General features: G+C 45.4%; 1 protein-coding gene across 1 annotated transcript; it reads left to right on the top strand.

Annotated features, from left to right (window-relative positions):
- The first annotated feature begins 39,702 nt into the window (after window positions 1-39,702).
- On the top strand, window positions 39,703-69,582 carry NAA20 (N-alpha-acetyltransferase 20, NatB catalytic subunit). The gene is made up of 6 exons (XM_078649339.1): window positions 39,703-39,849; window positions 43,115-43,139; window positions 49,279-49,369; window positions 61,217-61,352; window positions 63,178-63,323; window positions 69,024-69,582. Exons 1-6 carry the CDS (start codon window positions 39,797-39,799, stop codon window positions 69,107-69,109), a joined length of 537 nt encoding a protein of 178 aa, XP_078505465.1. The 5' UTR covers window positions 39,703-39,796; the 3' UTR covers window positions 69,110-69,582.
- Window positions 69,583-72,089: the final 2,507 nt, after the last annotated feature.

The raw sequence follows: 72,089 nt of genomic DNA, 5'->3' as shown, positions 1-72,089 counted from the left end.
TCCTGGGTAGGCAAGAGTCCACAAAACAATCAGCGGCGATTGCCTATTGGTGAGTTTTGGTGACCCAGGAACAGCTGCCTTTGTCTGTAATCCATCATTGGAAGATGAAGGCAGCAACATCCAGCCTGTTCCCCTATCGTTCTTTTATCCATCCAATGAACACACGACTAAGCCTCCTAGTAGAGGACACCAGCAGAACTTTATGGGAAACTGGCAGGGCAACCATGAAAGGAGGAGGACACCCTTCATCCAATCACAGATACCCCCATTCCGCCCAAACACTTATAGTGACTCCTATGGATGGGAAACTGTCCCGAGAAGAAGGACGGGAGGGGGTGGATTTGTACGAGTAGACCCATGGCCCCAAAGAGTCTATCAGCCACCACCCCTACCGCTGTACAATCACTATGATTGTCTCGAACTGGTGGATTGGCAGCTGGCCTCCACACCCCGAAAGCACGCAAAACGAAATAATTTTCAGATTCGTTCCCCCCCAGTCTGGACCCAGGAGACGGGTACTTCTAGGGCCATGGAACCACGTGACGTCCCATATAAATCGGACACCACCAGAGATGCCCTGTCGGTAGATGAGGGGGAAATAATCAGACCTCACTCCCCAGATAATACAATCCCTATACCAAAGGAATCTGATACCCAAAAATCCCCACAAATTCTAAATATTCTTTCGTGGAATGTCGCAGGCATAACAAATAAAATAGACTCAGACGCATGGGCGGACTTAACACAATCAAATAGTGTCTGTCTTTTTCAAGAGACCTGGTCAAGGGAGGAGACCCACTATCGGGGCTTCCATATATTCTCAATCCCTGCGGTTTGGGGTGGGAAAGGCAGACCGTCTGGGGGCTTGGAGACTTGGGTGGCCTCGGACATAGGATGCCGAGCATCAAGATATCCAGTAGACTCTGCAGATATATTGGCTGTCGTCCTTGAATGGCCAGGCAAATTGAAGCTGTTGGTCATTAACATCTATTCAAGGCCAGTCAAAAATGGGTCCACCTCTAAAACTATAGAGCTCCTTTCTTGTGTTTTGGAAACTATCCCCGAAAACTTGTCTTATCTAATAGGGGGTGACTTCAATTCTCATTTTGAGCCCTTACCTGGTCTACTCGATGGACCCTCCCTTGAGGAGGATTCGAGTTGGCAGGTCCCTCGGACGGAAGCACCTCCTCCCAGAGCATGGACAACTCTGGCTGTACAGATCAACACCTTCAATCTCACTCATGGGTTGAGAGCTTGCAACGGTCGTTCTCGGTCCGACATCCCCTCACAATGCACTTTTAATAGGCAAGGGAGGGAATCTAGAACTGACTACTTCCTTGTACAATTAAAGACATGGAAAAGGGTGGTTGATTTTAAAATATCGTCAAGACAGGATAGTGACCATAACACCCTGGAGCTAGAATATATGATCCCTTGCGAGAAAGTGATTGGCGAGGAGAAACAGACAGGAGGACTCCTTTTAGAGAACAGCAGGAGGCGGATAAAATGGGATACCCTTGCCTCCAGTGAAGAAAGGCTTACCTCTCTTTACTCGGGGATTACGCCCATTCTTGAGGATGCTTTCAAACTAGGGGGTCTACCGTCCACGACGGAAAGAAATGAGGTCTTAGTTCAAATTCATACCCATCTGACCCAGAAGCTTGAACTAGTTTTTTCTACTAAGGCACGCCCGAAAATACAAGGGCAGTCTAACAACTCCTGGTATAATCGTTCATGTCGTCTGGCAAAACAAGACCTTATTATGACCATAAAAGAGGGAGGCAGTATATTGGAGATCCGATCCAAAAGGCGTGCCTACAAGGCACTCATGAACAACGCAAGACTGGAGTGGGATATACTTCACTGGGAGAATCTGGCTGAGGCCCTAGCTAGCAGGGACTCTCGTAGATTCTGGAGAATCATTAACCATGGCTGCCCAGATCTCCCATCGGCAAGTGAACCAAACATTGCAGCCAATGTTTGGCAAGATCACTACCAGGGGCTATACGCCCCTGAGGCAGAGGAGTCACAACCATGAGTTTGAGTTTGAGTTTAAAAGCACTTTTAGAGCGCACGTATACCGGCGGTTTCTTGGCGCTGTAGCTAGTGGGGGCTGAGGTTTAAGAGCAGGGAGAAAGAGAGGAGCCTTTATTCAAAGGACTTTGTGAATAGGTAGGTTTTAAGACTTTTGCGGAATTGGGGATAGAGGGTGATAGCACGAAGATGAAGGGGAAGGGAATTCCAGAGGGTAGGTGCCAGAATAGCAAATTTGGAGCCGCCCCACTTCTTTCTCCGGAAGCGAGGGATGGTGAGGAGGGACTGGGAAGACGAACGTAGGTCCCTGGAGGGGACATAAGGAACAATCTCGGAGGAGATGAAGGCGGGTGCCAAGTCCAATCGGGCCAGGAAAGTGATGGATGCGAGCTTAAATTGAATTCTAGCCCGCACGGGGAGCCAGTGAAGAGATTTCAGAAGTGGGGTAGAGTGGTGGAATTTGGGGAGGTTGAAAGCCAGGCGGGCCGCCTGGTTTTGGATCTGTTGTAGGCGGCGCAGACTGTATGCAGGAATACCGGCATACAGAGCGTTCCCATAGTCCAGGCGGGACACCACCATGGCCAGGATGATAAGTTTGAGAGCAGAAAAAGTAAAGAAGCGGGACACCTTGCGTATAGTACGCAGTGAGAGAAAAGAAGAAGATACCACAGAGCTGACCTGGGAGTGGAGGGTGAGTTGGGAGTTAAGTTTAATGCCTAGTGTTTTGACTGAGGAAGAGGGGACAGGAGGAAAGCCAAGAGAGGGGGGCCAGAAGAGGGGGGACCAGGGGCTGGATGAACCACCCGTCAATACCAGCTCGGTTTTGTCCGGGTTGAGTTTGAGGTGATTGTGGCTCATCCAGTCCCTGATGCGAGACATGATGGTTTGAAAATTGAAGACAGCAGAAGGAGAGGAAAGATCAAAGACCAGCTGGAGGTCATCCGCATAGTTAAATACGGCGACCTCCATCTGTTGGAGGGAGAAAATAAGAGGGGCGATATAAAGATTAAACAAAAGGGGGGAAAGAGATGAGCCTTGAGGAACCCCGCAATGAACTTTCCGGAAGTCCGCTGTGAAGTCACCCAGGCGAACAGCCTGGGTGCGGTCACTCAGGAAGGAGGACAACCAGACCAGGGCAGTCCCCTCGATCCCCGCCGCCCTGATACGGGAAAGTAAGATGTTGTGGTCCACCGTATCAAAGGCGGCTGAGAGGTCGAGGAGCACAAGGGCCTGGTGCTGATTGGTGTCCATACCCTCCCTGAGGGTGTCGAGGACCGACATGACAACGGACTCCGTAGAGTGTGCGGGGCGGAAACCGGCTTGGCGGGAGGCAAGGGCTCCATGTTTCTCCACAAAGGAGCTCAGAGCGCAGGTGACGTGGCGCTCGAGCACCTTGGCTAGAAAAGGCAGGAGGGAGATGGGACGGAAATTGGCAGGGACAGAGGGATCTGCCCCAGGTTTTTTCAAGATGGGCACAATTACCGCAGACTTCAGGGAGCTAGGGACTATGCCTTGCGTGAGGGAGCTGTTAAGGAGGTGGAGGGGGGGATCTGGACAGGAGACAAAAATGTGACGGAGGATGTGGGCAGGACAGGGGTCAAGAGGGGAGCCAGATTTGATCAGAGGCACCAGTGAAGCCAGGTTTTCCCGAGTGATGGGGGGAAAGATGGTCAATTTGCCTTTGGGAGGGGGACATTGGGGATCCACGAAAGATGGGGAAGGTGGGGGGATGTTGGCCTTAATGGTGATAATTTTGTGGATGAAGTAATTATTAAGAGAAAGACAGAGGTCATTGGACGGGGCTGGTTTTAACGTAGTTCTGTCCGAGAACGCCCTGTTGTGAACGATGGAGAAAATCTCCTTAGACTGGTTCTCCGCTGCTAAAATTTTGGAGGAGAAATAAGCTGTTTTGGCCTCCAAGATGCTTTTTTTGTACTGGTTGAGAATGTTGATATATTCCAGTTTCAAAATGGGGCAGTAGCTTCTCCTCCAAGCCCGCTCTGCGCGGCGAACTGTTAGTTTGGTGGCTTTAAGCTCTTGGTTAAACCACCGGTTCGCGTCTTTGTCGCGTTTAGAAGTAATGCGCTTGAGTGGGGCAACGGAGTCGCAGCTGCGGGAGAGCCACTGGTCTATGGTGTCAGCCTGGGAAACGGTGGTAAGGCCCTGAAGAGGCGGGAGAGAACTGGTAAGGAGAGAGGAGAGATTCTCGAGGTTGACACGGCCCCATGATCGGACCCAGGTGTTTTTGGGCCGGGAGGGCTTAGCTGGGGCGAGAATAGGAAGGAGAAATGAAATCAAGTGGTGGTCGGACCAGGTGCAAGGGGAGATAGACAGGGATTCCACAGGGCAGTTCAGGGACCAGGTCTGGTCAAGCAGGTGACCCTTGATGTGGGTGGGGGAATGGACATGAGGTATGAAGTTAAGTGAGTGGAGGGTTTCGGAAAAATCCTTTGATGATGGACATTCGGCAGGGTCGGAAGGCCAAAAATTAAAATCGCCGAGGAGCAGGATGGAGGAATTGTTGATTGTAATGGTAGCCAAGACCTCCTGAAAATCAGGAAGAAACTGTAGGGGGGACTGAGGAGGACGATAAGTGAGGAAACAGGTAAGGGGGGGAGAGGTGGATACTGTGCGAATCACCAGGAATTCAGTGGTAGCGATGTTAGGTAGGGAGAGAATTTGAAAAGGGAAAACGGTACGTGCGATGACTGCCACACCGCCCCCGGCTCTGCCCGAAGTGCGGTCGGCCCTGAGGGCATAGTAGGAGGCTGGAAGGGTGGATAGGAGTGCAGGGAGGGAGTCATCGCAGAGCCAGGTCTCAGTTAAGAAAAGAAGATCTGGAGCCTGTAAATCCAGCAAGACCGAGAGTTCGTGCGAGTGGGCAACGGCAGAACGGGTGTTAAGGTAGAAAGCTGTGATGTTTTTAGGGTTTGGCGAAGGAGCAGGCCTACAGGTCATGGGAGGAGTATCCGGGGTAGGAGGAGGGAGAGGAAAGGGAGGGAGGGAGGCTATGCCGAAAGCAGAGATGCGAGAGCTAATACTGGCCGTGATGGGCCAGGGGCCCTGGTAGCTGCGGAGTAGGTCCGGGCTATAGGTGATAAGTGGGGCAGAGTGTAAAGCCCCTAGTCCCGGCCGGTCGCGGACGGGCGCAGACGGGCTTGCCTTATGCGCGCCTTCGGCGCGCAATCGTCGCGCCCGCTGCGCTCGTCCGCTGCGCTTCCTACCAAGACACATAATTTATGGTCATGAGGCGAGGTGTTGAAAGGGGCGTGGCCAACAGAGTGGGCGTGTCTGTGGCGCGCCTCGCGCTCGAGAATGGCGGCTGGAAGAGAGGGGTCGTTGCAGCGTGGAGCGCTGTTTGAGGAGATGCCAAGAAGTGCAAGTAGGATGGGGGAGTGATAGGAACACGTTATCACAAGTAAAATTTTAAAAAACACAAGTTATGCTTTCTCCCGGCTTCCGCCTCAGGAGTCCAATAGCTAGTGAAGCGCCTGGCTTCAGCGCGCACTATATATACAAGCTGTCGAGGGGGCGTGGCCAACAGAGTGGGCGTGTCTGTGGCGCGCCTCGCGCTCGAGAATGGCGGCTGGAAGAGAGGGGTCGTTGCAGCGTGGAGCGCTGTTTGAGGAGATGCCAAGAAGTGCAAGTAGGATGGGGGAGTGATAGGAACACGTTATCACAAGTAAAATTTTAAAAAACACAAGTTATGCTTTCTCCCGGCTTCCGCCTCAGGAGTCCAATAGCTAGTGAAGCGCCTGGCTTCAGCGCGCACTATATATACAAGCTGTCGAGGGGGCGTGGCCAACAGAGTGGGCGAGTCTGTGGCGCGCCTCGCGCTCGAGAATGGCGGCTGGAAGAGAGGGGTCGTTGCAGCGTGGAGCGCTGTTTGAGGAGATGCCAAGAAGTGCAAGTAGGATGGGGGAGTGATAGGAACACGTTATCACAAGTAAAATTTTAAAAAACACAAGTTATGCTTTCTCCCGGCTTCCGCCTCAGGAGTCCAATAGCTAGTGAAGCGCCTGGCTTCAGCGCGCACTATATATACAAGCTGTCGAGGGGGCGTGGCCAACAGAGTGGGCGTGTCTGTGGCGCGCCTCGCGCTCGAGAATGGCGGCTGGAAGAGAGGGGTCGTTGCAGCGTGGAGCGCTGTTTGAGGAGATGCCAAGAAGTGCAAGTAGGATGGGGGAGTGATAGGAACACGTTATCACAAGTAAAATTTTAAAAAACACAAGTTATGCTTTCTCCCGGCTTCCGCCTCAGGAGTCCAATAGCTAGTGAAGCGCCTGGCTTCAGCGCGCACTATATATACAAGCTGTCGAGGGGGCGTGGCCAACAGAGTGGGCGTGTCTGTGGCGCGCCTCGCGCTCGAGAATGGCGGCTGGAAGAGAGGGGTCGTTGCTGCGTGGAGCGCTGTTTGAGGAGATGCCAAGAAGTGCAAGTAGGATGGGGGAGTGATAGGAACACGTTATCACAAGTAAAATTTTAAAAAACACAAGTTATGCTTTCTCCCGGCTTCCGCCTCAGGAGTCCAATAGCTAGTGAAGCGCCTGGCTTCAGCGCGCACTATATATACAAGCTGTCGAGGGGGCGTGGCCAACAGAGTGGGCGTGTCTGTGGCGCGCCTCGCGCTCGAGAATGGCGGCTGGAAGAGAGGGGTCGTTGCAGCGTGGAGCGCTGTTTGAGGAGATGCCAAGAAGTGCAAGTAGGATGGGGGAGTGATAGGAACACGTTATCACAAGTAAAATTTTAAAAAACACAAGTTATGCTTTCTCCCGGCTTCCGCCTCAGGAGTCCAATAGCTAACCATCTGAACTTAGTATTTCCAACACGCATAAATCACTCCCCTTCACCTTGAAAGATGTCGAGGTGGCCATATCGGGCCTGTCATCTGGAAAAGCCCCGGGATTAGATGGGATCCCTGGCGATCTCTTTAGGCAGGAACCTGTGATCTGGGCTCCATATTTAATGGTCTTATTTAATGCAGTCCTAGAGGGAATGAGGCTACCGGATACTTGGCTGGGAGCAGAGGTGGTACCGATATATAAAAAGGGCTCGCCTCTGCTCCCCGCCAACTACCGTCCGATTAGCCTCATTGATGTCAGTCAAAAGCTGTTCGGTAGGCTGATCCTGGATAGACTCCAATGTTGGATGGAAGAGACTGAGATCTTGAGTCCTCTTCAAGCAGGTTTTAGGAAGGGTGTCTCTACAGTAGACCAAATACTGAGATTAAATATTTTATTTTGGAAAACTGCATATGTAGAAGGGGGGTCACTCTATGCAGTTTTTGTGGATCTCCGTGCCGCCTTCGACCTGGTCCCTCGGGCCAGGTTGTGGGCGGTATTGGAGGACATGGGTGTCCCCGGAGACATCCTACAGATTCTCGTTAGGCTCCACACCAACAATTATGCCCGGGTAAGGTATGGAAAGGGCGGTAGGCTTACAGATAGGTTCCCTGTCCAACGTGGGGTTAGGCAGGGGTGTGTGTTGGCCCCGACCCTGTTTTGTTTGTTTACAAATGGGGTGATAGAACACCTCTGTAAAATCGCCAACATTGACGCCCCATCATTGAACAGCAGCAGGGTGCCCGCGATTATGTTTGCGGACGACACCCTGCTGCTGTCCAAAACACCAATGGGGCTGCAAAGGATCCTGGATGGATTCTTGGACTTTTGTAACAAAAGGGGCCTAGAAATAAATCCAACAAAAACAACATTTATGATCCTGAGCCGCAAACACAAAAATTGTCCAAATCCTCGTCTAGGGCCTACACCTCTGGAGAGAGTTAATGTGATTGAGTATCTGGGCATAACACTTAATCACAACCTAACCTGGCTGCCGCACAAAACAAAAGCAACCACCAAACTAATCCAGAGGGCGGGTGCAATCACTAGAATCGCCAAAAAATCCCCCTTTCGCCCATTGGCACCTGCAATACAAATTTACAAGGCCCAAGCACGGGGTGGTATCATTTACGGGGCTGAACTATGGGGCCACACACCACTCCACTCCATTCAAGTCGCCGAGAACAATTTTATCAGGCACCTGACGGCTCTCCCTTTAAGCACTCCACTACTTCCGCTGAGAATGGACTTGGCACTGTGCCCAATTAGCGAAGAAGTGAGCCTTAAACCACTGACCTATTGGAGGCGCCTCTGGAGTAGTCAAGATTTGAGTCACTATAGAAGCGAATTGCAAGAGCTTCTTAGAATGATATCCATATCCAAAATTCAATGGCTCAAGTATATAAGAGATATGTGTATAACCCTTGGAGTCCCAGAGTTATGGAACGATCCCCAAGCAACATCGTTAAGGCTTTCTAGGAAAGCACTTTCCAAACTTTTCTATGGCTTCATGCTCCAGAGATCTATTACCTCAATTCGGGAGGGCTCTTTAACTGACATATTCATTAAAATAAAAGACATTTACAGTTTTGAATATGTCCTTGATGCAATGTCTCCTGTATATGTGAGGAAAATGTATTTACAATGGAGATATGGCTCTCTTCCCTTGAGGTCGCTCACTAAAAATTGGCACGATAAGCAGGCCTCACCCAACTGCCCCGCGTGTAACCATAAATTAGAAAACAATGTTCATGTGGTTTTATTTTGTAAAGCCTACCGCAACATTAGGAGCTTCTGGCTCATGCCATATTTAAGGAACTTGGGCTTCCGAACTTATGCCCCAGCCTATAGAGTCCTTAAAACTGATCTTACATCTCCCACAGTATTTGTAATGGCGAAGTTTCTGACAGCTATGTGGAGAGTACGCGCAAGAATTATAAGTGATTCCATTGTGCCTGGACTAACTTCTCCCTAATATACTTCCAAGAACCTAACTGTAATAACTGGAAACGATTGTATTTAAAGATGCATTCTTTTTTTTTTTTTAAAAGCTAGGAATCATGTCATGGACTTTTAACTGATTATCCCTTTTCTACAGTTTTAAATATTGTAATGTTGTTTGCTTGTACATCTTTTATGATCACATAGATCGAAATAAAGATTGTTGATGATGATTCGTGAGGCATATACCTTTTTTTCTTGTAAAATGTCCGTGTTGGAACCGTTGTTGTCATGTGAGTACCAATGTTTTCCTGTTAAACGACCATGTAATGTTCGTTTGAGACCCTGCTAGCTTGAATATTGTCGTCGTCGTGCACCGCCAATAAAGAACAAAGCAAAAATAAAAAAAACGTGGTTGGAAAATAGTCAGCCTGGCAGGCAAAGAGAAACAACTGAAATCACAAAGCTGCCAACTCCATGATGGCGCCACGTTATCTGACGCCGTGCCGGATGGTTCAAGTCAACAGCGTGCACCAAGACGCTTGACGGCAGCACTGGAGTCGTTGCGTCACACAGTCAATTGTCAAGAAAAGTCTCCAGAGAGTGCACGAGACGTAATAGCTGATCACAGGTAAGCACGAGCACAATTCATTTGGATTTGAAAGTGACAGTTAGATAATGTGACACAGAGTTGAATGACTATCAAGCATAACACTGGAAATATGCAAAAATAAAAATAAAAAATCTAACTGTTTGGCTTGGGAGTCTGCTTGGATCGAGAATCCGTTTGGCTCGACAGCCACAGCTCAATGTCCGCCGTTTTGCACAAAACAAGCACTGGCAAAAGAATTTTTTTTTTTTTTTAAAACAAACATCTTGGCCTGAGTTAATAAACCGTACCCTCAGGATACTGTCATCCTCTGACTGAGAGGCCATGAGGAGAAACTGACTTAGCTCCTTTATCGTTAAGTCGAGTTGTATGGCACTCAGAACAGACTGTGCCAAAACGGAAACATGACTTAACCTTCATGCCCCACTTGTCTTCAATTCGTTGACTTGGCAACTCTGGCATCACAAGGCAAAGCTGAAACACTTCTTTTCCTTTGATGAAAAAACGTTTGGATTGACTACAACTGATAAACATTGAATGCAGTTTTGTCCAATAAATCAAAGCTGCCTCCATCATGTACACAATCTGTGCAGAAATGATGTAAGAAAATTAAAGTCTTACTGTACATTGAAGATCAGTTTGCGCAGCGTCTTTGAAGTAGGCTGTTGAAATGACTTGTTTAGCTGATGTACAGCACGTATGTTTGGCACATACAAGGAACAAAAATGTGTTTACTCTTGTTAAATGTCCAGTTGAACCACGCACAACACGCTTGGGCAGGGCTGTCCGACTTAAGGGACACTGGTGGGGCTTCAAAGCGTGTTGATTTTCTCTTGGTGGCTCCATGGTTCTTGCCTTTTTATGTTCCTTAGTTTCTTCTGTAGTTTCTTTTAGTTCACAATTCTTGTTGTGGTTTCTTGCTGAATTCTTAGTTGCTGAAAATTGCGCCAACTGCTGTTTAGACGTAATGTAGAGGTTTCTTGCATCACTTGTACTTTGATTTACGCGTAGATTCTTCTAGTCCTCGTCGCCATAAATTTTGTAGTGATGATGTCCACGCTGATGATGATTTAAAGATGTTTATTTATAATTAAGCAGTAAAGATGGTAATAAGGCCCCACCAGGAACATCTGACATGATGCTCAGCCCAGTGCCAACTGTCATCTCCAGCCCCACAGAGTCCCAACATTCTACAATACGTCATAGCTGGAACATTCCACAAGCTGGGGTAGAGAAGGAGATACTACGCAATACATTAATAAGATACCAGAATACTACACCTTTCAAGACCACCCACTCCCCGGCTCCTCACAACCAGCTTACTGTGCAGACTAAACAACAAGATCTTCTCATACAAATTAATTTTTTTTAAATTGAGGTAGTGGTCCAACACTATCTGGAAATCAATGACATACCAGAGACTCCGGTCCCACTATTGTGGGAGACGTTAAAAGCAGTAAGCAGTTTAACTATCATGTCCATATCATCCCACAACAAGGTCTGAAGAGACACACAGTCGGAACTGGAAGGGAAGGTCTGGATCCTGGAGGTAGAGCAAAAGTATGCATAGCCATTTCATCTAAACTGTTTAATAGAAATGTTTAGATTGAATGGCATTTACCTTTTCATAGAAACCAATTCATACAATGTCATTTAATGCAATGGTTACAGGTCTGACTTTCAGAAACAGTTTTGTCAGAGATATTTATTTCAGTACTTTACTTCAAGGAATATTATTTCATATTTATATCTTTTACATTGTCAAACAATTACTTTGGATTATTTTAGTTTGCTGAGCACTCACCACCAGTTAACAGGGTAGAGGAAGGGTTCATTCTGGTTTCATTGGGCAAATCGTTCCATATCCTGGGAGCCATACCAGAGAAGGATCGGTTATATGTTTTTTTCTTGGCAAATCGTTGAGGTTGTAGGAGCAGAGTCTTGGCACTCACTGCACTGTATTACCTGCTTCTCTTCATTCATATTCGTCCTTCTCTTTATCTTTGTTGTTTTGCTCTAGCTTAGCACCATCCTCTCTTGATCTAGACGTATGTATAACTTACCTATTTTGTGTTATCCTATACAGTAATATATCGTATATTTACTCCACTTGCCCTGTAAAGCACTCTGATACTCGCAAGAGTCTGGTTCGCGCTATATAAAACTTTCAAAATAAATAAAACTTTCAAAATAAATTGCTGCCCCCTCATAATCTCTAAACACCATCAATCCATGGCCCCTAAAACCTCTCACCACACCTAAACTACACACATCCCTGAAACCTAAAAGCCCTTTCTACCCCAAAACAACTCCACTATCCCTGAGCCATAAAATCACTCACTACTCCTAACTCCACCCATTCCTAAACCCTAAAAACCCTTTCTACATATAAACCCCACCCATCCCATACACTTTAAAAATATTTCAGGACACCCAAACTTCACCCATCCCTGAACCCTAAAAAACCCTTACTGCCATTAAATGCCAGCCATTTGTGACCCAGAAGAACACCTTATCATCGTAAACTACTAATCCCTGAACCCTCAAATCCCTTTCAAAACTCTTCAACATCCCAGCCACTACCCATAAATAAACCTTAAAAACCCTCATAAGCGATAAACTCCCCATCCATGAACCCCAAAACCCCTCAACACCCTTACACTCTGCCCAACCCTGAAACCCAAAAACACCTCACATACTTAAAAATCACTCATCTCTGAACCCAAACAAATCCTCACAACCCCTATACTCCACCCATCTCTGAACCCTAAGAATCACTTCCTATGCTCACACTCCAATTAGTTCTGACGCTTCATCACCCTAAACATTACCCATCTCTGAACCCAAGAACCCCAAAGTAGTCCTAAACTCCACCCTAGTTAAATGTCCTTTTAGATGTATTCTTTAAATTACCTATCCTTTAAAATGTTTCCTTTAATTTTTAATTTGTTTGTATTTTCTTAAAATTGGTTTCCATTACTTTCTTTCCTCCAGTATGCTTTCCATGTTTTTTGTTTTTCTATGAATTCACCTAGTACCAGATGTGGACTAGGTTGAATATTCTCTTCTGTGCACCAGACAAAACTACTATGCAAGGAGCAACAAAGCAGGGCGACTCGTGGATTGCAATCTGAGAGACAAGACCCAAAAGACAAGAATAGCACAGATATTGTCTGAGAATGGGTGCAGCAAATTGACCAATGATGAAAAGGTGGAGGCATTTGAACAGTGCACACAGCCCTTTACAGAGTAGAAGAGATAGACCCTGGGGAAAAGTGAAGTACCTGGCTACTCCTCACACAGCAAGCCTGTCTTCTCAAAATGCTGACTGACTCGAAGTAGATAGAAGCAGCCACATTTTGGGGAGTTTCGTGACGCCAACTCTGGACCACGAAGACACATGCGTGCTTGATATATGATCGAGTCAACATCTGATTTGAAGGACAGATTGAAAACGACAATCCACGCACGAATTTTAAAAGAACAGAAATCAAGAGGAGCTGAGTAAATATAAGAAGAATGAAATACTCAACCTGACCCAACATCTAGCAATTTATAGAGATCCAGTTCTAAATATCTTTTAGATCTCATTTACTTCTCCCCCATGGCTACCACTAGAGAAATGCATGCTTTCTAACAAGGACGCATTACGCCCGTCTTCTCTCCCCATTAACGGGTCCGTCTATCTGGATCACGATACAGTTACCATTCATGTGAATTATACAGAAATTCCTGAGGAAGGCTTAGCCAAAACGCGTTGAATGGGATTTTGGTTCTGTATACTATCATATGTAATAGTACTGTATTTGGTGCATTTTATATACTGTATGTATTTAGGCCACATACACATGTAATTACAGCCAATGTATGTACATTAATTTCAAGAATATTTGTATTATACATGTAAAAAAAGAAAGAAAAACTATCTGAAACAAACAGAAAAAGAATAACTATTGAATAAAAAGAAAGTGGAACTACATTTGATATTGATTTTCAGTTGGAATTTGGCAGATGTTCACTATTTAGTTGATGTTCAAAAATATGCTGATTTCCTACTTTCTTACAATTGACTCGAAGTAGATATACAGGAAAATGCCATTTTTGCTGCAATTCCGAAAATGCAGCTAGGTAAAGCCTCAGGCCTCGACGGCTTCACCTGTTTACTTTACTAGATATTTAGCCACAGCTGGCACCCATCTTTGCCAACCTTTACAAGTCCTTTGGGGATTCCGACTCCCTTACACCTTCAATGTGCAAAGCAGTTATCACTGTTCTCCTCAAGCCAAGGGAGGACCTGACCCGATACTCCACTTACTAACCGATCTCTGTCCTTAATATGGATGCCAAGCTTTGCACCAGCATACCTGCAGACAGATTTAGTCCATACATGCAGGGCCTCACTGACCCAGACCAAACAGGGTTCATACCCGAACTGAATGGCAGCAATAATACGGAGGGCCTCCTTCACCTAACAGATAAGACAACAAGGGCCAAAACCCCAGGGCTCCTCGTCTCCATCAACACAGAGAAGGCATTTGACCACATACGCTAGCCTTTTCTGCACAACGCCCTCGCTAAGTCATGACAGGGGTCCTGCTTCCAAAAATGGGCATGGTGCAGTTATAAACCACTTCGTGCTCGCATTCTATTCAAGGGCACCATATCAAATGCATTTGCAATCCACAGAGGATACGTGGCAAGGTTGCCCCCTGTCTCCACTTCTCTTTGCCCTTTACATGGAACCACTGGAGGAGCAAATTCGTCGCAATCTGCAGATTACTGGCAGCACAGTGGTGAACCAAGAACACAAACTTGCCCTCTATGCAGATGACGTCAAGGTGACCCCCTCATAGCCAGATACCTCCATCCCAGCCCTCTTGGCTGAAATGGAAGCCTTTGGACAAGTCTCTGGATTTAAAGTGAGCATACAGAAATCACAAATCCTGAACCTAACAGTTGCCAAGACAATAGAGCCAAAATGGAGCGCTCCTTTCCACTGCCAAGGACCAACCAATGGGCGCAATAATTAGGTATCAAACTATGCCTCTCACTAACTAGGACAATAGAGCGCAATTTTATTGAACTACTGACCACAGAGCACACCGAAATGCAGGCCTGGAATGGCAGGCCAGTATGAATGAGGTTCCTAGTTCTTCCAGTAAACAACATCATGGAGTTTGTTGCAGTTAAAGGGAGGTGGCACAAAGGGACACACAAGCAGGTGCTCCATGGCAGAAGCAACTGGTAGGAGAGCAAGAGTAGACAGGGGACCCAGAGGTGAGTGCTGATGGAGCAAGAATTCGCACGTAAAGCGTCTTGCTCGTATTCAAGAACCTCGAATAACATTAATGAATGTAACCAATCTGTTTGTCTATGGCATTGAATCACTGCCAACCCGAGGTCCCAGCCAAATTGAATCGAATGTTGGAAGAGATTGAGTTGGGAAAAATGTAAGTTGGCATCTGGTTCTATTTGATTTGTGATGATATAAAATATCATCAAAGAGGGTATTGATGGAGCAAGAATTCGCTCGTAAAGCGTCTTGCTCGTATTCAAGAACCTCGAATAACATTAATGAATGTAACGAATCTGTTTGTCTTACTAATTTCCCTTTTATTTTGACATTTGGGGTATCCGAGTGATGCTTGCCTATGTGTTTATTAACCTTAACACGCTTGCCACTAAAATGGCCGCTGCTTGGCGGGGTTTTGTTCTGCGCATGCGTAGGTCACACTCACGTGACGTGACGTACTTGCAGTTCTGGTGGGAACTTTTCGCACCTGCGCACTAGCTTTAAAATGGCGGCTTTTGTGTTTCACATGCTGAAGCTTGCACTGCTGCTCTTGCAATGCTTGTTCGTTTTGCACTAATATTAATGCTATAGTTAAATATAAAGTAAGGGGAGTCATATAGGGATTCGTGGTATACAGTGTAATCAGTTATTTTCTATGTTCTAAATTGTTTTCGTTTACTTTTCATGTATCGAAATCCGTGAACCTGAGGGATGGGAATACTCCATATTGAACAGCCTTTCTGCGCATGACAGTCTTCTGCCGGTTGATGAACTCTATGGCATTGAATCACTGCCAACCCGAGGTCCCAGCCAAGATGTGCCTGGGAAGATGCACCTTCGCCTAGCAGAAGAAGCTGAGATGTACTAAATGTATCATAATTCATAGATGCGCTATTGTAATATTGAGACCCATGTCATGGGAACCCCGAATTCAAATAGGCGGTCCCGAAACATGTAAATTAGGACTAGTTGAAGCGAAATGTGGTTGGTGTGTTGACCTATCCTACTTGAGGACCAATCGAAATTGCGGATTCTTACACTTGCAACATTTGGGGGGTGGTACACTGACCCGAAAACAGTATAACTAGCCTAGGTTTAGCTAGAGAAATTGTCCGACTTGTCTGAATAGCTGACCTGTCACTGACCCAACGCACTCAATAGGTGACTGATACAGAGAGCTGCGGAGCACTCTGTCCGTAATTTCCAAAGACCCAAGCGAGGTTTTGGGAAACCTTAAGTGCTGGCGGAGCACTTTACTGGGGAATTCGATAAACCCAATCGGGGTTCTGACTGATAGCTGCAGAGAGGTTGGAGCGCAGGCGTTGCTTCCGAACTGCGGGTGCTGGTCTTACCTTGGTGGTCCTGTCCTGAGCCTAATCTGGTTTTCCTGTCTTGTCCTGGGGTGTCCATTCTGCACCTGCTGGCCTACTGGCGACTGTCCTTCCTTGGGGTTTCTCCTGTCCTTAACTGACCCGTCGCCAGGGTTGGTCTTCACACCGTACTAGGTAAATATAGTGCTGGGAAAAATATTCTGCATCTTTCCTTCTTTTCCTTGCTTTAATAAAGACGTACTCTTGCATATTGATTTTCCATGTTTTACTCTCTGCTCTGTTAAATGAAACAATCATATCTTATCATTGTAATTCTAACATGTTCCAATTATTCCCTATCCTTTAAGCACGTTCTTACATATAGTTCATGAAATATAGATGTTCCTTTTCTTTACCTTCCTTTAGCTAAATGAAATGATGGTTCTGGAATTATAGTGTGTTCCACTTTTACCTACCCCATAGTTACATGGTATCCCACAGTTTTCGTAACATAAATTAAAGTGCATTTCCGTACCCATGTTTCAGGGGTAAATTCAACTGTGACTTTTTATTATGTACCTTATTTTTCCCCTTCCTTTAGTTACTTTTTCTAAGTCTAAATTCTGAAAGTGCTGATTAGCATGTTCCCTGTTCTTACCTTCCTTTAGACTAATAAATGGTTGGTCTCATTTACTTCCTGTATGGATATGTGCTCTTTTTGATCCTCGTTTTCGATAGCTTACTTGCTGTAAACCTTTTATTCTCTGAACTTGAAGAAACTAGATAAAGAGTTAAAAAACTTCCCGTGTCTCTGGTTATTAAATGAGTGCAAAGAAATTATATGAGATTGGTATTTGGTGTCTGCCTTTCTTTCACAGCTAGCTCCCTGATCCATTGTGATCATAGGTACCCGTAACAGTGGATTGGTAAGTCGGGTACAGTAGAAGTCAATAGGAAGGAACAAGGGTTACTGGTAGTAGAGTGTAAGGTTGCCCGATTAATAAATATGGTGAATTGAATTATATGGGCACAATACGTATATGGTAAAATTGTTGGTCGGGTGACCTGCGCGCTCTATCAGTGCCTAGTCAACCACAAGGAGTTGGGGTTTGAGGAGTGTCCCCGATTGGGCTAGTAGGTGTCTCTCAATATACAGGTGTGGCTTGCAGGGCAAGGTTATATCACAATCATTACTTTACCTTTGGCTCCCCTTCTCTGGGCCACACTGAATTTATTTATTTTTTCATTATCAACAGCCTTACCACTCTGGGCTCATGAAATCCCATGGACCTAGAGATTCCCCAGGGGAAACCTCAAGGCTTCTTAGAAAAGACAACAGAAGAAGCGTCCAGGGCTCCCCGGGTGGTTAACCCAAGATAAAATGACAGGTAGGAAAATAATGACTCAAAGCATGAATTCAGCTAGTTTCAAGACGGGACACCTTGCTGGATGCATTTAACCCAGTAACATAACTCCAGATGAGACAGCAGGCACGATTGCTATTGCTATTGCTATTGCTGTTGCTATCTTGGCAAACTTATCAGGACTTGGGCAAAGTTTCCCCAGGAGTTGTTTTTAACTTCTGAACCTCTCCCAGTAGAATGAAGATCTAGCTTGTGCCAGCCTTAATCAGTGACAGAAGGGACAGAAGTATAGGTGATGTAGAGCTACCCTCTATTAAAGAGCACGTGGTGGATAGATTCCGTTTTTAAGCAATCAGAAATGAAGGACAGGGAAATACCCAAGTCTAATGGAGGTTTTAATCATAAAAGGACGATGATTAACCAGCAGACTGTTCAGCAGAAAGGCACTACAGAGCCGGACGCTGATATTTATCTTAATTTAAATGATTCTTTGTTATCTTCTCCTCTCCAAGCAGCTTTAACATCTAAGTTTGCCTTGATTGAGAATCAACCTTCTCTGGTAGCCTTAGATCATTGGTTTGAGATAACACTATCGGAAATCAGAGACATTAAAAAATCTCAATCACAGGCGAGCTCTCATCTGCATAAACACTTATCCAAGACTGACAAAAAGCTTTCGCTTTTTTCAGATAGAGTTAATCAGCTTGAACGAACATAGCGGAATGACTCTAATGGCTGGATGTGATCATGATGTGATGATGATACACACACCCAGGTTGCAAGTTTGAAGGACTGAGTACTACTGAGCGACCCACGGATACCCTCTTTGCCCCCTTCCTCCTTGCTGTATACCCAGACAGGCGATCTGCTACAGATGTAGCTGTGGTCATATTTGTGTGCTTATCTGTTGCTTCCCTATCTTTCCCACCTCCCCTCCTCCTCCGCGGCCGTCTTATCCCTCCCTTCCTCCACCTCTAATCGAGGTGAGATACCCATGCTAGACCACACATACCCCCTCCATCTTGAGGGTATGAGACATTACTGTGTTCCAAATCTGTTTGCTTATACCTTGTTCTGAATCCGGCCAAAACCCTAGTGATTATACTGTATATGTTTGGATATTCTGTCACATTTGCAAAATGTGAACAAAGAGTTTCCGACTTGGAGGATAATGTTATAGGCAGCAGAAGACCACAACAGGTTCTGCTCAGAAGCTCTCCTCCCTTAAAAATAAACAGGAAGAATTAGAAAATCTCTCATGTCACTCAAATATAAGATTTGTGGCTATCTCTGAAGGCAGAGGAAACCAGGAGGGGGGTGCAAGCAATTTGATCGGGAAATCGGTTAAAAGCATTCCCAATCCTCTAGCAGACTTATGAATAATGCATACTCACAGGGTCACGTTTTATCAAATTCAGAATGGTAAGCAGCCATAAGCTATATTGGTAAAGTTGTCCGATTTTCACATAAAGGAACAGATTCTCTCAAAAGGTATCCATCAAAAATCATTTGGGTCATTGGAGGATACAAAGTTCCAGATTTACTCAGACATGTCTATTCTGGCAACTCACCAGAGGAGAGAATTAATTTAGAAGCATCAGCTCCTCGACGCCATGCAATCCGGATTCAGACCTAACTACAGTACAGATACAACACTCGTTGCCACCACAGATGAAATCCACATAATCCTTGACAGAGGAGACAAGACAGCCTAATTTTACGGGAACACCCTGGCGCATTTCATGTCAAGAACTGTGGAAAATGACTAAAATTAGGTATATATAAGCGGCGTTCATTTATGTTCACCACAGCCACTGTTGAAAGTAAAGTGAAAATCGTGAAACAGTGGCCACGCCATCTTGTCCCTTTTAGGCCCCATCATGCACGTAAGTGGCAGCCATTTTGTGTGTCGTGGCCTCTCTGCCCACTGCCAATAGCCTGCGCGTCTCTCCCCCTCACTCCCCGGCCTCGCAAGTATTCCCCCGCGCCCGACAGCCCCCGGTCTCTCCTGCTTGGGCCATAAACGCACCTCTAACGCGACCCTGTCTCCGAGCCACATCCCGTGCTGAACCCCCCCGCTCTTTCATCTCATTCAAAGAACAGGCCCTTTTGATAACCTCTTCCTCCCTGCCCGATTGTCCGGCCTGATCCCAGGCCATCACCTAGCCCAACAGATGCAGTTTATTGCCCCCTACAGTAGGACCTCGCCTCACATCAAAGGAGCGGGGATTAATCAATGCCTTCACACCCCTAGATCCGACCGATTGCCCACATTCCTGTTCCCAGCGGAATGTCCAGCTGCGCGATAGCCATCATGCTGAGATTTGGGTGGGGACCTCTACTGTAGATATGTGTGAGAACGGGCCTGAACCGGGGATTCCAAAGATGCCTTTTTGAACTTCAAAGCAATACCACGGATGTCATAAATGTAATAAAGTCATAAACTTGTGAATAAGAGGCCAGGCCTCAGAGATGCGGTTAGAGCACCTCGAGAAGATACCCTGTTGTCTGATTTGACGTGTTCTGCTCCGTCGGAATAAACTACTGTTTCCTGCCTTCCTGTCTCCAGCGCCTGCCTCTTTGTTTGGTAATATCGGATGGTATGAGAGGCGGCTAACGCCGGGCAAACACTGAAGGTTCTTGGTCGACATCGGCCCTACCTTTTCACAATTGGCGCCCAACGTAGGGCACATCAGCGACACGTGGATCCAGTGGGAGAGGTCCCAACGACAGAGTGAATGACTGCAACGATCGGGAAGTGCACCTGCCCGATAGACCCTCGTCTGGCAGCCGATCATCCGAACTTCACTGGTTCCGAGCAGACCTCTCTCGAGTGATCTACGGTCCTGACTGGGAACCATCAGGAGTGCCACAGCATTTACGGAGAATAGAGGACGATCAGGCGCTGGAAGCGGAAGACGAGAAACTGTCCATGTGGTCCGGGTAAGGTCGTGTAACACGACAAATTGCGAATTGATTGTTTGAAAATACTAGTATTACTCATTTGATTGTTTCTGAGAGATTCTCTGTCTGCAAACAGGGAAGAATAGGAGTATTCTCTCTTTGCAGATAGTGAAGGGTAGGTAACGCAGGCCTTTGCCCCCGTTGTAATCCGTCGTGCCTGCTTCCCTCTCCATTTGATTGATTGTTATCCAAGCATTTACTGTTTTGGAATTGGTTCTCTTTGGATCATTCTCTATTTGCAAACAAGCACAGAGTCGCAATACTCTGTTTAGTCTTTGCAGATAGTGAAGGATAGGTAACGCAGGCTTTTGCCCCCGTTGTAATCCGTCGTGCCTATTTTTATCCCTCATTTGATTGATTGTTTGTCCGAACATTGACTGTTTGGAATTAGTTCTCTCTTTGGGTATTCCCTATTTGCAAATACTGTAGAATAGAAATATTCTGCCTAGTCTCCGCAAAGTAGTGAAGGATAGGTAGTGCAGACTTTTGTCCCCATTGTAACCCGTCATGCCTATCTTCTCCCCATTGTTCAGTAGTTGGTTCAGCCCGGACCGTTTATTAGAGGTAGATCATCCGGCTCCACCGGAGGACACCCCTAATAAAAAGGACATGTATATAAAAATACGGATTAGCCGCTGTATCGTGCTAGCAAACTATAACATAAAAATCGTTAGGAAAAACAAAAGGAATCGAGCAAAATCAGTAGGCCACTGATGGGATCTTTTTGACCCCGCTAAAATAGAAACATTAGGAACAACCCCTCATGAGAAATATGAAATTAGTGAGAAGAGCCGAGCTCGACGCCATGATGGCCGCAAGACAGCTCGGCTCCGCCGCCCACCCCGCCCAAATAACGACAAACCCTATGCAAATATTATAAATATATACAACACTCCAGCAAAGTAATATGTTAAAACGTTTTATTATACAAATATTTACATGGCAGCCGGCTGCAACATCAATCCCAATGCATTCGCCGTCTGCTTGACACTGTTCCTGTCCCTCCTTCCTTAAAGTAGCAATGTTGGGCTACTTTGGGCTACTTTTTAGTTGGCTTTGGGCTATAGAAAGTCTACAAAAGCCATCAGCCGGCGAGGTAGCGTCGGTGGCGGCCTGGGGTGGAGGACCGTTGTGCGAATAGGCCGGAGGCAACACCACGCGCCGAGGCCCGTCCCCAGATCGTCCAGAGGTGGTGTCCAGCAAGTTGTGTGCAGGGGATGCCCTGCTGATGGCTCCCCCCTTTGTTGCCTGGTTCAGCCATTTTGTATATCTACGAGAGGCGGCGCGGACGGCCCCCTCTCTCCCCCCCCCCAGGTGGAGGTTCCTCTCCCACACTAAGATTGCCATTAGCGTTCCACTCAACGAGCCCCCGCGGTTGACTGGCCGGGGGACCCGCTCCGGTGGCTGTGGTGAAGGACAGCTGTGGGAGGGGGGGGACTCTCAAGATGGCGGCCGGCTCCCCGGATTTGGGCCTGACCACTAGGATGGCTCTGGGCTACCATGGAACTCGGATGCTTGCCTGCTCGGGCATGAGCCCCACTCTTGAAGACGTCCTCTCAGTTTTAAAGATTCTACGAGAGTCGTTGGCCCTCGACTCCCGCGGGCTTCCGGTGGGGGCAACCGCCACTGTTGCTCGACTATCCCCCATGGATATGCCGCTGCCCCGGGTGACCGCCGCCTTATCCACATCTGGTGCCGTAGGAAAGACTGATTCAGCGCATCTGTAGAGGGATACGCCTGCTGTCCCGCTCTCCGGAGTGGCCACAACGTTGTCACAAGATGGTGGTGCTCTCATGCTGACACCAGCTTTTGTCCGAATTACTAAGAGACACTGTAGACTGCCAACTCAATCAGCTCCGGTGGGACCTCAGCGTGACCCGGTAGGGAAGATTTTGCCTTCCTCGCCTTTAAGTCGCGGTTCATGCCGCCTGTCCTTTCTGCTGGCGTTAACGGAATTTTTTTTTGAACTGCCGAAAGGGATTCTGGTCCGGCCGCTAGTTATTGGAGGCATTTGAACTATACTCTGGACCCGCCTGGCCTCGACCAAAATGGCGCCAGTATGGGCGGGACTTGCAACTCCTTATGACGATTCTAGTTACTTAGCCTTGATGTTATGGGGGAGGTATGCGGTCTTTGTGCACATGGCGGGCGGGGAAGGGTACTGACTGGGCATGCGGACAACCCTATTGATGTCGTTTTTTTTTACTATTGATTATTGTATTATTAAAGCTCCGTAGTAATGTTACTCATGAAACTCGCCCATGGTGTGCGTATGGACAATTTTATTGTAACTGATCCTGTTATACTTTCAATTATAAAATCAACCTTCACTGATCCTGCAACCGTTTGTCACGTTTAGTTTTTTTTCAATTAAATGGCTCGCTCGTTACGTACTCCTATACTACAGTGTAATCTCTCCTTACCTCATGCGTTTCCCGTCTGCCCCGTGGCCGGCCTGTATGGTTGGAGGCCCGTATTTGAATGCTGACATTTTTACAATCAAGGTTTTAAAAGAAAAATATATATGGAACTAGCATCATAACAGTCATTTAGATTGATAGGGTTTTTTTAAAAATACCATGCTCTGCGAACAGGAACGACCCTATACCACCGTAAACCATTTCTTTTCCTCGAATGAAAACATGAATCCGTCACCCCCCCACCTTATACTGAATACCCCTGGCCTTTGACCCTCTCCTACACGCGGTCTGTACTACCGCCCTCGGGCGATCTATGTAATGAACAGACTACCATTGGTTATCTTTGCCGCACTACCAGTTCCTCTGGGCTTCAATGCCGAGACACAAGGGACTGCATCCCAGAGAGATAAGTCAAGTACGTGGTAGGTAAAAACATTTTCGTGTTTATGCGCGCTGATGTGCTTTGAACGCTGCCCCCCCCTGTTTTTAGGGCGAGCTGATGTTGCATTCAGGCGAAGCATGAATGCATCAGCTCGCCAACTTATGCTGCCCGTATTTAGGAGAGTGGACAGCTACCAGACGCGCGCTTTGACGAGGTCGGATTTCACCTCGGGAGCGAGCGTCTGAGCCGCGCCTGCGCAGATGAACTCCCAGCCCCTGCTTTCGCGTCGCTCTGCTCGCATGCATTAATGGCACACAGACACAGCCAGCCCCCACCCCTCTGCATGCACACACATACAGGCGCGCGCACACATAGACAGACACACACACGCAGACAGACACACGCACACACACACGCACATACACGCGCGCACCCCCTCCCCCCACACTTACCAGGGTCTTTTCGTGTGTCCCTGTGTCCCTGTCTCCCTCGGCAGCCTGCGGTTCAGTCTTCACAACAGGCGGGGCTCTCCACGACCACGGGAGCTCCGCTAGTTCACAGGCAAATCTTCCGGCTGATTACAGAAGCGCGGGGCTCCCGTCCGCTTCCTGTTTGCGGCCCCGCCCCCGTCCCAAAACAAGTTGCCTGGCTTCCGTTCTAATCCGGACTGCAGACATAAAGCCCACAGGTAGGTCCACGGGTTTCCTTTCACGGGTAATACCTTTTTTTATTTGCTGTGTAAAATCCATGTCCTGGGGCAGGGCAGCTCCCTGCAGACTCACTCACTGCTGGCGCTTTTCAAGTGTGGTTTCAGTAATGTTTGGCATGATTTCTTTGTGTTGTTTGAGCCCCCAGGAACCTGTTCCTCACCAGGCGTTTATGTGCTGTTGCTGCCACGGTGCACCTGCCCTCCACATGTACGCAGCTCTCGGAGCCACACCTCTCTAGAGACCATACACAATTCATATGTGGCCTGTCGCTACAGACGAGACTGAACCAGCTATCACAGCTGCATTATAAAGGACTAACCAGGCAAAGTAGGGTTCCCGCCCTGCCTAGCGAACTGTTACCAGCGCATCTTCTGGTTGTAGCTTGAGTCGTGGCGCCAGACGGCAGTCTGACCGGGCAGAAAGAGACTTCTGTCAGATGCATTTGTCCATTTATAAGCAGGGTAGTACTCTCCTGCTCTAGTACAGTAGCACTGTCCTCGCCATTCTGTCCCTTCTTGCCCTACCTTTTTGACCTTATCTGCTCAACACTTGTAATTCTTCAACTGTCCCACTGACCTTGCCTTTCTGCCACATTCTTGTAATGCCCCACTGCCCCACCTATCTTTTCAACCTCTCTGCTGTCTCACTAGCCCCATCTAACTGCCCACCGGTCTGTTGTTCCACTGTCCCCCTCCTCACCTATTGATTACCCTGTTATCGACTTCACTGCCCCACAGCCTACTATCCCACCAGTAATTCTGTTTTATATGTTTTCCCTTCCACCTCGTGCTCACTGAAGGCATAAACAACTGATGCAGTGCTCATGAAGAGGGGAGAGGAGAGACCAGGTGGCTGGAGATGTGTCAGCAGCTACGAGCATACCTAGTAAAACATTATTTTTCATAGATTATGGGGTGACGGAGGCCACAGACCTTTTTTTAGATCTTGCTTGACAGCACAGGTGTCTGCATGATATATATTGTTAACAGTTCTTTAAAATATATAAACAGTAGACTTTGGCTCCACCCCAGTCACTCTTACCTCCTGCTATTGACTGCTTGGTGTGTCATTCTGGCTCCTGTGGACTGGTTGCAATGCAATGCATGAGGACTATTTTACATATCAAGGTACATTCATTCCTCAAACATCAAATTATTTCTCTCATAAATTCATTGTGTACGTAAAATCTTTTTTTTCTCGCTTAGGCAGGCTTTTTTCCGACTTTAAAAAAAAGCACTAAAAACCATCACTAAATAGCTAGTACGTCTGTTCAGCGGATTAGTTTTTGAAGTGTTTGTCTCTCGCCTGCCTACAACTGTAGGTGTCTGTTCGAGACATCATCTTTCCAATAAAATATGGCAGACATTTAAGACATGTTTAAGCATGAACTCTGCATCAATGCGGGCAGTGCACATTCATTGTGGTACATCAGGTAAAGTACAGGGCATGGCTGATATTTTGGGATCAAAGACCAAAGAGCTAAATTAAGACATGGTCTGCCACAGCTTTGGGCTGACTGGTTTCTGAAGGCGTTGAGTAGCTGGATTCCCGTTTTGTACCATCATAGACAGTTGTTAATGGCTGCTTGTCAGAGGAACTTCGAAGACATGTACTGTTTTTGGCTGCTAATGTAGCAGCATTGGCGGACATCTCTAAAGTAAGTAAAAGATCCTAACACAATAGCGTATACAAAGGGACATAACAACACATAACAAAACAGGGCACATCACAACAAAGCAGTCCCAACAGAATGCAGAACAGCAGCCGAAGTCCAACGCAACGCACAAAAACACAGCTGGAAAAAAGCCAGCAGAACACATCAACCTCCACAATAAAATGTCACACAACAAATGTACACACACGTTTTTTTCACACACTACCACTTAAGGAATCGTGCTTTCAAAAAAATAAGATACAGTGAAACCACATTTTGGGTCATGTGAAGAATGGAAGGCCTCTGTCGGATTACTGTCACCTCATGTGCATGTTTTATGAAAGTCTTAAATCCACCAAGAAGGTTGTTTATTGCACTCTGCTGCAGTAAGTGTTGAGTCTTGGGGCATACAAAGAGACGGCTGATAGCTCCCAACAAGCCCACTTAACTTGTGGGAGTCTGGTCTCAACAGCATCACTCGAGAATATTTTATGAAAGATCTCCAGCTTAATTCCACCGTCTGCCTCCCTCTCACAATCGGAACAACAGAGTGCGCATCTGTGATTACTGGGCACATGCATCATTGCACCCGTTTGCGATTCCTAAATTGCGAAAATTAAGGAATCGCAATTTAGAAATCGCAAACGGCAATGCATGATTAATTCGCAAATATTTTTGAGATTTCCTAATTTTCCTTAATTGAGATTCACATTTTGCGAATCGCAATTAAGGAAAACCTTCCCATTGATTCCTATGGGCCAAAAGGCCCATAGGAATCAATGGGAAGGCATTAACATTTTTCGATTTTCATTTTGCGAATCGCAATTTGTTAATGCATTTCAAGGGTGCTGAGGGGGGTCCAAAGGACCCCCCCCTGCACCCTTGAAATGTTATTTGAAGTGCAAGTTTCACACACATATGTCCAAAGGACATGTGTGTGTGTAACATGACACTTTCAAAAATGCTTTTTTGAGCATTTTTGAAAGATTTCGCAAATTAACACAAGGTTCACCCTCGTGTTAATTTGCTCCCCCTATTTGCGATTTCGCATTTTTTTAAACATTCATGCATTGCATTTAAGGAATCGCAAAAATGCGATTCCTTAAATGCAATCGCATTTTTAGAAATCGCAAAAAATTGCGATTTCTAAAAAATTGTTTAATGCATCCCAAAAAGTGATTTTGGAATCGCAAATGGCCGAATTTTGCGATTCGCACCGTTTGCGACTCCAAAATCGCTTGATGCATGTGACCCTAAGTTCAGATTATAGGAATCTGAGTGGCATGCTACCCTCGCACGAAGAGACGGCTGATAGCTCCCAACAAGCCCACTTAACTTGTGGGCAACATAATGAGCACAGCTCACCACACACACTGCGTGCCTCAATCACTGGCGTTTGACTCAACAGTGAAAATGCATTCTGGGCTTTAGATGAATACCTGTTGTGTACAATATCATTATTTGCAGGGTGTTTTGCATCAGCCCATTGCTTACAGTTTATTGGGGTTCTAGTCACTCACACACTGCCCCCTCACACACACTGCCCCCTCACACACACTGCCCCCTCACACACACTGCCCCCTCACACACTGCCCCCTCACACACACTGCCCACTCACACACACTGCCCCCTCACACACTGCCCCCTTAAACACACTGCTCCCTCACACACACGGCCCCCTAACACACACTGCCCCCTCACACACACTGCCCCCTCACACACACTGCCCCCTAACACACTGCCCCCTAACACACTGCCCCCTCACACACACTGCCCCCCACACACATTTTCCCTTCTCACACACTGCCCCCTCACACACACTGCCCCCTCACACACACTGCCCCCTCACACACACTGCCCCCTCACACACTGCCCCCTCACACACACTGCCCACTCACACACACTGCCCCCTCACACACACTGCCCCCTCACACACTGCCCCCTCACACACTGCCCCCTCACACACTGCCCCCCCACACACACAATCCCCCCACACACACAAACACACACACGCAACCACACACACACAACCCCCCCACACACACACACACACCCCCACCCCCCCCCACACTCCCCCCCACACACACAACCCCCCACACACACACAACCCCACACGCACACACAACCCCACACACACACATACCCATCCACACACAACCCCACACACACAACCCCACCCACACCCCACCCACCCACACACAACCCCACCCACCCACAACCCCCCACACACACACACAACCACACACCAGGATAGCAAACATAGCATAGCAAAACAAAACATAGCATAACATAACATAGCATAACAAAACATAGTATAGCATAACAAAATAAAAAACTGCATAACAAAACACAACAAAACATAGCATAGCACAACAAAACATAGCATAGCATAACAAAACAGCATAACAAAGCATAGCATAGCATAACAAAACACAACAAAACATAGCATAGCATCACAAAACATAGCATAACAGAACATGGCATAAGAAAGCATTGCATAACAAAACATAGCATAGCAAAACAAAGCATAGCATAATAAAACAAAGCATAGTATAACAAAACATAGCATAGCAAAGCACAGCAAAACATAGCATAACAAAACACAGCATACCATAACAAAACAAAGCATAGTATAACAAAACATAGCAAAACATAGCATAGCATAACAAAACATAGCATAGCATAGCATAACAAAACAAAGCATAGGATAGCAAAACAAAACATAGCATAGCATACAGCATCACACAGCACCACCACAGCATCACTCAGGAGCCCCACAACATCACTATGCGCTACCACAGCATCACTTGAACGCCACAGCATCACTCGCTTGCCTCCACAACATCACTCAGCGCCACCACAGCATCAATCTGTACAACCATTCAACAACAACTGGTTCAAATATGTTCTCTCAATGTTTCAAGCTTTATTACAAATGTCACAAAAAGATGTTAAAATTTCACTTCTGTTCTTGGATTTTGTCACAATAAAAAACACTGAACATAATCTTCACAAATGTTATTTACAAAAGTTTAAGCTATTGCCATTATAAATTACAATAACTTTTATTTAGTTATTAATTATTTTTTAAAAATTAAGTCATTGTTATTTGTAATATCAATACATGTAAGTCACGTAAATACAACACATATTGCATTACAAATGCTATAGGTGTCACATTTGCAAAAGTTATAACTATTGGCATTGTAAATGACAAAGCTATTAATTTCGCTATTTTCAAAACCAACACATAAATAAAACATGTCATTTACAATACCAATAGCTCAAACTTTCCTAATGCGAGACCTATTGCATTGCAAATGCTTGTTCTTTTTTGCAGGTTACATCGGAATTTCAGCTGAAGTATGGAGAAGACCTAAAACCGCACCGTGTTCCACGCGAGGAAAATAGGCTAGCTCTGTGAGACAGTACATTATATGTAGGAGCTATCTCTGGGAGCGTGAAAAATTGTATGGTATGAATGTGCGCATGGGCCCTGATTTGTACGGTATGAATGCGGATGTGTGGCGCACGTCTGGGTCAATAAAAGAATGCTTTTTGTTTGATTGAGGCGTTGATCGAACGGTTAATGGGATAGGAAAATTAAGCCCGAACATGGTACCTGCATGTGAAAGACGAATAAAAATATAGCACTTTCCTTACTTAGGAACGACTCTCTCTGGAGCTAGCGAATGGGAGAGTGGCCTACACCAGAAACTTGAAGGCTTATTTCAGTACGACGAACCCAACCCCAACCGATATCCCAAATGTACACCCAAAATAATGCGCACCAGTGAGTCAATTTATGTGCTGACTAAATAAGAAAAGTTAAGAGTACCCCGGGTTGGGGTTCATCCAAAATCCCCCTCAGCCCAGATATTAGGGATATTGTTATTTTTTAGATTTACCCCTTCTTCTTCCACCCTCATAGAAAAGTCAGAATTGTACCATCGCACGTCCGACTGACACCCCTCCTTTACCTCAGCTTGGATCATCATTTGCTAGATGTTGGAAGACCCCACCGTGAGTATAAGCGCGACTGGACTAGTGTCCGACCAATTAAAAAGGAGTAAGTATTTTTGAAGCGAGGTTACCAACAAAAATTGTCTACTATTAGGAAGGAAGGAGAACAAAGAGCTCGACCCCCAAAATGAATTAAAGGGAATACTGAGAATACGCAACATGCATGACAAAGTCCTTTTGCCCAAAATAGCTCTGTGTTCTGTCTTAGGTTTCCGTACTTGATGTATGTACTGTCGCACCCTATATGGTATTTGTGTGTACGTAAACTATGAATTTATGTTTTCCCTCAGCTTGTGTTTTATACGTGAAACCGACCCGTACTGTTCTATATGTGTGTGCACTGAATAACCTATTATTATACACGTTTCTCTCTCTCTCTCTTTATGTTGTACGTGTACTAATAGCCTATTTGGTGCACACGACGCTCTCTCCCTCTGAGGGCTCCCTTGCTCCCTTTTGAATAAATGACGACACTGTACCTCGCCGGCACAGGTATAATTGGCTTTAGACACGACAGTGTTTGAACAAATTGACAGAAACAAAACGATCGTATTTTGCCATATTACTACCTCTCCTTTCTGTAAAATGATGGAACTTAATTGGCTGAGAAAGAAAGGACAGGTAAGACGACTAATGTCCCCTAATCTGACCCTTAAAAGGGAACTATATGTCAGTGGCTTTTGTTTTAGCGCTTTAGTAACACCACCCTCATCATTCGGATTACCACCGCCCATTGCGCAAAAGTAGAATGTCCGAAACGTCCCCGTTTTTCCAGAATGGTCCCAGTTCTGTAACCAGCCGTCCCAGAAAATCTTAAAGACTGTAGCTGATGACCTTGTTTTTAAAGATAAATCGTCTAAAACTGATAAAAGTTAGCCGTTGCTTTCAGAAAAGAAAGAGAAAGAAATAAAAAAATAAAAAATGCTTAACGTATGTCCTTCCCTGGAAAAAGTAGCTGTAAGCCCATGATAATAGCACTTCACACTTTTTATGAATTAGCAGACCTTGAAGAAAAATATAGCTCAACAGGATTTGTTTTAGAAAAACACAAGTCTCTACTGGAGGAGCCGGTTTGAATTCGATGAACCATGTAATTGTTGGATATCAGACTTCTTGCCACGCTCGCGAATATAACAGGAATAAACACCAGACAGACAATGATTCATGAGTTAACAGCATACACCGATGTAAGGATTACTAAGCTTCCACCCTATCGTGACCAATAAACGTTTCCCCAACTACTTGGGGTTGGGAGAGAAATTAAAGTGTGTAAACATCTTCCCCTGCCAGTTCTCTAAGACTTGTTTTTTTTGTACTCATTTAAAGATAACGTGCAGTCGTCGGAGGAGAGGGGCCGGACGTGACGCACAACCTGGCTGCAGATCGGGAAATATCTATGACCTCGACCAAGGTGGAGCCACAGAGCAAAGAGTTGCGGGACAAGGCACCATTCTCAACGTGGAAAGTGAAGGAAAGAAGGGCTGTCCAGAAGCCCCTGCATGTTGATGAGCTCGTGCCGAAAGTCCCAGCCCATTGTGCCCGAATGATGGGCCCACTTGCTTGAAATTTCTGCCCTCCTTGGTCCGTTTCAGACCTGATCCCACTCCACCCTCTTTTCCCTCGGCCTCCCAAAGCATGCCCCCATCACCCCTTTTTCAATATGGAGTTTTTGAACTTGGCTTAAAGAAGAAACACAGCACAAAAGATAGAATAGGGTTTGTCCCGAAAGAAGAACGGAATACGGGTACCCCGACTAAAGTACCTATGGTAGATTAGTTAGGTAACAGGACAAACAGGACTGTGGTCCGAGAGCAAAGAGTGGCCACACCCTGCAACGCGAAATCTGAATCCATGCTGGACGCATAGCTCCACCGCCGGTGCTCAACAGTGCCAACGAAAGAAGAAGAACAATGAGAGCCTACCAGTGATGGTTCGCTGTAATAAGACACTGGAAAGACGAACCCTTTTTTTGAACATTGCCACCCCTTGACTGTCCCTTGTATTAAGTTGAATTCCTCTCCCAACCGCTTTGTATTGATTATCACCCAATTGAGCTCCCCTCACTCCCCGGCCTCGCAAGCATTCCCCCGCGCCCCAACAGAGGTGCAGGTTAGAACATTTGCGCAAGAATCACATAGGCAAGTAAATCACAATGCGCGGGGTGCATGTAGCACAACACTAGAACTGTCCCTCAGGCCAACTGGCCTCGAAAGGGGCTGAAATGCCCTGAGTCTCAATGTCAGGGGGTCTGCGCAGGCAGCACAAACCACAAACCTAAACGTAGCAGTTGCCCACAAAGTGCTGGGCAACTGATGCAGGGAAAGTTAGGGCAACGTTGGAGCCTCGTGGGCTCAAGAACACTGGTGACTGGCACCTAAGAGCTTCAGCGCTCTTAATCAATAAAATGCTCCCCTCGAGCCTCTCTCAGGGCTCTAAATCAATGTGGCCAAGGAGCCTCTCAGGGCTCGTAAACCAACTGCCCCCTCGAGCCTCGGGGCTCGGCAAACAACTGGCGCCTCAGAGCCATATGCTCTACAATAACTACTGGGCGGGAGCCTCTCAGGGCTCGTGAAACTTAAATTGCCTCCAGGAGCCTCGGGGCTCCTAAATTGCATCTGGCACTTCGAGCCTCTCGGGGCTCGTAAAACAAAAGTGGCACCGTAGAGCTTCTGTGCTCTACAACGATGAAAATGCCCCTTGGAGCCTCATGGACTCAGCTAATAAAATATGCCCGGGATCGTCGGAGCGGCCCTCCGCCAACTGGGGCCGCTCGTAAGTATAAGGAATCTGCCCTCACGGAGCGCACTGGGGGGGGCGAGCTCGCGCTACGGGGGGAGGGGCGGACCCCGACAATGTGTCCCGACGCCCCTCTCCTCTTGCAGGCACTCACCGGGTCCGGCGGCTGGAGGCGTCTCCTCGGCTGGTCGGCGCGGGGCTCTCCTTCACTCGGGGAGCCTCGAGGACGGGGCCGGCTGCTTCCTTCGCCTCCCGCCTGGCCTCGCCATACAGCCAGGTTCTGAAACTGGGATGGTGCAATGAGCTAAAAAACGGTGTTGGATCTAGCCCTGATCTCTTGACTGGGTGAGCGTACTCTGCTTAATTCAAAGACTCTGTCCATCACCACCCCTTGTTGTAAATAATTTTGGCCTCGTTTTGCTGCACGCCGCCTGACTTCCGCTGGGGCCGCCAATGGCAGCGCGGTCCTGGGGGTCAGGAGGCGGGACTTCCGGGTCGCGATAGGCAGCGGCCCGGCAACGGATTCCAACGCTCCTGGGCTGCGGCGGTGACCTCGGGGCAATGCCGGGTGGGCACCGGCTCGTAAATAATAAAATAATAGCGGGGCAATGCCGGGTGGGCACCGGCTCTTAAATTAAAGACAAGGCGAGGTGGGCACTCGCTCTGCCGCAAATCGGCAAAACCAGACGGGCAGATGCCGGGTGGGCGCCGGCTGCCCAGTATAAAACGCTCGAAGCGCAATGGGTAAAATAAAGCGCTCCACAGCGCTAGCAGGCAAGAAAAAGCGCTCCCAGCGCTTAGGGATAAAAGCAAAGCTCCAGCAAGGTCTGGAGGCAGGCAGAGGGGCAAGGCAGGGCCAGAGCCAGCACACTGGGTCTCCAGGCAGGGAGACAAGCCAAGTGGCGGTCCTCCTGGCCCCAGCAGCAGCAACAGCCCCCTCTGGCAAGGATCCACAAGAAGAACCAAGGAACCAATTGTAAGGGGACACAGCCCCTTCTTATACTGTAAATTCCTTTGTCTTCAGGGTGCAGGGTGGGGGGAAACCAGTTGCAGCTGGCTTGGGAGTACCCTTGATGGCCCAACCACCCCTTTCATTCACTGGGGAGGCTTGGGTCGTTAGACAAACCACAGGGGGGCGGAGCCAGCATTGTGTGGGGAAAAACCCAGCCCAGCCAGGACCCAGGTGCACTCCTCCCACACATCACTCATGCTGATCTCACACTCACCACTGGGCAGACCCATCCAGACTTCCTGGAGCCTGGCATGCCAGCCAGCTCCAGCCAATCACCCTCCAGCACCCTCACTGCACACATACATCAATGTCCAGAAGTAGCACTTCCCTTCTAGACACATACAAGCCGCACATACCATTGCGCAGCATTCATTCTCACGAGTTCACACATACCAAACTCGAGCCTGCACTCCCCACACATCAGGAACTACCAGGGACACACACATTCCCCATGCATTCCTATGGGAGAGCAGGCCAGTCATACTACACACACGCACTTTACTCTGGGACACAGGGTAAAAGTGCGCAAAGACCCAAGAATCACTAACACTGGGTCACAAATAAACGCAAAAAGATTAGGGGTGAACCTGCCCTAAGGCCCAAGTCCAACAGTTTTCAATCCAAAATTGCAGGAGCAAGTGATTCTGAATTTCCTGTGTAAAATACACACAGTAGTTGATTGTAAAATTTCCCTCAAACAGTGGACAGAGATTTCATGTTTGGGTATAAAGTATTTCTAGCTGCCAATGTCATAGAAATGGATTTTGTTGCTAGATGGATGTTGTAATATACACCCAAATGTGTACATGAATGTTTCCCCAGTGTCTCAAATCAATGTTTTAGGCGCAATACAATGGCTATGGAACAGGGTTTGTATTTTTTATGCTTGCCTGGCCGTAGAGACATTTTGAGGTCAAGTATTTGATTTTGTGTGCTGGAGGCTTGCAAAATGGATGGCACCTAATCCATTGGCAGTGCTATTGGGTCTTCCAATTGATGATAGAACATTATAGAAAAATGAGAAAAAGTTAACTTTTTTATCAATTTCAATTGCACAATCATTGATTTTACAACCCTGGAAATCAGCAAAATGTCCTTTGTTTAATCAATGTCAGGCTAAAATGGCTAGAGTAAGGCAGTTTGAACATCTATATAACAGAAGGAACAACCAATTGAGGAATCTTGAGCAGCTTTGGTATTTTTTCCCTGATAAATGAGGTGATGTGATGTAATACACATTTGATAAACATACTATTCTATTTATCATTTTGCACTGTTTATGAATGCCCTGTAATGGTGTGGGTTTCTCATAGTGTCTGTCAGTAGGTCAAAAAGGTATTCAGACTATGTGTATATTAAATTCTTACGCTCACCGCAGCTCGCAAAGAGTGATGGTCACATATGTGCCCACTGTAACTTAGGAAAAATCTTTGAATGAGGTGCACAGCTGTTGAAATATGGACAATATAAAAGAACATGCAATGCTTACTGCCTGGTGGGTTTGTGTGGAGCAGGGTGGTGAAATAGAGAAGATTAAAGGAAATATGTGCAGACGGAGAAAATTGAAAGGTGGTTCTGAAGGGGAAAGAGATGATGTGCAAAGCATGCACATGGATGATTTCAGAAAGATGTTGGGGAATACGTATCTGATAGAGCGAGACGCTGCCTGGGAAAGAGGGGTGAAGGGGAAAGTGTGAGTGATCGAGACACTCCAAGACCTCTACCCCTTAACACACCTTAGATATTTTTCATTCCCTGTCTATTTTCAGTTCTATTTATTCACAACAAAATTATTGTTGTTACTCATGTATCTGAAAGTGCTAACAAGCATTGGCAAAGCCAATAAATGTAGGTTGATTAAGAAGTAGGTATGTTGTTGTATATGTGTGGATGCAATCACAGAAAGGCATCAAAATACTGGTCACGTGGCACCCTGTGAGGAGCAAAGACTTTTAGATTACTTATTTTAAGCCAAACCCATAATAGCATAGGCAATGCCTCTTGGAATGAATAGTTATGCTTCTTTGGCCATGCTCAATTCGGAGACCCCTCGCACACCTTTTTCATCCAACTTTAAACACTGCTATGGGTTATAAACAGGATTGGGAGTGGACGGTCTCTCTTCACCAAAAGTATGTTGGTGTCTCACAATCTCTCCACTGAGATTACATCTTCCACTGAGATGAAATCCCTGTACTAATAATAGAGTGATCCCCTTCTCACACACACTGAGAATAAGGTTATTCAAAGCACTTACTGATAACAGGGCGTTTCCCATTGAAAACAGGGGGGGGCACAGCCTCACACAGAGTAATCACTCTTCCAGTCCCAAGACTGAGAACAGAGGGCCACCAGCCCTACACTAAGAGTCGCCCCCACAAAGTAGCCACACTAACCATAGGGCCACTCTACAACTAACCTTCCCCCACCCCATCCCCATCGTCCCTGTACTAGGAACAGTGGATTGTCAGCCCCAGAACTGAGAAAAGAAGCCTACATTTCACACGCTGAGCACCTGGTGCCTCTAACCACACACTGAGAGTAAGCCCACTACTAACTTGAAAAGTGAGACTACGAGGCCTCTACACTATGCACTCAGAACAGCCTCAACCTCAGCTCTGAGGTGGCTTTCAATGCTCCTGCACTCTAAAATGTGGTCTCCTGCCCCTAACTCAGCAGACAAGGCTCACTCCATTGAGTACAGGGGTACCCTGTGCTTGCACTGAAAATAAGGGTGAAGAACACCCTACACTCAGTTGACCTCCTCCCTATCCCTGCTCCGATTCCTATAATGGACCTGCTTCAATCACCTAATCTATTAAGAGATCAACCCTTTGCTTTATCCCACTGCTGTCATCATTCCCCTATCTGGATCACCCCAGGCAACGATTCTCTTCTTAGCATCATGTACATGCCTGGATCATTCTTAGCACACTAGACGTGATGAAAGGAGTACCTGCAATAAGTCTAACCACTGGCAATCACTCAGGTAACATTCCCACTCATCTTTTCTTCGCTGACCATTCCAAATCAGTGTGAAACCAGCCAAATTTAAATCAGTCTTGACCCTGCTCCAATGGAAACAAAGCAGACCGCACTGCCAGGACAGGCCCATTCTTAGCTTCAGTTAGGAAGCTCTTTTAGTCATTATGCTTAAAAATGTTTCTCGAATGCTATGACAATGTTATTTGAGAGTGGAAACTTTTGGCAGAATTTTGGGCTTGTACTGGTTTACTTTGGGATTATTGTGCTCTTGTAGTTGAACAGCGTTAGGCTTACAAAGTATTTTGAAATCTGGCAACACTTGCTGTCACTGACATGCCTCTACTTTGCCCACTCCCTGTGTGAAGTCAGCCTTACCATCTCCTTCCCCAATAGTTGGTTCCAAGAGTGATTATTTAGGTTCTATTTAGAACTGTTGGCTTTAGATGTAAGTCAAAAGGCTTTTTATTAGTCTGGTGCTTAGATGACAGTAATGTGAGCACTGAAGTAGTTGTCAGCCAGACGCTAATTTCTTTTCTGGCTGAGCACATACCAGAGCATGTCTGATTGGCTTCTCTGGTATCTCTCAGACACAGATGGCCTCTCATGGGGCATAAGCTTGCAGTTTCTATTTTTCAATGTACGGTTGCCTGAAATGCAGCGGCAGGTCCAAAAGTGCATTAAAAAGCTCTGGAATTACTGTGACTGATGCTCTAAAAGCAGTAGCATACTTCAAGCAAGTGGAATCCAACTTTTTAAGTCACAATTGCTGCACTTTAGCTTCTCCCGCTTGAAATTCTCCCCACTGCAATATGAGGTCAATGGCGGACATAAATCCTCAACACAATTATTTTTCAAAAATCTCCCTCTTTCTGCTTTCCAAATGTAGTAAGTAAATGTAATGTAAATGTGCTGGACTTGTAAAGCGCACAGCTGCCCGTAAGCGTCCCGGCGCTTGCTTAGGGAACCCGTCCTGGTATTCCCCTGTGACAAACCCCGGCAGGGTGTCCACAAGGTGAAAGCCAGGCATCCCACCGCGAGGAGCCGTAGTGGAGATTAAGCAAGCTATTGCCCAGAGTCGCAGAGTGTGACCCCGTGAGTTGAGTAGGCACCAGAGCGAGAATTGTCAAGTCCGTGGAATTTTGAGCCCGAGACCCGCCGAGGCGGGGAATCGAACCCTGGTCCATGGTCGATCTCAGCTTCCGGGTCTGCCGCCTCTAACCACTGAGCCACGCTACTCCACTGAGAAATGTGCGCAGTAGGCTATCAGGAGCATTGCTAGGGTTTGGCAAGCGACATATTAAAAGCTGAAACAAGCATGCTTGCAAGCACTCCTACCTAGCGGCCAAGACATGGAACTCCCTCCCCATCCACCTTCGGCTGACCCAGGACCACCTCGCCTTCAGAAGACAACTCAAGACCTGGCTGTTCGAGGTGAGTAGCGCGCTATACAAGTGATATGATTGATTGATTGCTTGCAGAGCTCTAAGGTTTTCAAGTTCCACATACATGCCAACAGACCCAATTCAGGCGGGAGACTCCATATTTTAAAAGTTAAAAAAGGGCTTTATTTTAGCTGTCTTCTGCCTGAAATTCCCTCCGTTAGTCAATGGAGAAAATTAATTGCCCCCATTTTTTTCATTTTCTCCTCTTTCTTGTTTCGAAATGTTGTCATGTAAGGTACCATGGGTGAGTAGTTCATCAAATACATGTATTTTGAGGCTGCCAAGGGGTACTGGGAATTATTCCGTACACGAGGAGCTGGGGGTCCCATATCTAAGTGACAGAATAGCCGTAAACCCGGTTTTGTGTTGGCTGAATTGTTGGCTTAATACCGACATTCCACTCACACATGCCTTATTGAAAGAGGCCTTATCGTTAGACGGTAGGTTTAAAATTCCGTGGGTAAAATATATAAGGGATTGTTTGTCGGCAATTGGCCGTTCTGATCTGTTTTATGCCCCCAACCTGATCACAAAACCTGATGTCGTTTTGGTAAAAAACGCCATATTATTGGTAAGATGTACAGACAGAGAAGAGGTCGAGATACAGAAGGTTAGTGTCAGGAAACACCTATTACTTAAAACCTGTCCACAAACGGAGCCCTATTTGACATGGCCTATGACTAGTTATGAACGTTTTTTGTTAACAAGGTTCCGTTTTGACCTATATCATCTTCTACTGGCGGTACCAAGTGGGGCACAACGGGGTGAAGTGTTGCCAGCTTGTGGCTGCGACGGTAAGTCTCCTCAAGACTTGGCACACTTTCTTTTTATTTGCCCTTACTATTCTATCCCACGGAAATTATACCTTAAACCGTGTCTTAAAAAACTGAATTTTTTTCAAATTAAGCCCGCACTTTACTACCTACAACTACTGAATTGTGACTGTACTCTATTTGTCTGTAACTTTTTTTAAAAAGCCATTTGTTTTAGGAAAAGTATGGACGGATAATTAAGCTGTGAATATTTTAGGTATTTTTTAACTAATATAGTAATTTATGTCTTTTAATCTTATATTGCTCATGCTCATAGTGCCCACTGTACCTTCTTTTTCTTGTACTGTATTCTGTGTCCTTTATTTGCCACATGAAATGTATTGTTTGGAATTGTTTTTAAAAAGTGTACTTATGAAATTGTACTTTTATGATTGTAAGTCTTACAATCGAATAAAGATTTTTGAATTTGAAATTTTACATGTATTTCTCTTTGAAGGCTAAAATATTTAGTCCAGAGTAATCCATTATATTTTGATGACAACAAGAATCAGGAACCTAGAAAAAAATACATGGGACTGAAAAGCTAGTATGCATGGAATAAATACGGAGACTTACTTTGGAGGTCGGTTTCCAGGGCAGGGGGCACTGCTGGTGCCTCTGCCAGTTTCTCCAGCTTCAACGGTAATTACAGAAGGCAAAGGGGAGTTTCAGGCGAGAAAGAAAAGAGGGACGAGAAAAAGAGAAACATATTAGAGAGCAAAGAGCTCGTTTGGTCTGTGCAAGATCTGCTTTTGGTTCCCAGTCCGGCCACGCCTATAATCATTGGAGTAAAAGACAATATAAGTGCGGATGCAACCATTTGATCTTTATAATAAAATGATAATTTAATTTTAATAAACCAAGGATTTGGAATTAAGGTTACAGGGAGAAAAACACTCTAAATGCTTTAAGAAAACCTATAACATGTTAGGGAATATCGTGGGGAGACCTATCCTACAAAAAGTGTCGGACTTCGAAGCTCAAATTAAGTGTTCTGCACAAGAATGCATATTTTTTTAACGGAGGATTGTCCCGCAGCACGCGCTACCAGCTCTGCTGTACAGCATGCCATATATCGCCCTGGTTACTCTACAACCGCACGCCAATGTTACTGCGCATGTGTACTTCCGCCTCCCACGAGTTTGTCACGTGACAATGATTTCATTGCCAGGTCATTTCCTGGAACGGGAGCTCGGTGCTAGTCGTTTACCACGCTTACCAGAAGTACTTCCGGGTGGGCGGCTCTGCGGTATCTGCCGCGAAATGACTACGCTACGTGCCTTCAACTGTGACGACCTCTTCCGATTCAATAAGATGTGAGTCCGGGGTTTGGGTGGTTGACTATTTGAATAAGAATGAAATAAGCCAGCGGGGGCTAGACGCTTGCATACTGCTCTGCTTGCAAGGCTGCAGGAGTGAGGTGCTGTTATTTTATTTATTTATGCGTTTATTATATAGTGCGGACTTTACCCGAAGGTGTCAGAGCGCTTTACAATAGGAACAGAACTGATACACTAGAACATTACAGGTGAACAAATTACAAAAGCAAACGCTAAGTTACATGAGGCAAAAGTGACAATCGTGAGCAAACAAAATACACGAGGTAGCAAACGGTGCATTACAGGAGGAAAACGTGACATGTGTGCAGGTTACAGAAGCGTACAAAGTACAAATAGAGGTATAATACTGCAATAAATGGATGACACTCAAACACAAGAAAAAAACGTTACTTAGGCAATGATGGCACTTGCGCAAGTATCGAAAGCAAACAAAATGTAAGAGGTAGTAAACAGTGTGTTACAAGAGAAAAATGACGTGTGCATGTTACAAAAGAGTACCAAACTCCAATACTTCCATAACCTTAATGCCATTATAGTAACAGTAAGTCATATAACTAGCCTCAACTTCCTTCTCTACACACTAAAGGACCCATAAACACGATTAACAACTACACAACAAAACTGCTAGACGACTAGAGCAGTACTTAGGAAGAAAATTGTTGCACAAACAAATTGAAGCCAGTTTTTCTAATTGAAGCCTTTAAACTAGTATTTCTTCCGCTTAGGCTGCTGTTTATGTTTTGAAATATGTTATCCACGAAGGCTTCTAATTGATTCTCTAGTGGTACGTTGATAACTTTAATGACTCCTACTTGATTACCACGCTGTCGGCTCGTGACTGGCGATGTGGCATTGTGCGGTGATGAGAATATGTAAGGCACTGTAATGGAATGTTGGGGGAGAGACACTGGAAATGAGACCATTCAGGGGGATATGTACTACAGAAGTGGTGTAGTGAGGCGTTAACCATCATGGCTTAACACCTCACTCCGCCACTTCAGAAACACCATATTTACGAGAATATGATGCAGTCTTGCTTTTCCCCCTGTGCTGGCGCTACACTTAGCAGTGTAGCACCAACGCAGGCACCCTTGCACCATAGAGAAAGTGTGTCTGCATGAAGGGTAAGATTGTTTGTGTAGGAAGGTCTCCCTTCCTGCACATAAACAACCTTTAAATGCTAATTTGTCACTTCTATGTGTGCTGCTTAATGCAGCACACATGGAAGTTACAAATGTCATTTTTTTTAAGGATTGTTTATGTGCAGGAAAGGGCACCTTCCTACACATAAGCATTTCACGACGTTTTGCTTTTTCCATTTGTGCTGCACAAGGCAGCAAACATGGAAAAAGTTAAAACGAGGGGAAATAAAGCATTTCTCCTTGTTTCGCTAAGTTAAGACCAGGTTTTCCCTGGTCTTAATTTTGGCGCTGCCTCTATTTACGCTGCCCTTGTAAATAGGGGGCAGTGTCAAAATCAATGGGTGTTGCGGTGGAACGCCAACCGCAACACCCTCTGCCCACCCCTTTCACGCTAACCTTAGTGTGAAAGGGGGCCTTATTTGCAAGGCAGTCTTTAGCCACGTTAAGTGGCTTAACGTTGCCTTGTAAATAAGGCGAAGCCCCTTTAGCCATTGTAACGTCACAAAAAGTGATGTTTCCGTGGCAGACGTGTACATTTGCCACTAAGTTGCCCCAGCACCTAGGACACAGTTAGCCCAAAAGAAAACCTGTCTCACATTAAAATGGAAAAGTAACTGCAAACGTGAGGGCCCATGGACTTGCTGATGGTAAAGTGCTGCTGAGGGAGCACCCATTTTTAATCAATCAAAGAATAACACTGGTAAAAACTGTCTCATCGAAAAACTGTAACTGATCTGTGACATTTTTAGGGACCAATGTAAATGCCTTTCAGTTTTTAAGAAAGCGTGCTTATCTTCAATCAATCAAGGAATTGCGAAGCGCACTACTCACCTCTGAGGGTCTCGAGGTGCTGCGGGAGGTCTTGAGTCTTTTCCTGAAGGTGTGAAGAGTGGGGGAGTGTCTGAGGTTGATCGGGGGCTTGTTCCAGTCCTTTGCTGTGATGTAGGAGAAGGCTCTTCCACCTGCTGAGGTTCTGTGGATTTACTGGTTTCTCTTGGGTGCATGGAAGGAGACTCTTTCGTTGAGGTGTCTGGGTCCGGTGTAGTGGAGGGATTTGTAGGCATGGGTGAGTAGCTTGAAAATCACTCTCTTCTTGACAAGGAGCCAATGGAGGTCTTGCAGGTGTTGGGTGATGTGTTCATGCCGTGGGATGCAGAGGACGAGTCTGGGCGCGGTGTTCTGGAGTGTTCTTAGCAGGGATTTGTTGATTCCAGTGCAGAGGGCGTTTCCGTAGTACAGTCTGCTTCTTATGCGTGCATGGGTGACGGTCTTTCTGGATTTGGGGGGGATCCATTTAAAGGTCTTGGGAAGGATGCAGAGGGTGTTGAAGCAAGTGAAGGTGACAGCGTTGATCTGGAGGGTCATGGTGAGGAAGGAGTGGAGTATGATGGCAAGGTTTCGGGCGTGGTCCGTGGGGGGGGGGAGGGGGGAGGCAAGGGCGGTGGGCCACCAGGTGTTAACCCAAACTCAGGGGGTGGGTCTGGGGCATCCTCACATATGCCCCAGTTTAAGGAACCAGAAATGCATCCAGAAACCCCACAAAAAGGTGTTATGGACAAACAGCTGCTGTCTCAAAAAGGGAAACATAGAAAAACGCTAACAAACTCCGCCAACTACAAATAGTCAGCTGTTGTCAAAGGGTATGTATTTCTGGTCTGTAGGCTTCTTGATGTAACAATAGGAGAGACATGTTCCAGCTCTCTGTAGAATAATACATTTTAAAGGTTATTAATAGCATTTGGGAATTTTTGCATTTTGCGATGGCCAAAGTAACACAGTTGCACACAATATTCCATGTCTTACTGTTTCTCCTTGCACCTCACATGTTTACTTTAGGGCGGTGGTTTTTAAATTGCCCTTCTATGTGTTCATGTACCAACTACTTTACACAGCTTCACTCTGAACACAAAAGATCTGAACACAAAAGAGTTTCCAATGTTGAAAAATAGCAGCGTAAAGATGTTACTGTTGCACAGCTGTGTCTTCTATAAATATCCCAGAATATGTAAGATATGTAGCAATTTACAAATGATTAAAATAGTAGAGAAAGTGGCTTGTTTTACTGTGACTTTTTTTCTAATGTAATTCTTGTTTTACAGCAACTTGGACCCTTTCACAGAGACTGTATCCTTATTAATGTAGTCATCAAAAGCATTGTATTACAAACAATTTCAGATATTCCCAACCTAATGTGCTTCTGTGCTGTTCTTATTCTCATCCATTTATTAAATGACCAGACTAAACTTAAAACTGTACATTTGTGTAGCCCACTTTCTGGGGATCGTAGTGGTTAGCAAATGGGGAAAATCGGTTAGAATCTAGACCTTCTGAATTCCTTTTTCATTAAATGTATACACTTTTCAAATTGAGAACTCCCAGGGCCCCCAGTGTGAAAATATGTACTACTTCTGTCATTTTTTATCCTCTTGATGTTTACGTTCTTTTTATGGACCGAAAAGTCAGACTATCAAAACCAATACTCTCCACTATAACTTGAATTGCTACATGATTTCAGAGTGATGCTGCAGATCATGGCATAGGTAATTTCTGACACCATTGTGGTGATCTACATATTAGAAAGTGGATGCTCCCTGGAATGAATTTCTGTCCAACGGGCTTTCAACTGAGCATTGGTCTGGTTTTTTTTTCTCGGAAGGGGCCGGGGGGAGGCGGAAGTTGTTCTGGTGTGATGTCTGTTAGATGGTGAATATATGCTTATTCATCGTTTTTGACTTCACCTGCTGCTGTTTTCATATGGAATTTTACTGTTAAGGTTGTTCTGTTTTGAAAATGCCTTTAAGCTGTAAAAGGCTGATATGCTTCCAGGTACATATTAAACAAGCCAGTAGCACATCCTTCATTTTTAACATCTTTGCTTTTTTCAAGAGGCTAATGAGATCGACTGGAATTTCTCGAATAGCTTAAACTTGGGTTTTTAAGATACATAATTCAGATCAGTCTTACGTTAATTTACCATGCACTTTTTTTATTGAAAAACACCATTTTTAGAAAATGCAGCCTTTTTAGGTCTGGCGTTAGCCAAGACCTTTTGTATTTTACTAAAATGTCAGTCTGCACTCTATATCCTCGGGTCTGTTATTGTCATTCACATTTTTCTTCCACCCACTACAGTATGGGGAAGTGTGTCAGCCCACTTCAGTCACTGGGTAACTTTATTGTGAGTGACAGCATTCTTCACTTTCACAAAGAGCACATCCACAAACCAAGTATCTCCCTTAAGTGCAGGGGGCTACTAAGGCAACATAACCTATCCCCAAAATATTTTTGCTTTTAGTCCTTTTTTAGAGCTCGTCCTATTAATTCCGCAAGGAATAATAGGACGAGAGTATTGGGGCTAAAACAAGAGCTAAACCATCAGGCCGATTTCAAGCAGTGCCCGTGAAAAGCGCGTCCACATCAAAGCCACCAGCCTCCCTCCCACAGGCATCTGAAGCTTCCCCCAGCGTGCGCTCGGCCTCAGGCAGGCATTTCCCCTCCCCTAATTATTCACTTCACTTTCACTGCCGCCAGGCCGTGTCTCGCATTTCTCCTCCCCCTCCCCCCCCCCCTCCCAGCCTCCTTCTGTAAAGCCTGTTGACCCCTCATACACTCACAGAGATCAAAAAGACAGCTCCAGTAATAGCTGCTTCCTGTCCGTGCTCTTTGTTTCGATTCATATTTGTTATTTGGTTGTGTGCCCTTTCATTCAGAATCCGATGCACAGAAATGCATGAAGAGGGCATTTTTTTTCTTAAATGTTTTGTGTTTAACCTCTAATTGGGTTCACTTCGGTACTACTTTTAACGTGTATCTTTTGATATCGGCTGCATGTAGGCATACAAACGCATTTATTTGCAACCCTTATTTTTAGTGGCATGCTAATCTCCGTTTTTGGCTTTCAGTTCCACTATGTTTTTGTCCACGGCCTCCAGGCCGTGTCTCGCATTTCTCCTCCCAGCCTCCTTCTGTAAAGCCTGTTGACCCCTCATGCACTCACAGAGATCAAAGAAAGACAGCGCCAGTAATAGCTGCTTCCTTTCCGTGCTCTTTGTTTAGATTCATATTATCCCATATATATCCCTCCCAACCTTCCTTTGAGATCACACGTGGTAGAGGCAGAGATTTCATTTTGAGCTACCGCTTAAAAAAAAAAAAAAAGCGTTTCTCCAGACTAATTTGCATAGGCCGAGATGCTGCCTGTGCCTTAAGTGTGATGTGAAAATCCTTGTTTCAACGCACATGGGTGTAATGTTGTTTCATCATGGCGTTATGTTTTTTTTGTGGCACAGTTTGCTAAAGTTGTTTTTTCATTTTTTTTAATCTGCATAACACGGCCATCCTTTGTGAAAGAATGTAGCAACATGTGGGAGACTTCTGTGCGCAGTTTGTCCCGATGCATGTCTCGTCATGCCCACTCGTGCTTTTCATTTTTCTGAAGCAGTAAGGCCTTAAGATAGGCTTATACATCCTTTTCAGGCTCGCAACAATCGTGCATGATTTGAAAAGGCCACTTTAGAAATGTGCTGCTGCAGGATTATTGCTTCTTTGGTGTGGATTCGTTTTTTGTTTTAAGTACTCAGATGCATAACATTTTCTCATGTGGAAGGGAAGGCATACAAGGTGTACTAGTCTGCATACAAATTGTAACACAAATGTGCATTCACACTTTTTTGTCGTTTCTCTTGAAAGAAAATGTTTGTCGAGAAAGCCCTTCCAGTACATGCATAATTATGGGGGTATCGTGCCTTCTTCTCCCCTGATTGCCCTCGTTTTTCGTGCCTTCTGCTCCCCTGATTGTACTCATTTTTGTGCCTTCTTCTCCTCTGATTGTACCCGTTTTTCGTGCCTTCTGCTCCCCTGATTTTTCTTGCCTTCTGCTCCCGATTGCCCTTGTTTTCTTGACTTCTGCTTCCCTGATTGTACTCTTTTTTTTTTTTCTTGCTTTCGGCTCCCCCACTCCATCCATCCATCCACTCCATCCATCCATCCATCCATACATCCCCCCACTCCATCCATCCCCCCACTCCATCCCCCCACTCCATCCATCCCCCCACTCCATCCGTCCATCCCACCCCATCCATCCATCCCACTCCATCCATCCCACTCCATCCCACTCCATCATCCATCCATCCCACTCCATCATCCATCCATCCCACTCCATCATCCGTCCATCCCACTCCATCATCCGTCCATCCCACCCCATCCGTCCATCCCACCCCATCCGTCCATCCCATCCCACTCCATCCATCCCACTCCATCCCCCCCACTCCATCCCCCCACTCCATCCATCCCCCACTCCATCCATCCCCCACTCCATCCATCCCCCACTCCATCCATCCCCCACTCCATCCCCCCACTCCATCCATCCCCCACTCCATCCATCCATCCCCCACTCCATCCATCCATCCCCACTCCATCCATCCATCCCCACTCCATCCATCCATCCATCCCCCACTCCATCCATCCATCCATCCCCATCCATCCATCCCCCACTCCATCCATCCATCCCCCACTCCATCCATCCATCCCCCACTCCATCCATCCATCCCCCACTCCATCCATCCATCCCCCACTCCATCCATCCATCCCCCCACTCCATCCATCCCCCCACTCCATCCATCTATCCCCCCACTCCATCCATCCATCCATGCATCCATTCCCCCGACTCCATCCATCCCTCCCCCGCCCCCCACTCCATCCATCCATCCCCCACTCCATCCATCCACCCCCACTCCATCCATCCATCCCCCACTCCATCCATCCATCCCCCACTCCATCCATCCATCCCCCCACTCCATCCATCCCCCCACTCCATCCATCCCCCCACTCCATCCATCTATCCCCCCACTCCATCCATCCATCCATGCATCCCCCCACTCCATCCATCCCCCCACTCCATCCCCCCACTCCATCCCCCCCCCACTCCATCCGTCCATCCCACCCCATCCATCCATCCCACTCCATCATCCATCCATCCCACTCCATCATCCATCCATCCCACTCCATCATCCGTCCATCCCACTCCATCATCCGTCCATCCCACTCCATCATCCATCCATCCCACTCCATCATCCGTCCATCCCACCCCATCCGTCCATCCCACCCCATCCGTCCATCCCATCCCATCCCACTCCATCCCCCCCACTCCATCCCCCCCACTCCATCCCCCCACTCCATCCCCCCACTCCATCCCCCCACTCCATCCATCCCCCACTCCATCCCCCCACTCCATCCATCCCCCACTCCATCCATCCCCCACTCCATCCATCCCCCACTCCATCCATCCCCCACTCCATCCCCCCACTCCATCCATCCATCCCCACTCCATCCATCCATCCCCACTCCATCCATCCATCCCCACTCCATCCATCCATCCCCACTCCATCCATCCATCCCCACTCCATCCATCCATCCATCCATCCCCACTCCATCCATCCATCCATCCCCCACTCCATCCATCCATCCATCCCCACATCCATCCATCCATCCATCCATCCCACTCCATCCATCCATCCCCCACTCCATCCATCCCCCACTCCATCCATCCATCCCCCCACTCCATCCATCCCCCACTCCATCCATCTATCCCCCCACTCCATCCATCCATCCATGCATCCATTCCCCCGACTCCATCCATCCCCCCCCGCCCCACACTCCATCCATCCACCCCCACTCCATCCATCCACCCCCCACTCCATCCATCCATCCCCCACTCCATCCATCCATCCCCCACTCCATCCATCCATCCCCCACTCCATCCATCCATCCCCCCACTCCATCCATCCCCCCACTCCATCCATCCCCCCACTCCATCCATCTATCCCCCCACTCCATCCATCCATCCATGCATCCATTCCCCCGACTCCATCCATCCCTCCCCCGCCCCACACTCCATCCATCCACCCCCACTCCATCCATCCACCCCCCACTCCATCCATCCATACCCGCACTCCATCCATGCATCCATTCCCCCGACTCCATCCATCCCTCCCCCGCCCCACGCTCCATCCCTCCCCCGCCCCACGCTCCATCCCTCCCCCGCCCCACGCTCCATCCCTCCCCCGCCCCACACTCCATCCCTCCCCCGCCCCACCCCTCGCCCACACGCCATCCCTCGTCCACACGCCATCCCTCGTCCACACGCCATCCCTCGCCCACACTCCATCTCTTGCCCTGCCTCTATCTCTCACCCTGCCTCTATCTCTCACCCTGCCTCTATCTCTCACCCTGCCTCTATCTCTCGCCCTCCTTCTATCTATCTTTTGCCCTCCCTCTATCTATCTATCGCCCTCACTATCCATCGCATCATCACAGCATCACTCCGGGGCACCACAACATCACTATGCGCTACCACAGCATCACTGAACGCCACAGCATCACTCGTCGCTGCCACAACATCATTCAGAGCCACCACAGCATCAATCTGGGCAACCATTCAACAACAACTGATTCAAATATGTTCTCTCAATGTTTCAAACTTTATTACAAATGTCACAAAAAAATGTTAATATTTCACTTCTGTTCTTGTATTTTCATCACAATAAAATACACTAAACATAATCTTCCAAAAAGTTATTTGCAAAAGTTTAAGCTATTGCCATTATAAATTACAATAACTTTTAAGTATTAAATAATGAAAAAAATACAACCCATTGTTGTTTTTAATATTAATACATCTAAGTCATGTAAATACAACACATATTGCAGTACAAATGCTACAGGTGTCACGTTTGCAAAAGTTAACACTATTGGCATTGTAAATGACAAACTTATTAATTTCGCTATTTTCAAAACAAAAACAAAAATAAAAAAATTTGTCATTTACAATACTAATACCTCTAACTTTACTAATGCGAGCCCTATTGCATTGCAAATGCTTGTTTTAAATTATAAAATTATAGAGTCCAACAGTTTTACAAAAACCATAACAGAACAAGCCTTTACAAAGTCAGATGGCTGGTGGCAAACAGATACTTGTTGGTAATGGCAATTCCCGTTGACAGTGGTAGTCCAGTATATTTCCTACCTACGTTAAAAAAAATTGTGTTTTTTTGTGGGGGTTTGTTGATGCATGTCTATGCCAACTTCATCACTCGCTTGTGCTAAGAAAAGACATGGCGAAACATAGAAGTGTACATTCATATTGTTCTTTAGTGTGACATGATCCATTGTAAAAGCTTTTCAGTGTTACCCATTTGTTTTGAATATTAATGCACATTTATATGCATACTAGAACTGTTTACCTTAACCACAAATCTTGCAGTATGGCATACCCTTCTATCTGCAGTATCTGGCCCACTGGCCTGAATACTTCATTGTTGCAGAGGCACCTGGTGGTGAATTGATGGGCTACAGTAAGTGCATTTCGACGTTCTGCGTTTTAGCACTTATACATTTTATAAGAATGTTTTTACAATTATAACCCTTATTCGAATATATGCAGGATCATGTACATCGGCATGGTCGCTTTGTCAATTGTTACCTTCTGATACATACCAACGAAAGTAAGATATGGTATCCAAACCGAGGCTGAGCTGTCAAGTAAGTAGCTCTAGTGCTTGAATATGTTCTAAAAAATAAAGCTGTATACTGTGTTGCAAATTATCTGTTAGCGCTCATGCACGCATCACATGTATGCTTAGCAGTTGAGAACAGTAATCCTAATTTTGTACAGTATACAATACTTTTATTTTGAAGAGAACAGGGGAAACGGCCACTACAACGCTTCCGTTTCCACGCATAACCTTAACCACGCATGCTTCACAACGCATGTGTGGTTACCACGTATAGCCTTTACTACGAGATACGTAGTAAAGGCATGTATGTTAAAGGCTATACGTAAACGAGAATTAGCATAGCCAATAGGTCTCGCTTTTAGGACCTTATAGGTGTTTAGCCATGCAACAGTTGATGTTGTTGCACCAAGGATATTGTGCTGCATAACGGCGAGCTGTGAACCTGATAAGTGTTAGGACAGAGGGGGGTAAGCACAGCATGCTTTGAACCTGATAAGTCTTAGGACAGGGCAGGTGGTAAGCACAGCGAGCTTTGAACCTGATAAGTGTTAGGACAGAGCGGGGGCAGGGGGGGTAAGCACGGCGAGCTTTGAACCTGATGAGAAGTGTTGGGACAGAGTGGGGGGCAGATGGGTAAGCACGGTGAGCTTTGAACCTGATGAGAAGTGTTGGGACAGAGTGGGGGGCAGATGGGTAAGCACGGTGAGCTTTGAACCTGATAAGTGTTACGACAGAGCGGGGCGGAGGGGGGTGAGCACTGCGAGCTGTGAACCTGATAAGTGTGAGGACAGAGCGGGGGTAGAGGGGTAAGCACGGCGAGCTTTGAACCTGATAAGTGTTAGGACAGAGCTTAAGCACGATAACCTGATGATAAGTTTTAGAACAGAATTGTAAAATGTAAATGTAAATGTCAAGGTATTTGTAGAGCGCACTGCCACCAAGCGGTTTCCTGGCGCTATTACTCATACCGCTGTGGAACCCTTCCTGGCTTTCCCTGTGAAGTGTCCACTCCTGGGCACCCCCAGGGTGAAGCCAGGCATCCTAGCGCTGTTGGGGCCGGTGTGGAGGTTAAGCAAGCTATTGCCCAGAGTTGCAGCGTGGGGCCCATGATTGGAATAGGCACCGAGGCAAGAATTGTCGGGTCCGAGGAAATTGAGCCCAAGACCCGCCGAGGCAGGAATTGAACCCTGGTCCTGGGCCAGAACTCTGCATCAGGGTCTGCCGCTCTAACCATTGAGCCACACTTCTCCACAGAGCGAGGGCAGCTGGGTAAGCACGGCGAGTTTTGAACCTGATAATAAATGTTAGGACAGAGCAGGGGGCAGGGGGGTAAGCACGGCAAGCTTTGAACCTGATAATAAATGTTAGGACAGAGCAGGGGGCAGGGGGGTAAGCACGGCAAGCTTTGAGCCTGATAAGTATTAGGACAGAGCGGGGGCAGGGGGATAAGAGGGAGGAATGTTGGTGGTAATTAAAGCAGGACCGAGGATGGGATGGTGTGGCTGCGGGTGTGAGGGGGATGGGGGGGAGTGGAGGCCAGCAGAGTGACGCGATCTGTGGTGGGAGAGGGAATTGAAGCGCGGAGAGAGGCAGGCAAGGCTTAATGAGCCTTGACAGAAACCCACATGGCGGCTGCGCGCGTGCACGCAAGCTTGAGGCCAGGAAAAGCCTGTGGTGGCACTTTCAAAAGCCACTCACTAAATTTCTCCCAGAGCAGCGTATGCGCTGGCTCGGCAAACCCTAAAGAGGGGGCGTGGAGGGGGTCTCAGCCCACCCCCCAAAAAGCGTATTACAAAGCCTGTTTCTGTTTGTGGAGGCAATCAGCGTCGTTGGAGGAAACGGAAAGACACTTCCGCTTTCTCTTTACGACTTGCTACGCACCACGGAAGAGCATGAATAAAAGAGGACGTGGAGAGGTAAGGGGGATTAAATTTAAAAAAAATAAAGGAATGAGGGGGTGGTGTAGCACAGGGGTAAATTTTAAGGGCTTCGTGGAGGTGTATTTAATAGTGGGTGTGGGCAAAGGGTCGCACAAAGGTACAGAGAAGGGGTTTTATACAAAAGAAAAAGAGAAGGGGAAGGGCACAGGGGAGCAGTGAAAGGAATTAGGGCGGAGATCGGAGATAACCTATACGAAGAAAATGCCATTACCATGCATGGTTTTACAACAAAAATCGTTGAAAGGTATGCGTGGTAAAGACATTTTTGTGGTAAAGGTTATGCCTAGCAATGGCATTCGCGTTGTAACGCATGCGTGGTAAAGGCATGCGTTGCAACGGAATGTGTGGTAACGTCATACAACCGAAAACAGTGTTGATAGAATTACTTAGTTCGGCCATAGGATGCCATGCATTAATTTTCTCATAGAAATTGTCAGCTTTTGTCCTTTGGTGGTCTTTGGCCAGCGGTGTTGTTTATGATGCGAGAGGTCTGTGATTGTGGCAAGCTTGTCTGGATTTCTGTTTTTTTTATTTGTTTCTATTGCTCTGAACTAACAGGATTAAAACAAGCATTGGCATAGCCAATAGGTCTTGCTTTTGGGACCTTATAAGTATTTAGTTATCCTTGGTTATAAGGTCCCAAACGCGAGACCTATTGGCTATACCATATGACCCATCAAACAAAACCATAATTTGCCATGGTCAACGTTGGACTGTTTTGTCAATGCCCAAACCGACAGTAAAATCAGTAGTTACCTGATGAATGTAAATATTAAATGAGGATGGTAAGCAGGTAATCCTTAGGAAAATCTTTAAATATTCATGATGGAAGGAAAGACAATCGTGAACTGAACTGAAACAAAACCCCTAAGGAATGTATTCAGCTGGCAAGAATGAATAGTTTAGATTGGAAGGAGGAATTGCAGTGACATTCTACAGCTCATCATATGTTCAAACGTCAGGATACAGGTATGTCACTCTTAGAGTTGTTTAAAAGTTAGAAAGCTACCACCAAGGTCTGTCCAAGGTGGATGAAGTGGAAAGATGAAGTGGAAAAAGGGCTATTAGCTACAACCGAGAGCCCAGTAATACCCAATTCCTAGTAAGTCCAGTGACTAAAAAAGCACTTGATTTGGTTCTAGCCCTTAGACCGAGATATAGATAAAGTATTAAACAAGAAGGTGCTTGAGCCACGTTAAAATATAAAGTACATAATCTCGACAATTTAAACAATAGTGATAATTAAGGTGCTTTAATATTCACAATTAATATCCAATCAAAATTATTAAGCTGATTTTTAAATCAATGTTCACAGTTCTTAGTAGTTCTCAGTATACATAATGTTTCCCCTATGAGAATTACAATTTCTATACAGTGCAAATTGTACGCTATTGGTATATAACAACAAAGTTTGCTGATGGTAGATGGTAAGTGAATATTCAGCTGTCGATCGTAACAGCCAACACTCAGCCAACATGTGTTTTGCCCTATGATCGCTGAAAAATCAAGGGTTTTTTCAAGGCTGGAATATTAAAAAATAATAATACAGACATACAAAAAGAACAAAGCACAAAAAATAAATTGAAATATTGCTATCAACTTAATAGGTACTTGGATTCATAGTGAAAATATAGTGAGGCAATGAACTCATGTCGCAAGCACCCTTTGATCGTGCTACATGTGTGACAAGATGAATTCCCAAGACCATCATTTGGTGTAAGAGAGTATAAGACTGTAAAGGTCAGGAGGGATAGGTCCAGATTGCGGGTTTGGTCGACATGCATTCATATTAGAAATATATCCCTTTTGTGCTTTTACTTAATTGTACTCCATTAAAAAATGTTTCTGTCTAATTAAGGCACTGCCATAACAGTGCACTCTTCCTAACTAGACCCCAAAATTGTAAAAATAGATAAAAATAGTCCATTACCACACAATCCAATTAAGTTTGGTCACAGTGAAAGTCGTTGAAAAAATGAGCACGAAAGAAGAAGAATTTCTGAGACTGGTGCAGAAAATGAGGACTAACAAAGTTATGGTAACTTTAAATTATAATCTTGAAAAAGGGAATTGCAATCTTTGATTACATGAGGCAGTAGGTAGTTATCCTAAGGATAGATGAGACCATACTGATGCTGTCATTACCTGGAGGGACAATTGAATAGAAAAAAGTTATTTGTGCTATACGATATTATATAAAGAATGTTCTAATGGTGCTCCATAGAAGATTGTGATTAATTAGAGGAAAATATTTGAACGTATGTAAGGATGGCATACAGATTAATGCGCTATAAAATAGTCTATAGTATGAAGGATCATATTAAACAAGCTGAGCATGCTTATAATTAAGAGCCATTTTGAATTCATAAATAATCACTTACCGTCCATGTGCAGAGAAAATCCTAAAGAAATTGGCAGGAGATCATGTTTGTCCCATGTGGTCTGTGATCTCTCTTCGAACTCCATGGAAGCCAAGATAACGGCAAATAAAATTGGATAATTGTAATGAGCAATGACCTGGAATAAATGTCACACGGCTGTGTCTTCAGTTGAAAGGGATGGCAAATGAAGACCCCATATTGTCATTGGCATATATTATGTGTAAGGAGGAAGGGGTATCCCCGACTAGAGTTCCTAATTCGGGATAGGTATAGTATTTGGAAGAAAGTTAATTAGGAACTAGTTATAAATAGAGGGCAAAGACGGACAAATGACAGCAAGAACTATTGAAGAACAAAGTGTGTGGTACAAAAATATGGCTTTTATTTTATTTTATTCAAATGTTATTCTGATAAAAAGCATCATTATTTTATTACAGGTAATTATCGTGTGCATGCCTCCACTATACATGTGACTTTCAATCTACATATATATACTTATTGTTGCATCCTATACACATTTCAAGGTAATTAATTTAAACTTGAAAGTTGTGTGGAAGATTGTTTCAGCACACTGTACATAAAAACATGGCTAAGTATGACATCTACGCGCGTTTCGGCTGGGGGCCTTCATCAGGGAGCCATGTGAGTATCCAAATGGACCTATACATATAGAGAGATATAAACAATAGCAGTGCTTGTCAATGTCCGTGAATTGTCCTGAATATTTACATGTTAAAATACAGAGAGAAATCTTGTGATACATTTATACAGTGATACAAAACATGACAATAAAGTCTATGAAAATTCTTAAACCTGTCCTATTATTTACAGTTATATACAGTTTGGTGCCCATTTAGACTGGTACATTTCTGATATCGTTGTATTTCTATGCAGCAAGCTTCAATACGGGGGCGATTGAATGGGGGAGGACACATGGGATGATTGTCTAAACAATATTTAAAGATCTGAATGCTAACTACAGAAAGACGTAATGCGGTAATGTTGTGCAGATAGCCATGAGAGGGGAAAGGGAGGAATGGTAAAGGATTGGAAGAGTGTGAGTGATGACGGAAGATCAAGGAAAAGGATTGAGAACAAAAAAGGAGAAAAACGGGGGGAAGAAGGAAGGTGAGATGACAGATCAGTTGGGGACATATGGAGAGCAATGGTTGTACCTGGATAAATAGATGGTGCCGGTTGCAATGGTTGTACCTGGATAAATAGATGGTGCCGGTTCTCACAGAAGGGGAAGGATAAAGAGATCTTGACCTATGAGATGTTTGTCTTTGAGACGTGGGCGCTGCAAGAGGACATAATTAAAGTGCGACATTTAGTAGTTCAAAAGGATGAATATTCAAAGGAGTATAACAGGGGAATTACGGAATGGAAGAGTACCTGTATTGTAATTTATTTTGCTTGTTTTATTTCTCTTTCAATGGGTGTCCTGCTATCTAAGGGTAAGCTTCGAATTTTGAGCTGTTAAATGAGAAGGACATAGGGAGGAATTATATAGGTCATACTAGTATCATGAGACTTAATAGGTGGAACAAGGCAGGAGTATTACCTGTAGAGATGGTCTTGTACAATTGCTAGGTTACGTGCTCCTGGCGCAGGAGAAATGTTGTGCAGGTAACCTAAATGTCAGGAGACATTCATGGCAAGCTGTTAGTGGTGGTTATCCAAAGGGGGGGTGCTAATGATCATGATAATAAAGGCCCAATAGGTACCTGTAGATTAGGTTCATAGGTGCTCTAAGTTGGGATCTCTGGACGTTTCTTGTAGCGCTGACAATCTATGTGTCAGAAAGGATACAAGCAATGACAACGTTTTAGAGTGGCGTATTGTTATACATGGATGGTAGAGAACGGATATTTATTTACAACTAATTACCTTTAGCCTGCGTCCACTGTGTTTACACTGGGGGTCTGTGGGCTTCTAGGGTTTAGCCGACGGATGCCGTCATGTTAATGGCGGTACGAGGACAATCTGTACGGCAAAAATAGAGACATACAGCCAACGGTTATTATCGGGCTGTGTCTTGCGAAGCGTGTATGAACGCTATTTAATCGGGCGTAGATCTATGACGACCGGTTGCTTACCTGATGGTTGTCTCTTCTTCGCTTTCCGATTGGGGGGTCTGCCGGCGTCTAAACATGTAGAGCCAGGGATCGAAAAGGCTAAGTGGCGCCGACTGTATTTAAACCCTTGAGGTCAATTTCAATGGTAGGCGCGTCTAGAGTGGCCTAGAGGTCGATGACGGGCTATGTTTAATAGCGTCATGTAAAGATGCCGAAAACTGGCGGACATGTTGGAAGGGTGAAATGGACCTCTCGGTGCTTAATAAGTGGCCTAGAAGTCGGTGACGGACTATGTTTGATAGCATCCTGTTACAATATCGAAAACTGGCGGACATATTGGAAAGGGTGAAATGGACCTCTCGGTACTTAATGATAAATGTGATTCTTATCAATTTGTTCAAATTTGCGGGAGGATTTTTTTTGGTAGGGGGGTTTGTTAAGGAAAGAAAACAGTGAACAGAAACATAAAATGCCTAAGTAGGAGTGAGAGTCAAAAAATGCCCGGACTGGTGGGATGTAGGGCCACATTTTTATATTTAACCATAGTTATGTTTCAATACTTGGTCCCATGGTATTTCGTTATTCATGCCCTTTAAGTAGGTATCTAGGGTGAAAATCCAATATACTTCGCGACATTTACGCACCTGTGTGCTAAGTGCACCAGACGTTTTGTGGATTTTTTCCAAGATGAACCAACGAATGTCGTTGGAATTGTGTTTGGCCTCCTGGTAGTGTTTGACTAGGGGAGCCTGTGTTTTACCCGTACGGATGGCTGATCTGTGTTCTGATAAGCGTGTAGACATCATCCTTGCTGTTTCGCCTACGTAGCCATTGTTGCATGGGCAAAGTAGAAGATAGACCACATTGGTGGTTTTGCAGTTAGTAAGAGTTCGAGAGCGAATGCTGCAGTTGTTAAAATTCAGCTCTTTGGTTTCAATTGCAAATTCACAGGCAGCACAATCCAGGCACTTGTAGTTGCCTATAGCTGGGCTCAAGCCAGTGAGCGTTCTTTGTGTGAGAGCTGTTTTGTTAGGTTCCATTCTTGATCTTACTACCAGATCTTTTAGGTTTTTGTTTTTCCTATATGCAAACATAGGCTTAGGGAGTTGACTTTCTTTGGGTTTTGTTGCGTTCAGGATGTGCCAGTTTGAGAATATAATGTGTTGAAGCTTCGCATTCATAGTGGAGTGCCTGGTTACAAAGACCATTTTGGATTGTGGTTCTTTGATTTGGGGTGTTAATAGGTGCTGTCTGTCGAAGAACCTTGCTCTTTTGTATGATTCTCGTACTAGACGCTTGGGGTATCCACGAGATATGAATTTGAGTTTCATATCAGTTGCTCTTCTGTCAAAGTCCGTGACAGAAGAGCAGTTCCTTTGGACCCGAAGGAACTGACTGAAAGGGATGCTAGACTTCTGGGTTTTGGGGTGGTAGCTGGTATAGTGTAGTAACGTGTTGCGGGCGGTTGGCTTCACATACAGGTCTACACTAAGACGGTTATTCTTACTGATGATATTGATGTCTAGGAACTCAACACGTGTCTGGCTAGATGTAACAGTGAAGTGCATGTTTTTATCACATAAATTGAGCCATGACACAAAGGTGGATAGTGGTTCTGTATCTGAGGTCCAGATGAAAAAAATATCATCAATATAGCGAGCCCATGATGAGATGGACTCGCTAAAGGGGGCAATTTCATTGTAAATGAATTTAGACTCAAATTCAGCCATATAAATATTGGCTACGGTGGGCGCGCATGAAGCTTTTTATCAGAATAACATTGGCATATATTACACAGAAATGTCAAGGAAGTCGATGCATGTTCCCACTAAATAGGCTAAATTAAATGTAAAGAAAACAAGGTAGGACAGTGTGTACTCTATACGCGCCGCCCATGGATGGGTCTCCAGCAGATAATTGACTGTTCCAAGAGAGCAACATCTTGTCCCCTGGACGCCTAGTCACCCAAAGCTGCAGGGATAAGAGTGCTTGGACGCAAGCTGGCTGATGCCCTCCTAGGCAAGAAGAAAGTGAAAGCAGGCTTCCTTCTATATAATGTAAAAGCAGCAGGCTAACCGAAACTGTGGAGTAGCCAGCTGCTGTTTACCTACAACAGCGCTGCCAGTGAAAACTACCATTTCAAGCAGAGACAACAGGCAGCAACCTGTACGAATCGATTTTCAGAAAGCGGCGTTTCAGCTGTGCTGGGCTCACGATTTCCGCCTTCTCTCTCTGTTGCTGTACAATATGACGTCACACGCTGGAACCTAGGGCTACTTACTTCTGTTGAGCGGGGTGGAAACAAAGTCAGACTAGTGGGTGTGTTAGTGAGGAAGGATTCACAGTGGTGGTGGCTGTCAGGCAGCCTGTATTTCCTCAAGGCACTGTGGCCGAAGGCGGCGGGTAGTGTCAGCGAAGCCATACGTTCCATTTTGTATGGAAAGCTTCTCCCTGACTCGGCCCGTTACAGCGTCCCGCAAGTGGCGTGCTGAAAGTTTTAAAAGTCCAGGAGTTTTGCGTGCGCGCACAAAAAGGAAATAATGAGGCATGAAGGAAAGGCAGATGGCGAAGCCCGGGCATTGTGTGGGCGGGCGTGCGCGCAAAAAGGAAATAATGAGGTATGACGGAAAGGCAGATGGCGGCTGCGCGCGTGCCTGCAAGCTTTAGGCCACAAGCAAAAGCTTGTGGTCGCATTTCTGAAGCACACTCACTAAATGTCTCGCCAGGCTCAGGTGAGACCTTATACGTTAAACAGGCTACGCGATGTGTGGTGGGCGGGGGAGGGGGGGGGGATTGAAGCACAATCGAGCAAGGGGGAGAGAGGCACGCAAGGCTTAATGAGCCTGGCCAGAAACCCACATGGCGGCTGCGTGCGGCCGCAAGCTTGAGGCCAGGAAAAGCCTGTGGTAGCACTTTCAAAAGCCAATCACTATATTTCTTGCAGAGCAGCGCTTGCTCAGTGAGACCTAAACAATGTCTGCATCAACATTGGGCGTGGAGTTTTCCATAACAAACGTTGGGATCTCAATGTCGTTCGCCTTTTGTAGCTTCACCGTTAAAGGCAAAAACATTTGCGCCTTTAAGCAGCAACGTATATACATGAGTAGATTTTACGGCAGGTGCGAACTTGAGTGCTTGATATCTGCGCTATGGTTTCCTGAAAAATATTGTGCTGAATCAATAAATGTCAAGTTTGAGGGCTAGATGTATTAATTGTTGTCCCATTTGCAAATGGGCCGATTCTGAGAATCGTCCCATTTGCAAACAGGAAAAGCCTTTTGGGACGTATCATCCAAAAGGCCTTTGCAATATTGGGAATCGCAAAATTTGCGATACCCTATTTTGCGAATGCATTTAAGGAATCGCAAATTGCGATTCCTTAAATGCAATGCAGGAAGCACCCAAGTTGTACGATTTTGCTCTAAGAAATCACAAATTACCACCAACTTCAAGTTGGTGGTAATGTGCAATTTCTTTGAAAAATGCACCTTTTTGCATTTTTCAAAGTGCCATGTGGCGCACATGCATGCCCTTAGGGCATGTAGGTGTGCCACACGTGCACACATACATATTTCAGGGGTGCAATAGGGTGTCCATTTGACACCCTTGCGTCCTTGAAAATGCATTTGCAATTTGCGAGTACCTAAAGTGTACTCGCAAATTGCGAATGTTTCCCCATTCATTCTTATGGGCCTCTAGGCCCATAGGAATAAATTGGAAGGTATTCCTTGATTGCGAATCGTAATTTGCGATTCACAATCAAGGAATATTAAGGAATCAAAATTATTGGGATTCCTGCATACATGCCATTTTGCGAGTCCTTAATAGCGATTCGCTAAAAATCGTTATTAAGGACTCTCAAAATCCTTTATTGATACATCTGGCCCCAAGTCTTCTCTTTCTAAGAAATAACCCTTTCTGTCATATATTTCTTTAACCCGATATAATACTGTAAAATATATTTAATCCTAGGGTGATAAAAGATGTTAATAGCATAATTTCTTATAATTTTCCGTCAGTTAAACCAGCATAAAAATGTTATTGACACAGTGGTGAATGACTTTTCATTTATTTCTTAATTCGCCTTCGGTCTTCTGGCGAGACAGAAAAACGTTGATTAATAGGAACCCTGTTCCTATCACAACTATCTGCCTTTCCCCCTCCCTCTCCAGAAATATGATTTCTGATGCAAATCCATGCAACCTGGGATCACAGAGCACTCAACTTAATTTTTAATACTGAAATCTTTAACCACTTGGATGCTAAGGTGTGCGTGGACATTCCATGTAATTTCCATTGAAATCAATGGAAACTCCATGACGAGCTGAGCTCGTCATGAGCGTCGAAGGGGTTTTAAAAAAACATTTTTACGTGAGAAGAGATTTCTTTACTAGGGCTCTGATGCCGAGAGTGATGGTTCTGCATTCTGTAAGCAGAATTAGATGTTCAACGGGTTTGTGGGATTCATTAAAATAGTCTTTTTCTGGTGGGTTTTATGATTGCAGAAGTCTGATCCAGAAATGACAAAAAAAACACTCCGGTCCTCACAACCAGACTATTAAGAAAATTGGGTACTGATTTTTTTTATTTGGTCCAACGTGTTGAAGTGTCTCCTACCTTTTTGTTGGCATACGTTTTCAGCTTAGAGTGAAGATCATTTATCAAGCAGAGTAGTAATCGACCCACCCAGCCAGCCTCCTAGTAGCTGTTCAACTGATCCTCACTGATTGTCCCTAGCCTTAGGCAATCCAACGATTAGTTCTGCTCCTTCTGGCTTGACACTCCTGCTATCAACAAACCACTGTTTCCATTTACCAGCAGACCACTTACTCAGTCCCCGCAGAAAAGTTCCAGTATATAATACATGCGTGCATGAAGTCTAAATAACATATTGCTGCAGCAGATTATAAACTATATATCTGGATCCAAAACTCAACATTAACATAGCCATGTGCTTATTCACATTGGAATGAAGGGGCTGTTAATGTTTTGATTTCATAGATTAACTTTGATAGCTCCATGTTTGTCCTGCTTTGCCTCCGTGTGGATTCCAACCAGCTAAAATAGAATTCCCCTAGATAATATTTTTCCATCATGTATTAAAATTAATTCCAGTTGATATTTCTAGTGGTGTGTAAGAGTTTGAATCTCTATTGTGATAAATGTATCTAGTCATTTGAAGTTTCTTTAATTCTTTGGTTCTTAAATGGTAGGTGTAAGTATTTGTTGTTCTTTTGTAGTGTTAAGTTTCAATTTCTACATTCTGAATATGTATTTGATTTGCAGTCATGGGTAAAGCCGAAGGCTCAGTGTCCCGAGAGGAATGGCATGGACATGTCACCGCTCTCTCTGTTGCTCCTGAATTCCGAAGGCTGGGGTTAGCAGCTAAGTTGATGGAGCTATTGGAAGAAATTTCAGAAAGGTGAGCTGCGCATTTGATACATTTTCCGGCTCAAGTGGGTGAGGAAAGCAAAGCACTTACATTTTGTGGAATTTTAGGCTGTAATTGCTTTGGTTTCTTATTCAATTTTGCCATAGAAAATTTCAAAATAGCGACATAAAAATGTATCTTCCCACTTATATTTTTTCGCTTCTCTGAGTTTAGTGTTGCTGTACAACTTATTATTGTTGGCAAACATCTTTGTATAAATTGGGGAGGGTTGCGTTGCGCCATGCATGGCCACATCACAGCTCATGAGTCTTATCCACACAAGGTCCTACCTACAATAGATTTAAATGGCGGGCACTGGGCGCCACCAGATCAAATGACGAGCTTAAGCACTTAACGCACATACTTGGTTCCAGCTAAAACAATCCATGACAAATGGGTAATCGAACACTGTAGTGAACACAATGATGCTGAATGGGATCACTCCTTAGCTCTCGCCACCACCGTATCCAGTAATTTAAAGTTAAAACTCATTAGATTTTACGTTCTGCACCAAGCATATTTAACTCCAGTAAAGATCAATTCGTACTTCCCAAAGGCAAACGCCTCGTGCGTGAGGTGCAGATGTAAAATCGCAGCTTTGCGCCACACCCTTTAAGAATGCACAACACTGACTCATGTCTGGAACACCACAATGGCACCATTGACTCAACTGTCCAACCTCCCCATCTTGCATAGCTTGGAGGTATGCACACTGGGACTATTCACGCGCCCTACCTGACACACAGCTTTGGCTTGTTTTGTACATTTAGCTCTGTTGCTAGCCATGCATTGCATTACCAGCTGCTCGGTCGTTTTGTGGGCTGGATTTGAAAGCACAGCCCTCATGTGTGGAAGCTAGAGTACTCCCCAGGTGCCTACTGTCACCAGACTAGAATGCACTAGTCACCCAAATGGAGTCCCTCTCCAAGGACACCTTACCTCTTTAGGATGCACTTACTTCTACCCGGACACCGGCCCTGCTCCTCTTGTCTCCTGTGCCCAGATTCTACAGTAACATATTGTCTGTCTACTATCGCAGGCCTCTAACCCAGCCATCTCCTGCGTGCAGTCGATCCCAGTGACCCTGCGTCACAGATGTATAGTATTGAATGCACCATATCAACCCTGATGCTTCTCTCGCTCCAGCCCTGCATCTGCCATCATTCTGATTTCCCACTATATATTTTGCACTGTTTTCTAGTTATATATTTTTTTCTTTCATTGTATTGCTATACTTTGTTTTCCTACACGCAGTTGCAGTTTCATGCCTGACTACTCACTCATACTGTGCATGTGATGTTGCCCATATGATTCTGTACAACGCTCGTCAATGCAATTTTACACTATACGTAGTAAAAGATTCTAAAAAAGATAACAGGTTGCGTTTTTCCAATATTTATACTACGAAACATATAAGCAAGCTCTGTGTCTGCTTGTTTCACACTTCGAAATAGGAAATTTCTAAAATACACTGGATTCTGCCAATCGGTATACCACGACCTACTATAGCACTCGTTCCTGAGCAGACGCCTACTCGAGCAAATTGTTTTGCACATATAAACAGCTTATGGTTGAACACATGATTGTTCAAGTGTTGATGGATAAGTCAATATTTGCAGTTCTATCATGATCTTTTCCTGACAATTCGTGCTTCTAGTGTATTGAACCAGTATGGACAATGTGTAGTTATGTCTCTGGGTGTTTATAGTTGCACAAACACCCTCCCAAAAATATGACGCTTAAACAGTTACTTAAGTTCTTACAGTCGTAATAACCTTTACTCTTGTTTTTCTGTGCAATGTTCTTTATCGTGCAGGAAGGGTGGTTTCTTTGTGGATCTCTTTGTGAGAGTGTCGAATCAGGTAGCAGTAAACATGTATAAACAGCTTGGCTACAGTGTATACAGAACTGTGATCGAATATTACTCAGCTAGCAACGGGGAGCCAGATGAAGATGCTTATGGTGAGTATGCTATCACCCTGACAAAGATTTGCTTCCAGGTTGAGCACTGGCACGTATCAGTAACTGGCATTTCACATGTACTCCTAAGATACCTTCATTACCACCGCATGCTTTTTCCTTGTCCTAGTCCTTGCTGAGGTATGTCCATAGGATATGTTTTCATTTTTTCTTTTGGTTCCCTATAAAATGAACACCAGCCTTTAGGGACTTCTGTTTTATTGTTTTCCTTTAGAGACTAGCCTTCTACTACTGCTATCATTGTCTGTACACAAGGTTTTTTAGCTTTTATGTGGGAAAGGCATAGAGGCTTAGCCTCTGATTTGATGGAGGCGTAACCTGAAGCCCCGTTCTACTTTTGAGTCAGTGGGGAGGAACATTGGTGCCCTTGGAGTTAAGGTGGATGTCTTCATCTGGGCACCCGTCAAACATTGGGAACTTTGCTTAGTCCTGTTCTTGGTGGCCATTAACCCTGCTTACCTATTTTATCTAATTGTTTAAAGTTGTGCCATCCCGTCTTCATGGCTCTTGGAGTGCTGCATTGAAAGTACCATTTAAATAAGTTTCACAAAAACTAGCAGTGGGTTGCTAAACAGGGAGAAACGTTTGCTCTTTGTCTCTTTTGCTCTCTTGTCTCTTTAGCTGTGTCACTTGATCAACTAGTTTGCATTAATCTGGTGCCATGAAAAATCATAATAAAAAAAAAAATTTGTGAATTACACCCAAAATGTCAAGGGACTGGTATACAATTGTTGCATATTCCAAACAGAACACTCATAGTTGAAATGAAAATGCAACTTATAAACACGATACTAAGCCCGAAGGCATCAAGGCGCCTAACCAAAAAGGGAATCATAAAAAGGCAAAATCCAGAGCTACGGGTAGGCTTTGGCAAATAGCCAGGTCTTAAGAGCCCTCCTAAAAGCTTGCATTGAGGGTAGGGACTTAATTTCAGCCGGCAAGGTGTTCCACAACTTCGGAGCAAGGCTCAAAAAAGCTCTGCCACCCCACTTGGCTCTACGAACGCGGGGGACTGATAGCAGAGATTTATTGGCAGAGCGCAGAGTTCTGGAAGGGGTATAAGGGACCAACCGGTCTCTTATGCCTCCAGACCTGTTTGTAGCCAGAGCCCCATAGATCAAACATAGGGACTTGAAGGAGATCCTGGCCTCAATCGGAAGCCAATGTAATGTCTTTCTCGCAGCAGTGGCTGAGGCACGCTTAGGTAAATCCAGTACAAACTTGGCCGCAGCGTTCTGCACCATTTGAAGTCGCAGTAACAGACCCTTGTTTATACCTAGATATAAGGCATTACAATAGTCAAGTCTGGAACCTATTAGTGCTACTACAACTTGCTTTCTGGCTTGTGGGGACAGATAGTGCTTGATCTTCCGCAAGATATTTATTATACCCCCCAACATGTGGAGATAGTCCTGTTGACTTGCTGACCCATCCCCAGGGTTGGGTCAATCATGACTCCTAAGTTCCTTGCCAGGGCGGTGGGTACAGGACAGACTCCCAAAGATGTAGGCCACCATTCCGCAGACCAAATGTCCTCCATTCCTCCAAACACCAGAATTTCTGTCTTCTCGCCATTAAGCTTCAATGAATTGCAGATCATCCATTGAGCGACTGCCTCCATACAGTGCCTAAAATTGGAGGCAGCCGAGATGACCGGTTGGGCGAGAGACACCAGAATCTGAGTGTCATCGGCATAGGAGACTACCTCCATCCCTTATGATCTAATAAGCCTGGCAAGTGGGGTCACATAGATGTTAAAAAGGGTCGGACTTAATGCCGACCCTTGAGGGACCCCACAATGCACAGGAAGGGATGGAGATAGGAACTCCCCCAGCTTAACTCTCTGTTCCCTCTGGTCCAGGAAAGAGGCCAGCAAACTAAGCGCAGACCCCTCCACCCCTATCTCCCTCAGTCGAGATGTTCACACCGAGGGAGACAGAGTATCAAACGCAGCTGTAAGATCTAACGGGATAAGGAGGGTAGTCTGGCCCTTATCAACTCTGGTGCGGATGTTATCAAGCACTATGGCAAGGGCCGACTCCGTACTATGCCCTCTCCGAAATCCATGCTGCAAATGATCCAAAAGGCCAGAGGTTTCCAGAAAGGCTGCGAGATGCTGGTTAAGATGGGTTTCCAGCATCTTAGCAGAGGCTGTGAGCAGCGAAATGGGGCGGAAGTTTTTAAAAAAAACCCGGGTCTAATGTGGGCTTTTTTAACAGTGGCTTAACCACAGCTCTTTTCCATTGTGAGGGGAAAATCTACTCCCTCATTGCCCTATTCATGATCTCTAATAGCAGAGGCAAAAGGGTCTCCTTACATTGTTTGAGGAGTTTCAGTGGACAGGGGTCTAGGGGAGACCCAGACCTAGTCTTATTCAGAAGGGCTTCAAGTTCCTGGAGGGAAAGGGGTGGAAAACTGGACAAACACCCCAAAGGCACCTCCTCGGATGATGTTAACGGGGGGGGATAGGTAAACACAGAGAGGTAGATAGTAAAGTCCTCTGTAGCTCTAACGCCGAATATATGTCCACAATTTTAGACTGGAAGAATTGTGCAACATCATTGCAGAGCTGCTGTGAGCTGACAACGGGATCTGGCACCTTCAAAGAGGTGAGCGTGTCTACGATCTTGAACAGCTCTTTCGGCGAGGTAGTACGGATCGTAAAATACTCTTGCTTAGTCCTTATCACCTCCGCCTTATAATTCCTCAGGAGGGTTTTATGACTTTCCCTATCCCGTGTATCCCAACTAGTCCTCCAGAGACGTTCCTGTCTCCGAACTCCCTGCCTAAGAAGTCTTAACGGTTCCGAGAACCATGGGGCCGATGGACTTTTCCTGGCGGAGTAACGCAGTGAGGCTGGGGCAAGTTCGTCAACAGCTGTTTTAATGGCACTATCCATCCTCAGTACTGCCGAACCTACATCCTCCTCCGAGGAGATGGCCAAACTGGACAATCTGGGGGCAAGCGCATCATTAGTTATGCTCTTGAAGTTACGCCTCCGTTCCATTTTGCTTGGCTCATTCCCCTTGCTATTAATAGTGGCTAACATTAATTCTATAGGGACAGCGTAATGGTCCGACCAGGAGAGAGGGATAGGAGTCTCAATGGTCAACCGGGTGTCATTCGAGAAGACCCCATCCAACGTATGACCCGCCTGATGAGTGGGACCCTTAACTAGCTGTTTCATCCCACAAGCAGAGAAAGTATCACAATAGGGATAGAGTTTCGTTGGACTCCAGATTTTCCAAATGGAAATTCAAGTCCCCCAGAACAGTTAAGTGCTCACAGCCAAAGTGAGGCTCTAGAATGTAAAGCATGTGATGGCCAAAATCCACTCTAGTCCCCGGGGGTCGATAAATGAGAGAGCCCCTGAACGGAACCACATATGATCCGTTAATCGAAAACTGAAGGGCCTGAAAAGCGTCTTGAGGCTCTGATAATGGAGTGATGAGGCAGGAATAACAGTCTCTATAAAGGATACCCAACCCTCCACCTATACGTCCCACTCTGTCCTCCCTCACCAACGTATAACCTTCTGGTACCGCTTCCACCAGATCTGGTCCCGAGGAATCTTTGGCCCACGTTTCCGTAATAAAAACCCAAGAGGGTTTTCTGGTCAGAACAAAATCCTTAAATGCGAGATTGTTCTTAATCAATGACCTCGCATTTATAAGAAACCCCTTTTCTCTCCTCAAGCAACTACCTGATTTAACACTCTGACCTGCCAATGTAGCGTCCGAGGACGGAACCGGCACCGTGAGGGCAGTCCGAAAACAGCGGCAGCAGGGGAAAGTATGGAGCGTCTCCGGGGCGTTCCTATGGTGGCATGGCAGCCTAGATGGCTTAAGAGTAATCATGTCCTGCCATGAGTACCTGATCCCTACGTACTCACCTTCAGTATGCCCAGTCTCCCAGCCATCCAGCCCGTCCTTAGCGCGGACGGGCGCAGACGGGCTGGACTCTGGCGTGACTCCGGCGTTACTGCGGCACACACGCCGCGCGCACACGCTGCGCACCTGCATACTGAAACCTATATAGGGCTCTAGCCAGTCAGCCTGACTGCTAGAGCGCTACCCGTAATGGCGTCCTGTCGGCGTCCCCTACAGACCCCCAAGATGGCGCCGATTCTCCCAGGAAGTGCGAAGCGTGCTGAGAAAGACCCGCTGAAGCCGCGGTGAGGGGCACAATTATGTTGCAAGTGAGTGGCGATATTTTAAGAACAGGGGAGAAGTATTAAATCAATTTAAACTAAAAAGACAAAACGGGTTTTTTTAAAATTATACACAGCGCCTATATGCCACAGCGCAGCGAAGGAAAGCCTTAACAGGCAGACCCACCTCCTACTGCCCCTTAAATACGCCTCTTCAGAATGCCTCTAGCCAGTCAGCCTGACTGCTAGAGCGGTACCCATAATGGCGTCCTGTCAGCGTCCCCTACAGACCCCCAAGATGGCGCCGATTCTCCCAGGAAGCGCGAAGCGCGCTGAGAAAGACCCGCTGAAGCCGCGGTGAGGGGCACAATTATGGGGCAAGTGAGTGGCGATATTTTAAGAACGGGAGAAGTATTAAATCAATTTAAACTAAAAAGACAAAACGGGGTTATTTAAAATTATACACAGCGCCTATATGCCACAGCGCAGCACGCAGCAAAGGAAAGCCTTAATGACAATAGTTATTGTCATGTTTTGCTTTGGCTCTCTTCCGCCAGCTCCAGTTAATCATTGCCCTTTCGCATGGATAATATAGCTTAACGATTTGTAAATGTATCTATGTCCAGTTCCTTGAGGCTGTTATTCTCAGGCTTATCCATGAGTTAGTACTCACCGCTTTAAAAAAAAAAATCGAGTTTCACTCTTAATGATTGAAGAGACCTGAAAGATCATTGGCCTCCTGTGAGGACCAGCTTGCAACCATTTTGCGCCTTTATATCTGTGCCTAAATCCTGCTTTGTGGGAGAGGATGCTTCACAGACAGTACAAGCTTTTCCCATTTGCCTTATGAGAGCTTTGCCTCTAAAAAGCTCGGTAACCTCTTTTGTTCACAGCCCCATCTTCAACTCTAGTGAGAGAATCCTCTTTCTGCACGAGCATTTAACCAGATAATTGGTACTTGTCATTTGCTTATGATTCAAGTCAAGGAAGTGCCCATTTCAAGTATCCTCAATTAACATTTCTGGTTATACTCAGTAGAACTAATAGCCTGTGGTAAAACGCAACCTTGGCAGATTAGAGACCCTTTCTTGTGTTGAAGCTCTTTGCGAGTTTAAAAAAACACACCAAAAGGAAAACGCCAAATATCATACATTTCTGCCTTGGCTATTTTTCCTTGTAATGTTGACCAGCATTCACTGATGACATAGAAGTGTAAAGTAGACTGGGTAAGCTGCCGAAGTTAGACGAGTGTGAGGAACAAATGGGGATTTGCCAGATCTTGCAGATCAATAAGCCCTTTAATCAGTTTTTGGTCCATCTACAAGTTGATGCTGGATGGTTCTTATAGAATCATTTAGAGCCTCTGCAGACAGAAAAACGATAAGATATAATGTTTGCTATGGTAGCACAAATTGTACTTTGGCTTTTCTTTTCTTTAATGTGACTGAGCAACCTCTTGTTGCCTGATCACATGGCTGATACAAGTGCAGCCTCTGAATTCAGGTTAACATGTTTTTTTTTCCTTTCGACAGATATGAGGAAAGCACTTTCGAGAGATACAGAGAAGAAATCAATTGTCCCCTTACCCCATCCTGTGAGACCTGAAGATATTGAATAACCCTAATATGTGGTTCTTGGGCAAGCGGACACCACCATAATAAATTGTTCTCTAAAATGTATGTAAAGAAAACCATGTGTATATAATACATTTAGATAGGCCATTGAATTCAATGCATGTCAGATAGGCCCATGAAGATTCCCATTTGAAATGGAATCCTTCACTGTTTGATTACTGGCTCAATTTAAATTCTCTCTTATATCGAACATCATTATTTTTATATTTGTGCTAGATTAATTTTTTTTAAAAATTCATAATGATGGTGTCTCCGAAAACAAACACTGAAGAGATTCATTTAAGGAAAAGAAGCTGGAATTACCATTCTCGTATGTCCAAGAACCACAGATGTATGATATTTGCTCTTGTTTCTGTTCATGATGCTTTGGAAAGCGGATGTGAAGAGATTAAATGTTTAATAAATGCACTATGTGAATATTTATGTCCTAAGCTGTTAAATAAAGAAATATACTTGTTTTGTTGAGTGGTCAACCCGCAAACAGAGCAGTGGTGCAGTCTGGCATTTGGCTTTACAGTTGCATTTTGGAACTGGCTTGCAAATCCGGTACTGTTAACCATGCGTCTTTGCTTTGTCACCAACTTGTTTATGGACAAAAATGCTCCCTTTGCTATATGGAGATACTTTATTTAAAAATATTAGCTACATTTATCGAACTGGATTTCACAGAACTTGAATGGCTTGTTAATACAGGGCCCTGCGAGGTGTGATGCAGAGCTTACGAAATTAATACAAAATGCAGTTTCATAAATGCAAACTGAAGCCAGAAAATGTATTACACCTGGGAGAAGAAACGTGTCATTAAAAATAAAAGTTTACCTAGAAATTGCTGACTAATATATACTGACATTCTACACACCAGAGAAGTCTGGGTGATATTCGGATGCGCTTGCTTGTCCAGACTGCTGCCTGCCCAATACTATTTGGTGTTCAATTTATTTCAGTCATATTTACAAGGCCGTTTTCATGTATTGGCCTCACTTGCTATAAATAACTAACACTTTGTTCTTTCTTAGCCTCCTAAAATGTGATGCCTTGATTTGAACTATGTTCCTTCAAAAAATGTTTGGCTTTGGATGCTGCCTTGCATGTAGTGTTCCTGCACAGCCATCTTGTGTCCCAGTTTCTTCAGCTTTTGTGGACTAGTTTACTCAGTTTGAGAAAGTTGTAAATATAATAATTAAGAAAAATTACTTGTGAGTTCAGAATTCTCATAGCAATGTTGGACTTTTTTTTTTATACGGCTCCTTTTCCCCATCATTAACCCCCCCACCCCTTTCAATGGTTGTTGTACATCACTTTCCCCAAAATGCTTCTGGACTTTGGATTTCGAGCTAGAGCATAACTGCCTACATAGTTGTGGATTGAAAAGGGTGAGATGGAGGCTGACAGAAGGACTGTGTAAGATGTGAACCTGGCGTACCACTCCATAATCTCAGGAGAAAAGAGAAGCCTGTTTGATTTCAAGTGATGGTGGTCTTGTCTTGCGTCTAAGTAGCTGAGTGGACTAAAGCATCTGATGAGTAGTAAAATGATATTGTTGTGTAGTCATAATTAATGATGTTGAGAGGCTCTCCTCTAGTACTTTCTGGGGGGACATTTTCTTGATACGTGTGGCATAGATTAACTAGAACCTTTCCCTCCCATGCACCATGTCCTAAAGGAATGGCCATCTTTAAAACTCATTCCATGTGCTACAGTGTTAAAGCTTGCACTGGAACAACAAAGTATAGCTCACCCTCATGCATCACCTACCTTTGAAGTGCTGATACCATCTAAAATAAGTACCTATTCAACTTAGATTTTAACTTGATCTTTCTACAAAGTAATGTAGTGGCTGAAGGAAATGACCCAATTAGGGTCACTCACGACCACCTCTCAGCCTTCCATACAAATGAAGAGTCAGTCAGGCAGAGAATACAGATAAAGTATATTTTATTCAGATACACTCGAGCGGCGTCTGGTCTTTCCAGCCTCCTAGGATCTCTGCAGAGGGACTGAATTCAGCAAACGGAGAGATACAATATGTATGCTTTCTAAACCAAGAATGTCCCCACAACCCACACACACACACACAATGGAAATCTACTAGCGGGTGCAGCTAAAACAAAGAAGTACTGTAAGATGAGTTTCAACTCTGGGACCGGGTGCATGCAATATCAGCGCCAAGGTTCTGCTTGTGCCTGCTGCTCTAAAGGCGGGAATATGTCTATCTAGTGGGAAAGGTATGCACCAATAAGAACGGAGAAACAAAGAAACTATTGCAGCTGCTTTCAGCTGGGGCATAGGTACAGAAGTTAGTTTCAATCATAACTAGAAATGGCAGCTGAATATAAAAGGGTGCTGCAAATGCTAACTTAAGACGTGCAATGCATGAACAGTACAGCTAAAACATTTTTATTCCAACAGACCCTCCTTTTAGCATTTGCTAAACAATTGAAGACTTGGGAACGAAAAAGATGTAATATGCAGGGAAACAAAAGACCTCAACACTCAGAATTATTCATATATTCAGTATCGGAAATTGACATTGCAAGGGATGATGCAGATCTGAAAATTCCCTTGGCAATCTGCATCATATTGGCAATGTCTTTTTGCAACATGATGGCAGCACTATTGTCAGGTGCTGGCTTTTTCCGTTTAGGGGTGAGAACACTAATACAATAAGTGCAGCAGGTCTGGAGACCATGTATGCAAAGACAACATGTGAAGATAATACTGGCAGTCACAGCTAGAAAGATAAAGATCTTCCAACCCCAGGATGTGAACATATGTCAGAACCACCCAGAGAGTCCAAGTACCATTTTCTTGCTTTATATCGGATGAACATTTGTATAAATACATTATCCTTAAAAAGACTTTTGGTGCTCTCCTTTGTGAGGGGCCAAAGTGACAAAAATGTGTTCAGGGGGAATGGGTGTTGTACCAACCATGGAATGTACAGGATGCTTCTCCAGGAACCAG

Source organism: Lissotriton helveticus, chromosome 6, assembly GCF_964261635.1.
Source record: "Lissotriton helveticus chromosome 6, aLisHel1.1, whole genome shotgun sequence".
Lineage (NCBI taxonomy): Eukaryota > Metazoa > Chordata > Amphibia > Caudata > Salamandridae > Lissotriton > Lissotriton helveticus.
The sequence above is the reverse complement of the archived record's forward strand: the minus strand, read 5'-3'. Positions and strand labels throughout refer to the sequence as shown.

Coding starts and splice junctions, on each gene's coding strand:
- NAA20 (XM_078649339.1), top strand. CDS start 39,797: ATGACTACGCTACGTGCCTTCAACTGTGACGACCTCTTCCGATTCAAT. Junction 43,140..49,278: donor TGGACCCTTTCACAGAGACT/GTATCCTTATTA, acceptor CAAATCTTGCAG/TATGGCATACCCTTCTATCT. Junction 63,324..69,023: donor GCCAGATGAAGATGCTTATG/GTGAGTATGCTA, acceptor TCCTTTCGACAG/ATATGAGGAAAGCACTTTCG.